Raw genomic sequence first — 72,089 nt, 5'->3', positions numbered from 1 at the left:
ACTGTGGCCTATTCCTTTAAGTCAGTAATTTGTAGAAAAATGTACTGTGCATCGAAATATACAGTTATGAATTTCATGAACTTGCGAGTTAGTTTGTTAGCTTTCTGTCACACTGACCCTGAAAAGTGACCCTGCAAGTTGTGAAAAGTACATCCCTGTGAACAATCTGGAGATTAGGAATGAGTTTGGACACAACTAACAATTGAATCTACTCGTTACCTCTTTCATTGTTTGTTAATATTAAGAAAGAAACAAGTACAGGGCCTTTATATAAAGCATCTAACCTCATGCCATGCACACAATATATATAGCAACATAAGACATAACTCTCTTTTAAAGGGAGTTTTGTAAAGTGCTCTTCTGCCAAAACTTAATCTAAAATCTCTCTCTCACATGGCAGCGGCAGGCCCGTTGTGCTGCGGGCCTCTTTAGTAAACAGCCCGGGATAATGTCACAGTGAAAGGGTGAGATGAGCGCAGCACGACACTCATTCACATTCGTTTATGGGATTAAGCTTGAACCGCAATGACGCGTTTGGCATTCAGAGGCAACTGTGGCCTAAAGACAGTCTGTTTGAACAAAGATCAATTATCAATCAGAGTCGGACCAACCAGGAGCCTGCGCCGGAGCCGTGTGCGAGTGGAGTGTTGACAAATAACATGGGGATCTGGTCAATGAATGCACACAGACAAACGCCTTTGGCTTTGACACTGGGCTCTCATCCGCATGCACAGGCCACAGGAGATGGTTATAGAGATGTTTAGATGGATGTTTACGTGATATCCCAATACTCTGCTCATTTTACACACATTAGGCTCCTGACCAGCAATAATGTCCTTGTAATGTTACCTTCACTTTGTCAATAAGTCACTTTTAGAGACAATCAAAATGGAAAGTAGTTGCAAAGAGCTGAAAAAGCTGTGATTTCAAAAACAGTTTCAAGGATGAACTTTTGTTTTTTGGCTCTGAGGTGGAAACACCAAACAAGTAGCATGATGAGGCAGGTTTTATGCCTAGTGCTCTAGTGTAAACCCACACTGGAGGCAAGGAGGGTTAAGGCCTTGCCCAGGGACACAACAGCACTGTGGAGCCGGGATTCGAACCTCCGACCTTCTGATCATGTGAGAAATATAGAGTAAATGTGAATGGACAGACATTCCTGCAGCACAAAAAGCTACAAAGTACTAAAATAAATTTGAATTAACTTTGAACACAGGAAGTACACAATTGACATAACTTCAAATCATAGCAACGCCGCCCAAGAAGTGACTTCCTGTTTTGATCCAGCACGCCAAAATAAAAGCACACAGCTCGTCTCATTGATTAGTTCAGAAGGCACTTGCAACATTACAAGAATATGATTAAATACACACATTTTTAGTGTTTTGTCTGTTATTAGGTAGGCAGAAAGAAAGTTGAACTAATGAATAAGATGGTTTTATTTTGGTTATTTTTTATTTTGGTGTGCTGGATCGAAACAGGAAGTCACTACTTGGGCAGCGTTGTTATGCACAGTGTCAATGTGTGTTATATTTAGGATTTTGCTGAGAATGTTACCCAGTTTTCCCAGTTTTTGTGTTAATTATTGACCTACAAGAAGTCATATGAAAAGTGTGAGATGAAAAGTGTCATATGAAAAGGTCGAACTGTTGCCGTACAGCCATTCTGTAGCTATGGGCTGTGAGCAACTCAGATAAGAACTTTACCTCTCCCTGTGTCACTAATGTTTCATGAAACCTATACTTTTTTGATAGATACTTACCTCATGCATTATCCCATCAAACCAAGCAAAAGTAAAAAAAAAAAAAAGGCTATCTGTTCTTCAATAACCTTATATTTCACAGTTATCCTTCCCATTGTTGCGCGGCGTCAATCTGTCCATTTCCAAATCTCAAAATGTTTGACAAAGGCCTGAGATGCCGACTCTGGTCATGAATATAATCAGCAGCGTCTTCATGTTGTCTCTTTATTGTGAATAACTGCAACAGATGAGGATTATGTCGAGGATTACTTGTTATTATGCCTGTGTTTGAGGATGCTAATTTCGCTCTTTATAAAGTGATGAGAGAACGCGATAGACACGAATGCATTTAAAAAGGGTTTTGACCTTGCTCCTGTGGCTGTATTGTATTGTAGATGGTTGCGGTCAATGTGTGTGGGCCGCGTCAGCTCATGGGGCAGGGTGAAGGTTACAGAGGGGCTCCCAAAACAAACAGACCACGTTAATCCTGACCTTCCTGTGTCCACAGCAGTGATCCAGGGGTTGACCGTGACGGGTAAGTAGCAGCAGGAGTCTGTTGGCACGCCGGGACGTCCCAGACCAGACCAGACTGAATAACGGGACGAGTGAAGGTGAAGTGAAAGTGTTTCGCTGTTTTTGAGTAAAATAACACGACGGATAATCTACATTTGTTGATCCTTGTCGTTTTGGATCCACAGTTTAATGTATGGGCTTCTCACTTACTGACTAACCCTGATTATTGATGGTACTGTGGCAGAGTGGCTAGCACTCTTGACTCACAGGAAGAAGATTTGATTCTTGGAGTGTGTTGGCCTTTTTTGTGTGGAAACTGCACTGCTCTCGTTTCCCCCATCAACTCAAAACATGCACAATAGGTCAAGTAATCCAAGGTGGTCACTCACAATGCACCTTTTAACTGTACTTTTATTGCTTTGCTCAATTCTGCAAATGCACAAAAGGTGCAATCACAGAAATTTAGAATACCCCTGCCTACATTGTGTAAATATTTTTAAGCACTGGCCTCTCTCTTTAGAGCCTTTCACCCAAGTAATTTGGCTATAAAGCATGTATTACTTGTACAACAGCTTTAAATCAACAGCTTTAAAACTAATTTTATACCCAATCTTATATATATTGATAGGTAGAGGCGTCATTATAAGCCCATTTGGGTTTTCTGCCTTTTCCTGCACTTTTATGAGTATATCTTAATGTTATAATGGATTGTTTGCTATTATGTGCAAAACTAAATAAACAAAACCTGAGAATTGCTTGACATATTGGTTGTTTCAGACAGTATTACATGTTCAATAGATGTTAAGATGAGGTTATGCAACTAACTATCTGAATATAATAGACCTGTTCACTGTTAAAAATAACCAGGCACGTTTTCATTGTGGAAATTTCTCCCAAACTATTACAAAATTCAGACAAGAATCTGGAAATGGAAATGTACACCTTATTATATTCTACAATTGGAAAATAATCAGCCTGGTTTACTAACAGACCGACTTGCACTTCCCGTCAGTGCTTCAACATGGGATCTAACACTTCCACTGTGGTAATCTCATACATAATAATGTGTAATAGAGCGGTGAATCCTCGGGACAGTCTCCGCACTGCACTGCCCCGGTGACCTGCGGAGGGTCAACGAGAGCTGCTTACAAATCCTGACTTTATAAAACACAGGTCCTCACGGGAATTAGTCCAACCCGGGCCAACCCCAAACAGGGAAATACAGAGGGCTTACATGTCCGCTGCGCTCCCCGGGGACTTCAAACAGGCGGCGTTAAACTCGCTCCTCTTACATCTGCTTTTGCTCTTTTGTCACGCTGCGTTAGTGCGGGACGACAGGGATTGATCAAACTACAACAATCTGTTCAGAAAACCACAATGCTGAATTAAGCAAACAAAACACTAAATTATCATAATGTTACATCGCACTCAGTTTTGGTTCTAATGTTACAAATTTTCATCCATTTTATATTGTTGACAGCAGCAATATTCTGTCAAACGTATGGGGCTAGTACAAAATAGCTCATTTAATCCATCCACTGGGAAAAACAAGAAATGGACTCGTTCTGCCCGCCACAAACATGGATAAATGAATAAGATTTTTTGTAGCAACCAAAAAGCTTGAAAGGTTAAGAATCTAAACACTCAAATTCAATGTTCAGTCAGATATACAAGAGCAACATTTCCATTGTTGATGTTGCTTAGTAGCTCATAAACAAATGTGCCAAATGACCCTTGTGTAATGCAAATGTGGGATTTCAAAACATTGCCATCTAAATGTTCAGCAGCTTCACAACAAAAGCCTGTGTCACTACTTCTGATGCAGCTAATAATGCTTATTTTATACTTCTTGATGCCAGGCAGAAAGACAGGGTCATTTAGACCCATGATTTTTGGAAACGGTATAAAGGTATACCATAAAAATGTCATCGGTAGAGTGGTAGCTTGTTGTGCATTATATTACATTTTTTTTAAATTCTATGATAGACTTATATATTTTCTGTTTAAGACATGCTTTACACCCAGTTTAGACATAATTTAGTCCAATTTAGAGATACTTTAGACTCTTTTTAGTCCTGATTTGGTCTTGATCTTGTCCTAGTGGTACTGCTACTAGGTCACTGCTCTAGATTATAGTATCTCCAAATGCCACAATCAATTCTTTATTGAATTGAGTAACACAATGTAGAACTCCCCACTTTTCCTTGAAGTAAATAGGGTTTATTTGGCTCCTGAGGTGTTTAATTGTCTCTCCAGTGGACATAAAGAACAGTAAGACCTAATTCCAAAATGCGTAGAGTGCTCTCCTGCATAATATCACTATACACCCTGTTCACTCTGCATTTTTGAAGTCTCGCTCACAAAGGATCATGGGAGCTCTTCCTACCGAGTCTGTGGACAATGGCACAAACAACACGAGGTCTTCATTGGGAGGGTCCCGCTGGGAGCAGATTAGCCTCTTCATGGGGGACGCGACGCCTAGAGAGGAAGTATCAGAGCGGGACGAACCAAGGACAAATCACCTCCAGCCACTTAATATTCAGCACAAACAGCAGCAGCAGGAGACAGGGACAGGGGAGAGAGTGTGATGTCTTTGTTTGGGTCAGAGACACAAGACACGAGTACTCACTTTGAACCCAATCTGTCATTTTAAAAGGATTATATGACCATGAGAGAAGAATCCTGGTCGTGCAGGTCTGATATAACCTGGAATATACAGTGAAAGCATTTAGGCTTTGGGTACATTCAAGTATTGGTTACAAAGGCTACTATAAAATTCACAAATATGTTCAACAGACACAAAATTACGTTGCAGTATTATCATTATATTTGATTTGGTTTAATCATTTGATGCCCTATAAGTGTAGCTCAACTTAAGATGGTCTAGGACTCACTCTGCTGCTGCTGCTTTGGCTTGTGACTCTTTAAATGACAGAACTGACTGCAAGAAATAGGCTTCAAGGTGGAAACCAAAAAGGCACATTGATCAGTGTGATACTACACTGGGTCAGCAGGGGGAACTCGTGAGTTACTGACTTGTCACAAAGTAACTGACATGGAAAACCTTCTGTTATGATTTATGAAGTTAGAGCTTATCCTATGTAATACTGTTTGATAGGCCTGTAATAGCCAATTTGCTTCAGAATATATCAGATTATTCAGATTATATATAGTAAAAAAATAGCATACGACAAGCGCCAAACGAGGGTCAAAGTGTTATAGCCTATATGAATGAATCACGTAAATCATGATGAAGTTACGCCATACTTGTTATAAGGAAAGCTCCCATAGATATTGCTCACTTAAATGAGAAGAGCGCCTCGTTTGGGAATGATTGACAGGTGCTGAACTCTTTCCCACACCGCCCCCAGCCGCAGTTTAGCGGATAATTAAAAAATAAACCGGACAAAGAGCGGTAAGTCCGCGGTTAAGCGTGACAAAGGGGACGGAGCACGTCCCCAGAGCCGTGAAACCGACACCGCATTAATGCACCGCAAAGACAAACAGTGCGCTCCGCCAGCTGTTCGCGTCAGTGTGGGCGCGCAAAGGCCCCGGGTCCGCGGCACTTCGGCCGGCTTCATGGGCTGGGCTTGTGGGAAAGACTTGGTAATAGGGAAGGGTATAGACTAGATGCTGTTAGATATAGACAATAGATGGCATGGGTTAGCAGAGGAACGTATTGGCATATTATCTTGAATGACAACTATTGGTTTGCAAGCCTTACTTTTCCCATCAAGTTTCAAGTAGGCCTACCGATGTTTTCATTCCCCGGATGCAGTGATCGTTTGGCGGCGACTTTACCTCCACAGGCTATTTGACCTGTCTCCAGAGACTGCACCTGTTTTTGCGCCATCCCACAAACAAACCGCACCTTCATCTGGTGACGCTGTTTGTTACAATAGACATATGTTACCACAGAGCTGTGCGGTTTTAGAAGTACGTGCAACCTCATTCTGGGTTACGTGAAAGAAAAAGACATTGATAAACCTAAGAAAATAGAATGCACAAATCCATTTCAGTCCAATTATAATGTCGATGATACTCATGATACTATAGGCCTAATAAAGGTTAGCTTATGAAATGATCTGGACCAAGTGTATCAAAATTATGCTCCATGTTATTAAACAATTGGGGGAGGTCACCTCACTGTGGAGTGCAAAGTGAGCTCGCTTTAACAGCAGCTGTTATAATGGAAAAGTGAATACTGGTAAATGTGATGTTAAGGCTTTGTGGAGATCTAAATATTTAGGCTGGAGAGAAGATCAGGTGTCTGCAGAGTCTGGGGGTTCTGTTGGAGCAGATGAAGTGGATAGAAGATGTAGCATTTAAAATAATGAGAGACCACATTTCTTTTTTGTATAGCCTTCAAAGCATTTCATTGTGGGCCACAGAATGCAGTCAATGCAGAAAAACACTCAAGTGCGTTTAGCAGCCAAATCTTTAGCCTTGGTAGAAAGTTAAAAGTACCATCTATGGCCACTAACTCAGTGAGAATTCACTTTATGGCCCAGGGCCTTCTTGCCTCAAAGACCGTCCGGGGTTCGAGTCATGGACCTGGTGGGGGCTTTAATTTTGGAGTATGTATCACATAAGGGTGCACCGGTTTCCTTATACCACTAGAGTCTCACGAGACCATCCAAAATAGGTCAAATGGATTTTATTTGCTTTAGGTATGAGAAGCTGTAAGTATTACTCAGGAGCGATTAACTCACTCTATAAACCTGGTTTCATCATGTTTCAAATCACCATGTTCATAACAGTAATTTGCTCTTACTATGTCAGTCCATTTGAGATCATTATCACGGTATCATTTGCTGCAGTGGGACGTTTACAGGCAGTGGCAGCTGTGCTCCGTCTCTGGGTCGGTCTGAGTCCTGCACTAAGGACCGGGCATTTCATTACGAGCCGTGATTAGATTTCTAATTACACAGTTTAAACTCTAAGTAGGCCATTTGCACTATAGATTTGGACCAGTACCCAGGTCTGGTTTGGCCTAGTCTGTGTCTGTCTTAGTGGATCTTATAGGGCGGCAGCTGCTTCTCCTTATTGTCCCAAACTGTGTTGGTCCGCGCTGCCCCAGGATTAGGCCCCGGTTATGTAACACCTGTCGAGTCAAGATATAAATCTGAGGAGGTGATTGGCAGCTCCAGACCAGGAATAGATTATATTAGTGTGGCATTTCTCTTTGAAGAGGACATAAGCTCGGAGTCGCCTGGTCCATCCCATGATTGGCGGAGATAATAACTTAATTAGACGGATTTAGATGGTGAAAAATATGCCTAAACATTTCAGAGCCTCATTTGGAGCCTGTTAGACGCCCTGATGGAGCTCATAGAGGGGTGTCTCTCCTGTGATTAGTGGCGGTTAAATTACAAATTATAGACGGTGTTTTGGAAAAAGCTTGATTTGGGATTAGTAAAGATATGCTGAAATAGGCTGAGTTACCCTGACTTACTTGAAATATGATCCTTAGTAGGCTATAGTAAAAATTCAAATGTAAAGTTCAAAGCTTGAACATTCGCGTTTTGAATATTGATGTTGTGTGGCGAATTCATGGCAGAGAGTAAAGTATCGGCTATATACAGTATTGTTTTCAGACTGATAGAGCTGCAGTATCTGAATTTACGAGTATAGGGGAAAAGCACATAAATTCTTATGAAATTATCTAGGCTGTCAGAGTATATTTCTGTCTCTTTCTCCTGAATACTGATCTAAATATGTGTGCTGTTATACGCTTTTATAAACATTGGCAGAGTTGTGTCATATATAAAATTGAACTGCCTTTTAAATTAGGTTTGTAGCATCATCATAATAATTTTCTTCCTCTTTTCAAACCTAAAGGAAAATCACCTTGTGCTATCCCTGACGATCAACAGAGGGCGCTGCAGTCTTCCCCTCCTGTCTAATCAGTGTCAACCCCATTTCCTCTGCAGCAGTCAGACAGACAGCCCGTGTGTGTAAAATAATAGGGGCCCATCAAAGGGAGAGTGAAAGACAACAAGAGGCATAAAAACCTGAGCATTTTTTTTCCAGTTATCAGATTTCCGAGTGTCCATTAAACTTCACTCGGCCCTCATGAAGTCTGTAGGGCGTAACACACTCTCCTGCATTCTCCCGGTGCTTTGATTTGCATGGACAGAGCTCAAGGATTCTTGTAATCCATGTCAATCTCAGGTGATCTTACAAGTGCAAATGGTCACACACATTTCCTACTGTCCACATCAATAGGAAGAAAAAGCACGTTTCACAACTTTCAGGGTCACTTCTGTAGGTCACTGTCAAGCACACAATCAATAAGAAAGCTTCATTTTCAATTTACTGAAGGTAAAGGCCATATGATATTACTAGTACAAAAAAAAAATCATACATGGCCTTTAAAGGAACAGGCCTCCATTTTTCCATACTGATATATGTTCTTGCCTGAGCTTAGACGGGTTGATGCGTACCTGTCTGGTCTTTGTGCGTGCCCTCAGTCACGCAAAATGACCAAAGATGTTGTTAGTATTTGGCCTCTCCCAATGTATTCCTGGCTCCAAACGGGGGTGAAGTCGGAAGCTACCACGCTCTTCCACGGGCACGCACAAAGACCAGACGGGTACGCATCAACTCATCTAAGCTCAGGTAAGAACATATCACAGCATGGAAGAACTGTGTGCCCTCAGTCACGCAAAAAGACCAAAGATGTTGTTAGCATTTGGTCTCTCCCAGCATATCCCTATAGCTCCAAACAGGGTGAAGTTAGAAGCGACCAAGCTCTTCCACGGACACGGACACGCCTGTTCCTTTAAGGGAGTATTTACCTGCCAACTGCAAAAAGACCTAATGCAAATACTCAACAATGTCCTGTGATAGTCTTTGGTGAGCTAGAAAAAAATAGACCAATGTTTCTCAAATTTTCCTCACAAACAACCACCAAGGCTAATAATAAGGGCTAAAATAGGGCCAGACTGTGGCTTAAATGGCAATAAACAATAGTCAACCCAAAGAAGTCAAAGAAAACACACGCTGATTTTATCAATGGACAGCAACTGAATTAATGGATTACTCAAATGAAACAGTACCTATATTCTTACTTTAGGCTAAATTTACTTTCCTGAGTAGCCACTGTGTATCCTCCGCCTTCAAGAGTGATTTGCATTCTGATGAGCATAAGTTCCACACCCTTCCTGTTTCGACAGTCCCCATATATCCAGGCTTATGTTAGTGCTTTCCTCCAAATCTGTCCAAAACAATGTTAATATCATAATGTGTTAAGCCTTGTGTTTACTCAGTTATTATGACACAACATAGGGACATAGAACAAACACTACTATCTATTTTTGTCCATAATAACAGCACTAAACACTTCAAGAAGTCAATTGTCCAGAAGAGGTGTTCCTTCCCCCCTTCTTAAGCGCTTTCTAAAACCCATTGCTTGTTCTCATACATAGCAAAAGCTAAACCACATGAAATGCAAAATGTACAATGTATTATCTCATGGCTTTTACATTAGGAAACCCGAAACAAACCTCTGTCGTGCTGTATATCAGTGAATCTAGAACAAAGCTAGTATTTTATTTCAGAAAAGAGAAGAGGCGTGATGATTTATAGTCACAGAAGTCTGGACTGAAACCAACCAGACCTGCCCGTTAGAACTGGCACCACCTCACCACTTTATGGCCAAAAAATACTTTGGCAAGAAGCTGGAATATTTTTGGGCTTCTGGCTAAATCTGTAAAACATAGATTGTAGTATTTAGTGAAACTATTTCACCATAACTTGTCCAAAACTAATTTATTCTCAAAGCTAATTAGTAGCTGCTCTAATATTAATTCAGCATAAACCCCTGTGGAGACAAACTGGCTTCCGAAAATAATTTGGTCAAGAAATGAAAAGTGGCCTTTCAGATACTGTAGAGATATGGCTGAGAATGTTGCCTCTATCTCCAACTATTGTACAAACGTGTGTGTTTTATTACAATTTTCATCAACACTTCACGGTCACATATCCATGGCATGATGAGATATGACACAACCAGGTAAATAAAGTAAATACGTGTTGTTACCTCAGAGGAAGGGCGGATTTTGACTTCGCAATTGTGGTTTATACCCAATAGCTTTTGCCAATGATATGTTTTGAGTGTAATGTTATCGTCCATGAATAACTTAAATGTGTGTCCATTTTACAAAGAGAAACTGTAATGTCTTGGCTGAAGTTTTCTGCAGTGTTGTGGCACAAGGACCTCTGCGTACACAAGCACTTGGGATTATTTCAAATGACGTAATAGGGTAAAACTTAATCAGTTAATCAACATTTATTTGTACAGCCCTTTACAACACAACAAAGTGCTTTCATTAAAAAAAATATGAATAAATAATATGAATTTTGAACCTTGTACAACTTAAAAAAAAGACTTACGTACACTGATAGCCTGTAAAAATAAATTAAATGAAAAATGGTGTTATTTTTCCCCCTATTACATCGCTGATCAGCACTTAATAACTTTTAGGATATTTATACAGATTTTTTTATTGATGTTCTATGTTTTTCATGCTGTTATGCAAGGGAGTGCTCTCCAAATGAATTTCGTTGAGATTAATTTTCCAATGACACTAAAGACCTATCCTATCCTATCCTGTCCTATCCTATCCTATCCTATCCTATCCTATCCTATCCTATCCTATCCTATCCTATCCTATCCTATCCTATCCTATCCTATCCTATCCTATCCTATCCTATCCTATCCTATCCTATCCTATCCTATCCTATCCTATCATATTGCTTCCCCCTATAACAGGGATCTATGGCAGCTGCCAGTATCTCCAGCCATTAGTAACTCCCAAAAGGCCATCTACACTTTACAAATGTTAGATGTGTCAAATTTGATTAGTGCCTTGGCAAAACAGCTTTCCCTTTTATGAATGCATTTCTTTCTGTGCACCAAATGATTGAGTTATGAACGTGTTGAACACAAATATCACCTTGGCTAACTAAGGTTGTACTCCGCCTGTAAGTACTGGTACACTCTGATTTATTTTGTTAAACCTTTACCAACCTACAAATCTTACAATACTTCGGCAGCTTGCCACTCACCTTCATGTTTAAGGTCAAATAGACACTGGAGACTGTATTGATTCGTTCATGTGTTGTAGGCAGCTCTCCATCATGCCTCAGCGGCACCAGAGTAAACTGTCCTCTTCCAACATTTGCCTGACAGGCAGCAGCCATAACTCTCAATCCTCAGCCAGAGCAGACCGCCCACAGCACAAGGTCATCTAAGTTCAGAGCCAGTACAAGTCAGCAGGGAAGGAGTTGTTCTTTACAGTGACTTATGATGCACAGGAACCAAAACAAAACTGAAGATGAAGATAAATCCTACAGACACTTAATTATGAAATATAGAAGAGTGTAGTCTAAATACATAAAGCAGCAGCTTGACAGATGACATTAGTTCTAATGTCATCTAGTCGTTCCTCTTAATAAGAGGAAAAACATATTGTAGCACATATGTTTGCCTACACATTGAGCAAAAAGGGTGGATAATTAGGCTATATATCAACATGGACAGCAGATTTGTGGGCTTGAAGACATAGCCACTGCCCACACACAAGTTATAAAGCATGTGGAAATTAAATCAGAATAGACTATAATAAATGTGCATTTTTCTTTTAATGGATAGTGAAACTCAAATGATTGCTTTGCAGAGGGCAGGTCAAAACACGGACTAAAGTGTAGTCAAGAAGGCCTAAGATCTTGTAACCTACATGGAAATCCCTACACAGTCATTTTATTCACAGGCAAAATAAAAAAAAAGAAAATCAGAAAGCTTTGAAATGAACTTCAGAGTAAGTGGGCCTGTTTGTTTGAATAGAACAAAATACTTCTTCCTCAATAAAACAAATAAATCAAAGGACAAGGTGATGCTTTGTTACCATGGTAACGGTGGACCGGGAGCAGCAGCAGCAGCAGCAGCAGCAGCAGACAGGCAAGTTTATAAAAAAAAATCTGTTACCAACACATTTGTGCAAAGCTAAAATATACATAGTTAAATAGCTTCAGGCGTGGTTAAAGTTGATGTAATATTTATATGACACATTCTCAAAGTTCTGAATGCACTTTTTGTTCTTGCTTTGTGCCTTTGTTAGCCTACCCAGAATGCCAAGTGGCTAAATGAGCTAACAAATCCTGCTGTAACGTTACATCCTGCTGCTCCCAGTGGCTGTTACGCAGTGAGACCAGACCAGACAACAACACGACCCACGAGTAAGCATCTTTATTCAGTTTACCTGGTTGTACGTGGAAAAAAATCACGGGTATTGAGTAAGCGGAGGAGTTTTATGCAGGCACTGAGTTTGACATTGTGTTTGTGTTATTTGAGCGACTGTCGTTCATAGCTGATGTCATCCCGTTAGCAGAAACACGTGCATTCCTCCACAGCCTGGCGTTGTCTTGAAGTATTGTAGTACATGTACCGCCATGTGCTGAAGCGGTGCTGCTGCTGAACTTCCTTGTCCTGCAGAAGGGGGGTAAAGGCGTGACGTCGCTGCCCGCAGAGAGGCCCGTACGGCGGGGCGAGAGAGAGGCTGCCGCCGCTGCCGCAGAGACACAGCGAGGGCACGGAACCACCGGCAACTTACGAGAGGAGCGGCGACAGCCATAATGCGGCACCGCCCGCCAGCCCCAGAGCTGATGTGACTGCGAGAACCAGGCGGCGCAGACGGGCAGGCAGGTCAGTCTGTCTGTCTGGAGGTGGACATGTCCTCGCTAAGCCCGGACGAGGACCAGAAATGGTTACCGACACATGTCCAGGTGACGGTGCTGAAAGGCAGAGGACTACGGGGCAAGGGCAAGCACGGCACCAGCGATGTGTACACCATCATCCAGCTGGGGAAGGAGAAATACTCGACCTGCGTGGTGGAGAAGACTACCGAGCCGGATTGGAGGGAGGAGTGCACGTTTGAACTGCAGCCAGGAGCCTTGGAGAGCGGCGGGAGCAGCGAGCTGGTCCTCACCGTGATGCACCGGGCTCTCATTGGGCTGGACGTGTTCCTGGGACAGGCGGTGATCCCCCTGGAAACGGTGTTTACAGGGAGCAGAGGCGTGAAAAATGCGTAAGTTGGTTCACCTGACAGATGAGTGATGTGTGAGTGAAAGTGCACTGTATGACCACAGGCTGCAAAACTATGCACCATTGAACGATTAGTTGGGTCCAGCCAGTTCTGCTCTGGGACACAAACACAGCTGTCAAATCTCTGGTGCTGCATCAGGGGCCTGCAGACACACCCTCCCTCCCTCCTCCTCCCATAACTAACTCTGGGAACATCACACACCTCATGCCAAACAACATACGCCACTTCTGAAAACTGTCTAGAAACTTCTACCGCCTCACTGTAGTGGCCAGTGCCCACATGAGTAGCAGTGGCTCCCTGCTGTGTTTGTTTTCCTAATAGCAGATGTGACGTAGTTGCGTGAGGATTACGGCTCAGTCCCAATTCCAGGGATTATCTAACAGTTTTATGATTGGAAAGCTCCAGAGTATATTTAGAACATGTTGTTGTTCTCTGGACTACAGCTGGACCTAACACTGGATACATAGAAGTGCAGTAAACGTTGTTGTGTCCAGTTATTTACTTCAATTTGGTTTTGAAATGGTTCATGCCTCGTGTCAATAGTATTTGACCAGACTGACACGCCCTGTGGATTATAGTCTTTGTGGTTTGAATTCTACCGGTGAAACAATTGCAGTTTGATAAAGAAAATATTCCAATGTACGTAATTCCTTCTTTCTGGTGTCTGCTTTAAGACCAGTGCATTTTTGTAAAAGCCACATTGAACAGTTAGTACTAGTTGGTGAGAGCAAAGGCAGAATACTTCAGTATAGCATTCTGTGTCGTTTTCAGGATCTAGTTTCGAAAATGAGATTTTTTTGGCACAGTGTGGGTATAGTGATAGACTGTTATTGAGGACAGTTCACTGTATCATTCAGTAACATGAGTTCGTATTCTGTTTTTTTTTTTAACAATAGTAATTAATTTCCTGATTTTAACATATTTGAATTTGAGTGACAACAGAAATATCACCTCAAAGATTGGCATGGATCTCATTTGCCTTGCAGTCCAAGGAAAGTTGTAGTTTAACAAATTAAGTTTGTTTACACCGCATTTACACCGAGTACGTTATGTCCACGGCCCGTTTTAGTTTTTTTTTTTAATGTTGTTGTTGTTGTAAAATTAGTTTTTCAAATCTTCTATTGTAGAGACATTGACGCCATCAATGACACGCTCTGTGTATTATTATTATTATGATTATTATGTTGAAGCATAAAATACACTGTCAACACGAGGGCAGGGCGACATGGCCAAAAGTTTATATCATGATATAAAAATGATGATGTAATGACGTGATAACGATATATTTGGCAATAGAATTGGTGTAGCGGAGTATGGTTTATTTTGAAGTACTTCCTGTACAAATTACGTAGTTTCCGGTATTGTAGGAAGTGCTTAAATGTTTTTATCATCATGGCGGGAGAATGTGTAAAATGCCTTGCGGTTCACTGATTTACTTCTGGCTCCTGGCTGAAGGGAGAAAAAAGGTGATTGTCTATTTTATGTTTATGCTCATGCTTAAGAGTGTTTCATGAGTGTAATTTGCTTGTGTTTAACCTTTTAGCTCTTACGGTGGTCATAAGGAATGGAAATAAACATTGACATGGAAATGTACCACTTGTACGCTTCAATCATTCAGCTGGGATGCTACAGTAAGAGCTTTCCTCAAGACTACGCTGAACCTGTGTGTGTATCTGCTACGGATTAAACACGCACGCGGCGAAAGGCAAAGAGAACCGCATGGGATACAACGCAACAAACTACGGTGATTACATCAAAGGACTGCTGCAACTAGCTCGACAGGTATATTAAAAATACCAACAAAAACGCTGTCTACGGATATTTCCTCCCTTCTCTCTTTTTTGTGTTTTGATGGACATTGGACCGGCTCCCTTCTTAAAAGTAAAAAAAAAAAAGAGAAAGAAAAATGGAGCAAGGGACACAAACGAGTCATCCTCAACAAACAGAAAATATGCAGTCTTTTCAAATGGAAGAAGTTCAAAAGAAGGAGAAGTATTTGCTTTCCTTGTATGATATTTGGAAGTGTGATATTCGTGATGCAAGAAAGAAACTTGTTTCATACATGTCTGAAGAGGAGCTTTGGTTGTTAATTGATTATTTGAATGAAAGCAGAAGGAAAGTTTTGAACATTTTTGAAGAAATTCGACCCATAGCTCCACCACTTGTTGAACTGCGGAGACGTATAGACACTTGTCAGGCTGTCACTTCAGAACTCATTAGTATTGCTCATAACCGAGCCACTGAGGACTTAGAAAATTTTGATGAAATAAAAGAAAGGAACAGACTGCATGAATTGCTCTCACATGAGTATGCACAATCTGTTTATGGCTCACATGCTTCATTTTGTTCTGATAAAGGTTCTATAGCAGCCAAAAGAGTTGAAGCTGCTGCTGAGCTGGCTGCAAAAAGGGCGAATTATGAACTGATCCTGGAAGAAGAACTGATAAAACAGTCAATAAGTCAAATGGCGGAACAGCATAAAAGAGAAATGGAAGAAAAAGGGCATGAATTGATCAGACTACAAGCGGCAAGGGAGATTCGTGTGGCGGAGGCAAGATTGCGAGTCCTTGATGAAGAACTGACTCACGAAAATTGTACCTCAGACTTCTTAATAGCTCAGCCCACTACAGGCTATGCAGTGGCAAATGGGGAAGCGGTAAAGGCCACGATTGCAGCACAGTCGAGTGTCCCGCAGTCCAGTGGACATATAAAGCCATCATTCACTTGTGCTCATCCTGTTAGCTCTGCTACAACTACACCTGTGCCAGTTGTTTCTGTACCCCCTCCCACCACATCTGTAATAGACTCTGATATTTCCTCTCTGGTAAAAGTTGTTCAGGATCATATTATTTTAAATAGGCTACCCATTCCTGAACCAGTTATTTTCATGGGTGATCCTATTGATTTTATCGAATGGAAGGCAGCATTCACTGCACTCATTGACAAAAGAACTGTTGAACCTCAAGAAAAATTGTACTATCTTAAAAAATATGTTGGTGGCCCTGTGCATCAAATGTTAGAGGGAGCATTTTTCAGGAGTGATAATGAAGCTTATAAAGATGCATGGAAAAGTCTAAACGAACGTTTTGGCCAACCTTTTACTATTCAAAGGGCATTTCGGCAAAAGATACATACTTGGCCTAAAATCAACGGACAGGATGCAGAAGGTCTCAGACTGTATTCAGATTTTTTGAATACTTGTCTTGAAGCAATGCCACATGTTAAAGGTCTGGAAATATTGAATGACTGCGACGAAAACCAAAAATTGATTTCAAAACTTCCAGACTGGGTTGTTCTAAGATGGAATCGACAAGTCACTCAAAGCCTGTTGGAAGTTGATGTTTTTCCCTGTTTTAAGGATTTTGTTTCATTTCTGACACTCGAAGCCGATATAGCCTGTAATCCAGTCACATCACTCCATGCTCTTCGCTCTTCAGATAAATGGACTCCATCAGAAAGTACTCTAACTACTGCTACATCTATGAAAAGTAGGGATTCAGCATCTGTAAAGCAGAGACATCCTTGTCCCTTCTGCAGGAATTATTTTCATCAGTTGACCATGTGTGCCAAATTTATGGATTTACCACTTTTAGAACGACGGGCCTTTGTAAGGGACAACTCTTTGTGTTATGGATGTTTAGAAACGGGACATGGAGTGGGAGATTGTATGTGTCGATCAAAATGTAACCTATGTAAGGGTAGACACCCCACTGCGCTACATAACATGCACTTTGGAAGTAATGACTCTTTGATCATTCATTAATAGAAGGTTTCATTATGCAAATGTGTCTAGTGTTATTTGCTCCAAAATTTTGTAAGATATTGTAAATGTTTATTTGTTAATCACTCATTTATCCTAACTCGTGATTGGCGGGAGTGTAGCGGAGTATGGTTTATTTTGAAGTACTTCCTGTACAAATTACGTAGTTTCCGGTATTGTAGGAAGTGCTTAAATGTTTTTATCATCATGGCGGGAGAATGTGTAAAATGCCTTGCGGTTCACTGATTTACTTCTGGCTCCTGGCTGAAGGGAGAAAAAAGGTGATTGTCTATTTTATGTTTATGCTCATGCTTAAGAGTGTTTCATGAGTGTAATTTGCTTGTGTTTAACCTTTTAGCTCTTACGGTGGTCATAAGGAATGGAAATAAACATTGACATGGAAATGTACCACTTGTACGCTTCAATCATTCAGCTGGGATGCTACAATTGGCACTCAACAAAATAATGAATAAAACGTGGAATAAAGCTGATTAGTGTAAGATCGAGCTTGTTTGTGTAAGATCTCAGTCATCCATGAGTTGTCCACTGTTGTAAGTGTTTTGAAATCTCTTGCTATGAGTGACATAAGACTAATGTGAGTCTCTGGTTTCTGTTGGCTTATAAGCACAGTATTTCCATCGGTTTTTGATTAACACAGTATGTAAACTGTAATGCAAAAGTACACTGAGTTATGGCATTTTGACACCTGTTTATGCATGGTTTTTCTCATGCAGGATTGTTCAGAACTAAAATAGCTTCTTTCTGTGGCTGGGGACATGAATATGCAAGAACAAGCTCAAACTTGTTGGATTGAGCTGTGGCTATGATAACAGCCATAAAAAAGGGAGATGCATGATCTGCAGAGTTTGAGATGGCTGTGAAATTCTGTTGTAAACTGTCTGGGCAGGTTTTGTCTCTGGGTGAGTTGAGCGTCGCCACCATCTATTGCCTATAAACAATCACAAAAACTATGCTCAGAGCTCACTGCTCTGTAAATTGTCATACAATATGTGTACCAACTTCCTGTTTGGCCTTTTGCTCTTTACTAGTCTTTCGCTTGGCCTTGTTAGTCTGCACTTTCTGCAGCTGGTCCTTTCAGAATTTTAAAGATAGTATTTTTTTAACTGAAGTAGTACATGTGCATTTATGTAAGTCCAATGGTTTCTTCTTAAGCTCGCAATGCAATCGCACTCGGCGACGTTACAGTGTAGCATCCTCTGTCCTGTGGATTGAGGTTAACGCTGCAGACTTGCACGGAAGATAAAGTCTATCTCCATTCTCCAGTACTTTCGTCTGGTGCTTTCAGTTCATGTTCAACAGCAGTATATTGACCCTGGGCAGAGCCTCCTCCTCTGGCCTCTGTAGGAGCTGGTCAGTTGAAGGTTGGTGGGCCTGTGAACAGTGCGTGTCAGCAGTGCAGTGTCTTGGTACATTTAGTATCTCCATGTGACATTCGGTGAATCTGGGACGGTCAAAAGCAGCACTTCATGAGGCGAGCTCTACATTTGACTGAGCATGGACAAGACAATGAGGTAAAGCACCAGTTCAGACACCAGGGTTGGAAAAATTGTGGTATTTGGAGAAAAAAAAGTTATGTGTATGCTTTTAGTTTGCTATTCTAACTCTATAGTTCAATACAATGGCCAAGGAGTCAGGAGCAGAATCCTAAAGTTCCGATAGCTCTGACATTTGAGAGCTTGTACCCGTCTTTGCTCTTAGTGTTTGACGCCATAGCCTTAAAGATTGTGATACGTCCTAGTCAGTTGTTGGGGTTGTTTTAGTGGTATGCTATTTTTCTAGGGTGATGCTGATGCCTAGTGGTGCAGGTTGCTCAGTGTTATTTCTCGACAAAAGTAACAAAAAATAAGTAATAAAATGATATACTTTAGTCACACATTTTTGTTGCTCTCCATAGGCCAAGACCTTTCACAGAACTATTAATATCCCAAAGCTTTGCGTAAGATGAATTTTTCACACAGATTTCTTTCTTTTTGTGCTCATAAATTTAAACAGGTCTTTCTTTTTTTGTATTGTAGCATTCTTTAATATGGTCGGGAAATGTTCTGTTCTAGAATCAGTTGTGATCATTGTAACTGTTGATTGGTTTGTCAGTTTACTGTACTTTACTCTGTTCGCTGAAGTAAATACTGTATCCTGAGTAGACCTGCTCTGTCGTGGGAGGGCGCAGTGATGCATCAACATTAGCATGTATAGATGCAGTGTCAGATTTCTGTAAAGGTGGGCGTTGGGTGCTTTCCCTTTTGTATTTTCAGTTCTATGGATGCACTTACTACACAAAGAGAACAAATAGCTGTTTGTGTACATACAGCATGATGCAACACAACAATTTACAAAAAGATAATGCTAAAATAAGCATTTAGGCGTCTTTCTTTCTTTATTTGGTGGTGATCAGCTGTGACTTCCAACATGGGCACAGTCTTTTGGATTTTAATTTCTACCAACCCAAATGTTTAGAGACAAAGGTCTGAGGTCAGATTTTTTTTTCATCTGGACATCCATTGGCAGAATAAAAGCCCAGTGTCAGGCGCACTCTGTGTGATGCACAGTATGTCCAACAGACGCTCTTCCCTTCATCATTACATAACAGTCATCCAGGACATCCCGGATCAGCCGAATGAGCCGCAGACTCTGCTACGATTCAGATGAAATGCATCAGATTATATCAACTCCACAGCACTTTACATGTGCTGTCTCTCAGGCGTCACTAATGTTTCAATAACTGCAGAGGAAGGTAGGTTTATTTGTTTGGTCTTTGTCTTGTATCTTGGCAGCTTAACATCACTGAAATATTGATGAAGTCTTTTATAGTTATATGCAAATGACATAGGTTTTGCCTTGTCAGAACAATTTATGTTGTGTAAGTCGGTTCTCCAGTTTGGGGCTACTCCCAAACTCTTCTGTATTCCAAAACATTTAGCACCAATGTTTTTCTAACTAAGAAGAGGAATCCTGTTTTCCTTGTGGCTAACCTGCGCTGAAGGATGTGCAGTTCTCGCATACAATGCCCGGTTGTGTGAAAGCGTTTCATGGGAAGTCGTGGTGAGGTTACAGTGCATAGCGTCCAGATGTGGAATGTGGTTATGGTCTTGTGGCCTGTTCGCTACTTGTCAAAGAGTAGGAATCTCAGCCACATCCCCAACACCACCGCAGCCCTCCCCTCGCTCCTCCTCACTGTCCTGCTGTGGTTTACTGTCCCGTTTACTGGAGACACAAAGTGACATGTCCAGTCTTATCACTATCAACTGAAAAAATAGTTCTGGCATGTCTGGTGTGGACTAGAGAAAGCAACATATCTATACTTGCAACATCTATAACCTGCATATGATTCATAGCTCTTCTGTTTTATGCAGCTATATTCTCAAACACGCGCAGGGATCGCAAAATAAGACAGAAGCAGAAGCAACGATGATGTAAAACTATCTGACCGACCTCCTCTGATCCCATTAAAATCATCATGAAATGTCCATGCCCATATCTCAAATATTCAAATATCTACAGGGAACCGTCAGATTATAGAACTATTATGTTCTAAACGCCAAAAAACACAGACTTGCATGAAAGTTGCAGTTTAGAAATATGTTTAAAAATGTTTGCTTTTCTACATATCGTATTTATTCTGCTGCAGTACAGCCACAATGACCATTACTTTAATTTTCAAATTGTAATGTTGCAATTATGACCGCTGTGCCTGGCATAAGATTAAATAGTCTGGTCTACAATGCAGTGTCTGTCTTTTCACATTTTTGATTCTGGTCACATTTGGACACACATCTGTAACGATGTCTTCTACATATTCTACACAATTGTGAGGCAACAAGAATATCCTAGATCGGGCCTTTCTGCGTGGAGTTTATGTGTGTGTTCTCCCTGTGTCTGCGTAGGTTTCCTCCGGTTTCTCCTTTCATCAAAAAACATGTACATTAGTATCCCTTATGGCGCCAGACTGCTCACTCTGAAATATATTTTGACTCCAATTCCAGCATATTTATCAAAGCATCTGCGCTGCTCCTCCCATTGTTGTTTATTATAATAGAGGTAGTTAATTTTCACCAGTGACACCTGTGCTCTGTTGCGTTAAATTCTTGCTGCTGGGTATTACGCTGTAGATTCTGTCTTAAAATTAAAGGGATATTTTAGGATTTTTTACCTAGGTCCTCATTTCCTACTTAACCAGAGTGTTGTTGATTTCTGGAGATATTTTTTATTTTTTATTCATGCAGTCCTTATATTTGAAGAGTTTAGTGGTGCTAGGCTAGTGCTAGGCTAGTGCATGTCTATGGTAACTAGTGGCCTGCATTAAAAACCTCTTCAAAATCATGGGGTCGTCCTCCAAACGTTGCCATATCTGATTTGTAGAAAGCTCCTTTGTGAATTCCACATGTAGTAATGCCGGCCGCATGTAAACGAACTACTGTAGATCCGGTAACCTAGCAGATCACTCCGCCGCTGCGTAGCTTACAACCAGGAAGCTGATGCTACTCAAATATAAGTTATTTTAAATGCAAAATGGTTATATTAAAACAATTATGCAGTCAACACAGACATTTATATTGGTAGTCTGATGTTATAAGTGATTTGCCTCAGGTGCACTGTGCTTGGGTCAGACGTTTTTAATGCAGGCTACTAGTTACCATAGACATGCACTAGCCTAGCACTAGCCTAGCACTACTAAACTCTTCAATTACAAAGACTGCATGAATTAAAAAAAAATCAGAAATCAACAACACTCTGGATAACTAGGAAATGAGGCCCTATGTCAAAAATCCTGAAATATCCCTAAGCTCTGCACATTAGTAAAAAGAAGATTACATAGACTATTTGAGACTTAATCCACAGGTCACATTATAAACAGGTCCAAGGGCATTACTATTTCACAAGTCTGAAATATGGACTGCTAAACAAATACAGAATCACATGCTTTTTAGAACATATTTGTAGAGAGACAATCTGCAGGAATAGCAGGTTTTACACATATGACCCCCTGGATATTATGTTGTTTTGATTGCAATAAATTGTCCTGCCCTTTCTTTTTTTTTACAAACAGTACATTGTTACACTCCTCACTTGTTTTGCCTGTGGCCAGTTTTATGTCAAAGAGTCCCCTTTGTCTGTCGCAGATACCACCCAGACACTTAAGCTCCATGGAGACGGCCCTGCGCAGGAGAAAATAGGTTGATAGCCTACTTGTAATTTCAGCTCTTGACTGCCTAGAAGGGTGCTTTCTGGGGATCTTCTCACGCCAAAGAAGACATGTACTTTGTAAAGCCAGATTAAGATGTCTCAGCTGGGGGAGACTGTCATGAGGGGATGGGGTGGAGTGTTGTGACTTCCTGTTTTGGAGAGATTGAGAAGCAGATAGGAGTTATGCTTTGCAGCCCTGGAATGGGATTGTTTACAGTATGACATTTATGTAAGATCAGATTTCATTAAAGCACAAAAAATGTCATAAGTGTAGGTGTCTAGGTTCAGTTATTTTCGAAAGAATCTTTGAAAGTTTTGATTTTTTTGGCCTCGTTGAAGCGTTAGTTCCTGTGTGGGACGTTGTGCTTTGGAACTGGGTCCTCTTCAGGCTGTTCTCTCTCTGCTCCAGGACGTGGGCTCAAATATAGGCTGCTGCCGCTTTGCAGTGTTGCAGTTTCCTTATTTGAGTCGAGTTAACAGTACATAGATCTAGTTCAACCTTTGCACGAACATAGAAGTGAAATAGATTACAGAATGAGGTCTTCACAAAGAGAAGATTTATGTGGTATGGAAAACTATTCTGTACCACTCGGTGTATCAAGTTTACTGAGTGCCAGATTACATATAGATTTGGAAAAAACAGAAAACAAAACTTGAAAGTAGAAATTCTTGCCATTTCTTTCGAAAATCAGTCACATAAACTCATTTTTTATTATTTCTTTGTGCTGTTTTTTTTAATGCTTACTTGATTGAATTGATGGAATGTATTGTGAATGTGTAACGAAAGATAAATAGCATGTGTTTTTATTCCTTGTGGATTTCTGTAGTTTGTGAATAGAGCATTAGAGCATGGGATTGTGCTGTCAAAAACACTAAGATTTCTGGGATTCCTGGCACAGTCCAATACACCACTGGAGAATTTAAAATGTAAAAATACTGGAGTTATCACCAAACATCATTTGGACACGCAAAATCATTGGCCTGGGTAAATATGAGAAAGGAAACATTTTTCTTCTGTTAAATCTTTCATGCAAAACCCCTTTACAAAAGAACTCTGTGCAAAGAGAAATGGTCTCCACAATTATTTGCCAGTTCAAAGTGTTTACCTCCTTTGGCCAAGATAACGCCTCCAGTAAACCTGAAAAATTGCCAATACATTTATCTTTATTTACCTTTACATGTTTGATTTCAGATTGGAAGGAGACAAATCACTTATGTATTTCTGTATCAATTGTCTTATTGTTTGTATTATTGGCATTGATAAACTCTTTCCTGGCCGCCTGTCTCAGGAATGTGCACCCCACCTCAGCCGCAGGGTGTAGGCCGCTGTCAGGAGGAGGGCTTACTCTATTGTTTTGCCTTCGGAGTGAAACCTTAGTCCACACCTCATAGTCCTGTGAAGGACTATGAGGTGTGGACATTTCTGGTTGCCTTCACATAAGAGAAGGGAGCAATTTCATTCTACGTTTTGATCTGTGTGTGTCCCAATGTGACATACAGCAGATTTCAATTTTAGTTATTAAGTTGTAATTCCTTATCCTTATCTTTAACATTGCTGAATTTCTGTGCTCAGTGAGAGGGATGTAGAGGATAGTCCTCTTACATAACAGCCTGCGCTGCTTTATCCTGCGTGCACTTGTAGATGAGTCTGAGTGGGGTGTTACTTTGTTGATGTTTGTTATTGTTAAAAAAAAAAAGACCATAATATAATATTATCATATGGTCTGCACTGATTTAATAGTGAGGTTAGCTGTTTTTGCATCTTGGTTATTCTGCTATTTTGACATTATATAAGAGAGATTACCAGTTACCAGTTTCAAATCGCTGCTCTTACTTGATGGCAGCCTCTTAGAGTACACGTGCCATGCTTCTGTAAGAGTGCTGTGATGTAGCGTGTGCTATTAACACTGCATGCTACAAATGAACCCTGGTTAAACTGAAATGGCCTTGTTCAAAGGAAATGAAACAAATGAAGCTCTATCTTTATCCTCCAAGAGCTGAACGCTTCCCGTTGGCTGCTCAAGTGTCACCAACAGCGACACTTGTTACAGGGGCTTTTTCTCTCATTTGATTCAAACAGTTGAGAGTTTTCCATGAGTCATTCATTGTGTCGTGCAGGCACAGGCTGGTAAACGCTGTTTCTGAGAACCGCTCTGTGCTGTATACAGGAAAGACATTTGTCATGTAGGTCACCTGCATTTTACTTTTCTTAGGACGGTGGCGACTAAATTAAAATGTGCATTGTTATAATAAACTATTGTTTGTGCTCACTGGCTCTGGGACAAAACAAGGCCTCTCTGAGGAGTTGTGGTATGTCAGCCCCCACACTCACATACTGTACTGTAGCGCTGTGGCATTAGTAGGACACCATCCATACTTTCTCTACTCTACCGCTTAGCCTCATTCTTTGTAACAACACTGCCATTATCTAAACAACAATTTTGACTGCTGTTTGAATGTGTTACTAGATATTATGATAAAGAAATTAAAACAAATCATACATGCTCACTTCAAAGTGTTTCTTTTTCATTGGTTAAAACTTGTCTCATTATTGTTTTGATTCTTGCCCATTAATTCGTGTCTCTAAAATACGCATGTTTGTCTGTTTGTAAGTCTAAATAAAAGTATTTATTCCCCGCAGGTGGTACAGACTGAACTCGAAGACAGGAAAGAAAGAGAAGGAGCGAGGAGAAATCCAAGTCACTGTGCAGTTCACCAGAAACAATCTCACGGCCAGTATGTACGACCTGGTTATGAAGGACAAGGGCGTCTCCACCTTTTTTAAACTAAAGGAGCGTATTAAGGGCAAGAGGCACTCCAAGGAAGAGGAGGACTCATCGTCGGCCATATTGCCTGGCGGATACGGCTCGCTGGTGCGCATGCGTCAGCGGTTGCCTAGCGATGGCGGAGGAGAGGAGTACTATGAGGATGATGAGGGAGGAGAGGTCCGGAGAAGTAAAATGAGGACCTTCTTTTTGAGGGGGAAGCTGCGTAAGTCGTCAGACACTCGCTCCAGCACCTCCCTGGGCTCCGAGAGCAGTGAGTCGTCCTCCAGAGGCGGCAGCCTCAGCCCCACTGCAGGCATCAGTGTGGTGGTGTCCGACCTGTCCAACTCTCCCAGTAACAGCAGCAACCTGACTGCAGACAACAGCCCAGGTATACGGCTTGCACTGGCTTTATGGGCTTCACCGCATTTGTGTAAAACACATTTCATCATGTAAGCTGTATGTGCTGAATACACTTGTAGATAACATGTCTATTGTCCACCTTCTCTTTGTTTCTCCAGAGCACACAGCAAACACGTCGCCAAAGTTGTCCTCTCCCAAATGTGAGTTTGGGGACGAGGCCGGTGAGATCACCATCGCAGTGCCTCCGCCCAAAGTGTGCGTTAATGGAAGCCATTCTCTCAGCGTCCAGCCGCTGGACTCAGGAAAAGCAGTGCCACTCGGCCTAGGACTGTTGAAGCCTTTGCCCCTGTCCATGTCCCTCCAGAACCTCAGTCCGCGGGACATAGACCTGCCTCCTGACATTGTGGGAAACGGGCGCCGCTGGTCCTTTGATAAACCTGATGCCGAGGAGAAGGCCGCCATTGCAGCTGCTCTGGAGCAGAGCGGGCCCATGCAAGGAGACCCAGAGGACGACAGTTTAGGCACTGCCTCCTCCTGCACTGTGGAGGCAGACAGTCAGGGCAAGAGGAAAGACCAGTCTGAACTGGTCCCAGTGGAGGACAGACACAAAGGCTGGTTCGGATCAAAGGACCAGCACAGCAAACCCAGGTGAGTTCAACTCTGCCCCCCCTATACATACTGTAGTATAGTGAATTTCTCCATTGTGAGATCAAAAAAGGATTATCTTATTTTATTTGAAGTATAGACCTATGTATGTCAACTATACCTCAATTTAATATTTCATTATAAGAGTTTACTATTACCCTTCAGCAACTGTCTCTAGAAATAGAACTTATACAGTTTAATTTCTGTGATTTTTTCACGTGACGTGTGTGTTTTTTTAGTGCTTGTTCACTGTCCGCTTGCAGCAGGATTTGCACTGTAGACCAACATTATCCATGAATTTCTAACTATTTAAAATGTTATACTGATGAAGGGTGGACTTAATGTTACGTTGACTTTACGAGTGGTGGGTGATTAAATAAGGGCCTGGCGTTGCTCACTGTTCGTGATGTGGAGTCCAAAGTTCCAAAGCATCCCAATACAATGCACAGAGTTGCAATATTTTGTAACCTGCAGCAGTGATATATTGAGTTTATAAGCACCTTGTGATGAAGGCCAGGTCAGCGCTTCTTGACCATAGTACACTCAATACCTTTGGCCTGCTCTGTATACTGTGTGTGTCCAGAGCTTACACACTGATGCATTCACACAGATTCTTGGGGAACATGCCAACTTGGCACAGGTAACGCCAAGTAATCAGTTGGACCAGCTGCAGCAGAGTTGAAAACACAGAGATACAGATGGTGTGTACTGGACTTTTGTAAAGGAGAAAAAAAGTCGAATGATCACCTCAAACAACTCTGCAAGTAGTTATAAAATATCTGAATTTACAAACATAATAATCCAGCAATGCAATTAATGGTTGTAAAAATAGGTGCTAAAATAAAAAAAATGTACTGCTGCTTTGTTAAAAAGTTTTTTTTTTTTCCATCTGGATAATTCTGAGATTTCTCTTCCCATGTCTGCAATGGTCATTAATCCGGAGGACTGCTTCTTTTCACAGCCACAGCGGGGTTGTGTCACCTTCTGTAGTCTCCAGCACAGCCCCCCCCTCACCCTCTCTGTCCTGGGGCAGTCCTGTAGACTCCCCTCTGCACCACACTAACCCCTTCAGCCCCTCACAGCCCTCACCTCCGCCCCTGTCCCTGTCCAACCCCTTCTTCACTGTCCTCCACAACCCTTTTAATAAAGATATGCCTAAGCCTTTTAATCCTCCACCTCCTCCTCTGCCGTTTCTTTCCAGCGCCCGTCCCTCAATAACTACACTCTTTCCCGAGGTCAGCATGCAGCCGAACACGGAAGACTCCAGCGTCAACATGGTAAAACATGACCAGGAACCGCCTCTAAACAAGACGCTGCCCAGTCCTTGTGCATCAGAACAAGAGCTGGACCAGTCGTTTGACTTATTTGCTTCTGGCAGGCTCCAGTCTCCCGAGGATCTGACCACAGATTGCAAAACACAGCACAACACCCCCTACAGCCATCGTTCAACACACTGCATTAATAAGGAAACAATGCCACTTAAGACCGACACTGAGCAAACCACAAATGACTGCCTTTATTCTCAGCCTGTGCAAAGCTTCGCATGTGTAGACACTAAGGACACTTGTACGCAGCACTTTTTCACCAAATTTCTCGACACTATCCCAGAAAACAGCCTCGAGCATGACATCAAACTCTTTACTGAGCCTCCACTGGCACAAGTCAATGCGGACGTCCTCAATGACAGTGAGATTTCTAGCCAAAAGTTCAACAGCAGCTCCCCTGACCCCACCTCCTCGGGTATCGGCAGCTCAGCGGAGGAAGACGGTCTGTCCTGCTTCTCTTCCTGTTCAGCGTCTGACAAACTCTCATCTTCAGAGGAAACGGAGGTGCAAAATTTTGAGAGCAGCTTTGAGAAAAACCCTGCTGTTCAAGGTTTGAAGACATCAGAGTCTGAAGGGGACTCTGCCAATATTTCTTTAGACCAGAAAACTGCAATTGAAGATGCTAGAGATGCAATTGCAAGTAACTCAACACAAAGTACTCCTTCTGTCACCAATTTTGGAGGCGAAATGGATAAAACAGACACTGAGAAGCATAATTGTTACACAGATCCTGACCCACAGCCAAATATAGGTGTCATTCCTGAAAGCAAACCCTCTCCAACCCTCCCTCCGTTTTTTGTCACAACCTCCCCCGGGTTTTCCAGCTCAATCTCTGGTTCTCCCTTTGAGAGCACTAACGTGGCGGATCAGGATCAACTTTCCCCTGGCCCTGTGGCACTTTACACCCATTTCTCAAACACGAGCAGCATAAGTCCGAGTGTCGACGCCTCCCTATTGCACACAAATGCGTCAGACCGCGGCAGCTTTGCACAGAGCTTGTACATGAGTGCCGATTCCCAGGAATATCAAACCTGCCTGACGCATGCTACTTCAGGACTCTCTGAGATAGACTCTACGCTCCGTGCTGAACAAAATAGTGTTCAAATGGCAAATGATACTGGGACGGAGCAGGGCAACTTCTATAACTCAAGCAAGACAGAAGAAATCAAACCAGTTGAACAAAATGGAGGAGTATCTGGGAAATTTACTACAGCAGCTTTTGAGACAAATTTTACAGCCATGGACAGCTTCATGTTACAAAGTTCAAAGCATGAGGTGATGGAAGAGAACACGTTTGTGAAGGATATCAACGGAATATTCTTTGTTGAGTCAGTCAGTATCCAGGAGGCCACTAATGTAACCACAGAACCAGAGGACTTCAACACAAAACAACTCTCTAACGTCGCACTGAAAACTGACGGACAAAATGAAGGATTATTTGGTGATTTGAACGCTTTTGAGACAAACTTTACTGAGTTCATATTACAAAGCCCAAAACAGGAAGTGCTTGAGGATAATATATTTTCCAATGATCAGAAGGAAGGGTTTTTTGGTGATGCAAAGGGAGACAAGTTTGAGTCAGATTTTACAGCGCTTGATGACTTGATTCCACAAAATGATCTAATCGCTTCACCTAAACAGGAAGTGGTTGTAGAAGACGTGTTTTCAAAAAATCCCAACGGAGGATATTTTGATGACTGGGCAGGTGCCAAGATTGAGTTGGATTACACAGCCGGGACGTTTAATCTACAAAGTTCAAAAGAGGAAGTGCTTGATGACATAAGTCGAGGATTATTTGATAGTGAAGTCACATTTGAGTCAATGCTCACAGTTGATGATTTACAAACCACTAAGCAGGAAGCACCTCGTCATGTGTTTTCACAGCACCAGAGCCAATTATTTGACAATGTAGACCATTTTGAGACCCAATTCAATGCAGCGGACACCTTTACTTTACAAAGTCACCCTCGTCCAAAACCAGAGCATGTCTTCCTGGAACACGGCACTCTGCAGCGCTCTCAGTCTGAAGGCGTGCTCTCCCCGGCCTTCGCTGACCTCCAGCTGTCCGCGTTCGGCAGTGACCCTGAGTTGGCCTCTTCCTGTAAACCCCAGCCAGACCTGCTCCTCTTCTCTCCCTTTACTCCTGCTCTAACTCCTCAGTGCAGCAGCTCCCCTTTAGCGCTCTGTCCCGCCCCTCTCGCTCCTGTCGCCGACACGGCCGCTCCGGGGTCACCCTCTCCTGAGCCGCAGCAGCCGTGGTTTCATCAGGCAGCCATTCAGCACGACAGGTGAGGCCGCACATGCTCAAACGCTTTTGGAAGCACTTTTTCCCCCTTCTCCTTCCAGATTTCTCTCCTGTTTTGTTCTATTCGACTGGAACTTGATTGCCGCTCGCTCTCTTGGGGTCTCTCTCTCTTTGATCCTCTCATGCACTCAGGTGTTAACAGGACGGCGCCGCAGGTGTCGCGTGTGTGTCCTGGCTCTGTGGAAACGAATGGGAAAACTCAGCCTCGGGCCAATTAGCAGTTATTATTTTGCCCTGAAATCTTGCCTTGCGATCCCCGCCCCTCCACGCACACACACACGCACACACACTCGCAAAGCCCCCCCAGTCTCCCTCCGGGGCAGCCAGCTTTCTCACACAGCCTCTGTCATTTACCGAGATCTCAACCCGAACCCAAGCAGAGTACGTTGGGAACAAAAGGTGTTGTTGTGTCGCCAGTAGCATTTCCTCTTCACCTCAGGGTAATAACACGTTTAACATGTCTGATTGCACAAAAGCATGCAATTAAGTCTTTCAATTTTGAGCTAATTTAATTTTCAATTTTCACGGTTGTTTCCATTAATGAGGAATCTTACACCTGTCCTTCCTGTACTTTCAGTCTTTCTAAAATTAAACTTTCAGGGGAATTTCAGAGGTCAATCTATGCTTTCATTATGTGGTGTCACACCGGAGGATCTGACATATTCTGCGGCTAATGCTTCCAATTTTGTGAATAAATGTATTGGAAAATAATGTGTGGGCTTAGTTGGCACAATATAGCAATAATGTTGTTGGTAAGTTATAAAATATTTTGCAGCCCTTAGATTTGTGTGTGCTTGTTCTTACAAAATGTAGGGCATTGACACAGGAAACCGTCTTTCCTGTTGTTGTGGTTAGGGGTCTGTAGCAAGTTATTTGTGAAATCCGTTGTATTCTCATTAATTATACAATATAACAAATGACAGTTATTGTTTTAGAACTTCCTTCCTTCATTCATTTTTTTTCTTTTTCTTTATTACAATCAGAGTTACTTTATTGATCCTCAAGGCGAAATTCTATAATTATAAAGAAACATGATTTTGCAATTTACTGGTCGGTCGTAATCATCTAAGGCATTGATTTAAATGTAATTGAAAAGCTTAAGTTGACACCTAAATATATATTCTCTAGTCAATTGCATTATATTCTTTTTACCCTGTCTGCCAAAAAAAAAAAAAAGGTGCAAAGTTAGTGTAGATGTTAAAATATATCAGACCTCCTGTGTGGCAGCCAGATGGAGTCCCTCTCTCTCTCCCTCTGTATCAAGTCTGGTGTTGTTTTTAGTTCCCGCCTAACTTCAGTTCTGTGTGTCTTGTATTGGTCCCGTTTAGTCCACACCCGGTGAAGCCCCTGACCACTGCCACGGCGCCCGAAGAGAAGCGAACAGAGAGCCGGTCCATGCTGGAGAAGCTCAAATTCACCAGAAACGCTGGAAAGAGCAGCCAGTCAACGGACGAAAGCGACAAGAAGAAGGTACAGTAAAAAGACCCCCCCCCCCAGAAAATGACAAGATAACAAAATGGGGAAACGGGGTTAGGTAGTTCAACAATCAAATCTGAAAAGTGATTTAAATGGTCGCGTTGTAAAGCATTGCAAAGGCCACAATTCATTTGGTAATCTGTATATGCCGTATAAAATTTGTTTCTATAGGGATTCATCACTGTGTACAGACCTGTGCAAAATTGTTCTTAATTTTATAGGATACAATAGGTGACTTTTAATTGAGTGTAATGCTATAATAATTTGTCAACAAGTAGAGCATAATAATTGAGTAGGGTGATTATTCTCATTGACTTAATTGCATTGCACTGTTTTTCTTTTCAGTAAATAAATAATAATCAATTCATTTTAGTTGCAATTAGCCTGAGCTCGTGCGTGAGCGTCATCAGCCCGTTTCACAGCCCCTTTGCTTCTCTCCCCCCAGTTTCTGACGGAGGGCGCGGGCTCGTACTACCACCTGACGCACAGTGAACTGGTGGCCCTGCTCGTGCACCGGGAGGCGGATCTAGAGCGGCAGAGGGCGGAGTTTGACCGGCAGAAAATCCTTTTGGCCAAACGAGAGATTGAGCTGAAGAAGCTGAAGCCGCAGGTCAAAGATTTGGAGGACTACATTGACACTCTGCTGGTGAGGATCATGGAGCAGAAACCCACTCTCCTGCAAGTGCGCTCCAAGTTCAAGTGACCACCGTTGTTTGGCATAGTTCACTCATAAAGGCTCCACAACAGCTCCTTAGTCTTCTCACTGCTATGCCGTCCTTTTGATAACAGTTACATAGGCACTGAGAGATGTTTCCAGGCAGCATGCTCCTCCGAACAAAACCACTCCGAGCGGTCTGAAGCGTGAAGAATGTAGCGGGTCCTCAGGTCAAATTCAGGTTCACTCCACGTGTTGAAGGGCTTCAAGACCCAGACACTTCCATTTTAGTAAACTGACTGTAGAAATTATTTCCCCTCTCTCTCTCTCGCCTTCCACTTTGATCACTGAAGTATGGGAAAGTGGAGTCTTAGTCCAAAACACCCACGCTGCATGGATGGTTACTTTTGTTGACATTACTGGTTAGTTATGTGCCAGTGTGACCTTTATGCCTGACAATCAGTAATTGTGATTTTTAAATATTTTTTACAAATTTTAACAAAGTTTTGCCAAATTCAGTAACATTTCTTGTTTTATATAGTAGTGAAGTTGCACACCTTTTACCATTTTAGTTCTGCTGCTTTGTAGATACTCTATTTAATGTTTTCAGTATTCACCATAAGTATAATGTCATTCAGAGCTGCTTCTGAACAGCAAGCATGACAAACAAATCAGATTAATAAAATGGAGAAGCTGCTAATGCTATGACCTGCCCCGTAGTGCCATACATCAGTCACATTCCTTGAGCTTGTCCGTAGGAATAATGTATAAATGCTCATTCAACCAACCAAAATTTGTGAAAAGAAGAATCAAACTGTTCTTTTAATTCACTCCGATATCGAGGGCTATGTAAAACCGCTTCTAAGTCGTAGTTTTTAGATGTTGCTTCCTTTATGTCAAGGTAAAGCCAGGAAGCTTTCTCTTGCCGATCGATCTACAATTTTACATGCTGTAAATTGGATGTTTTGGACTGACACTGTTACCATTATCTCCTAATCAATACCAAGTGCTTTGACTCGTTTTTGGCGGATCAACAAAAACCCGCATTGTGCAGCCGCGTCACTGGGACCTGATTGTAGCGTCTTCTAAAGTGTTCTTCTACAGTGAGAAAAGCAGTTTGTCTCGTTCATTAGCTCAGTTTGGTCCTTTCTGTTCGTAAGAGTTCAGCCTGGGTTACGGCATTATCTGGCAACGACAGTATCACTTAAAATCCGTCAGTATCGCAAGCTGCCATCCTAGTTTTCCTGACATCATGCTTCGCGCACTTATAAATGCCTACATGTCCGAACCCTGCTCCCTTTGTCTAAATTTATAAGCATCTAAGCCAAATGCTGCCTTATTTAAGCTTTGTCACTTCATTTTACAACAAAAGGAAAAGAGGCATTTGCTCATTTACCATCACCACTGCACAAAACGTATAGTAGACGATGAGCAAATGTTACTGTGAAATGCCAAAAAATAGTTTCGAAGCGTACTTTTCAGATGCCGATTGAATAACCATAAAAGTATTCAGATTATCAAATTACTAAGCGACGTTTAACAGCATTCGTGGAAGTCCTTGCACTAAATATCATCACTGCTGTAACTGAGTCCGTAAAGTAAAGTTAGACCTTCACAAAATACTACTGCACTTAATTACTTGCTCTGGGCTTCCTGTGACACCACAATAAACAAGTAGCCAATGAGCGCCCGCCATCTTGGTTTCAACCCCTAGACAAATGTTAGAAGCGTGTTTTAATGTGGCACTTACTGAAGATGAACGTCGTCTCCATGTCTTCCATGTTCAAAGCTGTTTTAAGTTTAAGTTTGTATTTGTCCTGACTGAGTAGCTGTTCGAATGTGCTCAAAGGTAGCGTGTAAGACTGGAAGTTTACAAACGTGATGCAATTCTGTTTCACAAATTTTGTATATTTAATAAAGAATATTTTGTGTTTCTTGCTCACCGTATCATTGGCTCCGCTCTTCATATAACATGTCGGTTTTACACAGTGGACAAGGAATGAAGTCGTGGATTTATTTTGAAAAAGTAAAAGATTGGCTTATATGTAAAAAAACAAAAAGGTTTATATTCGATATATATGAAAATTCACAAGCACATAGGTTGTAGAATTATTACTAACCCATTTTATTCGCTGAAAGTTGTAATATGAGTTTATAACCTCAACCCTGAGAAGAACTTCTTTATTGTTTACAAAGCAAAAAATCTGATACATAGCATAGCCTTTAAATTCATAAACCAGAGCCTTCGAAGACCTAAACCCTGCAGAGAACTGTTTTGCATTGTTTTCGACAGTGATTATCAAAATCACCACCAGGGGGCTGCATTACCTCCTAAATCCACAGCAACACTTACAGTATGGCACAAACTCCTAGCATAACTTAACATTTTCTCTTGGCCGCTGTCAAAAACACCTCAGAGCATTGGCTTCTGGGAACTGTAGTCTGTCCCGCGGCCTAGGACAACAGCTGCTCTCGTCCCTAAAGCCAGTGAAAAACTACATTTACCCTGAACCGAGCTCAGCTGAGCGTGACGTCCGCGGCTCCTCCGAACTGGAACAGGAGAAAGTTCAACCCACGGTTCAACCCCAGAGCGGTAGCAGCATGTCCGACTACCCGCTCTTCCAGCTCAGAAAGCCCCGCTTCGACCAGGTATTCAACAACATTTTCCATCACAATAACATGAAAGCCTTTCAATAGTCAGTGCAAACATCCAGCAGGAAACAGCTGTAGCCAACTGCAGCCTGCACGAGACGGTGCTCAGTGAACTGCTCTTTAGTCCTGTCCTTTTACGCATTGAACTGCAGCAAATTCGCCTTATCTGTAAAAGTTACTTTGTATGCAATGGTGCATGAAATAGCCTAAAGTAAAGCTGTTTTGTGATGTAAGTTGGTAATTTGTACTGGCAGTATAATTTGTACACTGCCCCGCTTTGTGACCCTTACCATGACTTTATTATGATCTACTGGAAGATTACCAGTGACTTATTGAACTTTTATAAAACTGGAATCTGAACACTAGCAAGACTCTAAAATGCAATAGCCTCTCTACTCCAGTTTAAATGGCTTAGAGCAAAAAAGTTCTGAATTCCAAGTAAACAACTTTCACAATAATTTGACACATTTTCTTTTAATCACCTCATAACTGTATATAAGTGGTTCAGTGGCTAGTGTTACACATAAACTACGCTTATTGATAAACACATGATATTTGAGTCAACATCATGTGTGTGGACTATCTCTGAACTCCAGGAATAAATCAGTAGGCTCGAAAAAGTTATGTCATAATCTGAGGTGGAGGGCAGGGGCCAACATCACAATGAATATATCCTTTTTGAATACCAACCAGGAAATGCACTGATGTTGAACCTAGTTTATTTATTATGTATGATTATATGTTTGTGATTTGCTCCACAAAGCTTCTATAATAATCTTGGGTCTTTGTTCTTTCAACTTTTACAGTAAGGATTCAATATCGGCCTTTTTCATTCACATGATCAGCAGTTGATGCCAAGTCATGTGACACCTATCAATAGCTGCGGTACCTGATTTTTCCTGTTTTTTTGGCCCAAACTTGTTTCTAGCTCTCACAGTTCCTCCTTTGTATTCAAATTGTTCAAAGAATGTAATTATATGCACATTTCACACCCATATACATCATTGAGTGGTGACAAAGTGATGATAAATTCCACTCATTTCGATAAGACTTCTATCATCCATCACTCAATAAAACTTTAGGTGCAGACAATACAATAAGGCCTGTGTTTTGCTGTGTTTACAACATACTCTGAGGTGGCAAAAATAAATGTTTTCTACAACAGCAAAAAATCAGGTACCTCAGCTTTAAGTGGCTGGTGATTTATACAGCGGCTATGGCGTTGGCTAGTTGGCCGCATATAATCAGGATGTAACGCTATTGAACAAAATCGATTGTGATAGCTATTAGGGCTGGGACAAAATATCGGATATGATTTGGATCGCAATACTTTTTGCAGCAATACAAAGTATCGAGACCTTATCAAGTATCGCAATACTTTCAATACTAGTGTGTGTGTAGGCAATTCTATCATATATTCCTTTGTTTTTCATTATCAGCACTTTGTTACGTTTTATGTTAATTCACTTTTCAATCTTAACACTTCAATAAGTGTCAAATGTCATTTTGTTTATAAACGTTGGACATATGACTGTTTTACACATTATAAAGAGACGAGATGCAAGTTGGCCATGTTGTGCTCACTACTGCCTCTTCAGGTCATATGTGTAACTGCACTTCCAATATTAAGCTCATGCAAGTAACAACTTTTTGAGTGACAGTGCAGGATTTTAGAGGCAGTTGTGGTGAACAGGTCTGAGCTCATTTTACACCTTAGAACATGACTGGAAAATGTAGGGTTAGGAAAATACATAATTTTAACATTTTTAAGCTTTGTATAGTCCCTTTTAAGGCTTTAACATTATTTATCATAACTATTTACTGTATCGCAATACGTATCGGCTCGGCCTCTGAGTATTGTGATACGTATCAGATCGTGACAAAAGTGGATCGTCCCAGCCCTAATAACTATATTATTGCAATATTTTACCAAAGTCTTAAATTACACGGAAAACACGTACATTACGGCAGTACAACAAAGGTCGTCATTGTTAATTTGAGATTTCACCAATTAACAGACTCTTATTGTGGTTCCCTTTGTGACTCTGTCGTTTGATTCTCCATGCTGCTAAAATTTGACCAGACTAATGTTGTTTTTAGGTAAGTGCCCATAATGAACACAGGTGTGACATGATAGACCCCAGATATGGCCGCCTCCAGCAGCAGCTGCAGGTCATGTGTCTGCAACAGGCCGATAGGGATTTTGCATCACCTAATATTGTGATTACAATCATTTGGCGATATATTGTGCAGTGCCCGGTAATTACAGAAATGTTGACCATAAAACCAGGTCATCATTCTTTTTGACAGTTCAGTATTAAACTATTGTCTATTTACACTATAGACATGTAAGCTATATATTTAGAAGTTTATGAAAGCCCTATAGCATTAATCTAAGTACCCTTTCACTTCTTAGCACTTCCCCACTCTTCCCCTCAGACTGTCGAACTCAAATGGCAAATAAATAATTGAATTAACAGATTAAAACCCCCACGCCACATTTTAACAGTTGTCCATATGTTCGGGAAGTCACAAGGCGCCGCAGCGAATCGCAGTCCAGATTTCCATCCAAATTAGCAGTTTGCATAATTAAGGTCCGATAAAGCCAGCCGCCTCTGAGGTGTCGATCATATTTTTTTCAGATTTCATTCCTTATGCTTTGTGTGGGACTGTAAGTGATTGCAAGGGAGGAGTATTTCTGGCATATAGTCATTATAGGATTTAATTGCGAATGGTGTGAGTGAGTCTGCGTCCCTAAAAGACTTGTATCAGAAACAGTTTGCGGGATGGTAATGAGCTAGCTCCACCTGGTGTGTCAAACAGCTGGCTCGAGCTAATATTGCCGTTTACTCAGCGGCAGCAGCTGGAAAAACTCCATTAAAATCCTCAATTTCACTCGGTTTACAGCATTGAACAGGAGTCAGATGTGGTACACCTGCCATTTTTATGAAAAGTATGACTTGGTCAACTTTATAGACTAGTTTCCCTCCACATCACAGAACTTTTTTCAGTAAATGTGCCGCAGTTCAGGGTTCACTACTCTACCTACTGATGAAAAAAAATCAAAAAGTCATCACTTAAGGCAGCTTTAAGTGACAGCATAACACCGTTACTTTTCATCACAGTGTTTGGAAGGTTTTCACTGTGGACGAACCCTCTCACCGCACGCACATATTAAATCTAAGCTTTTTTTCTCGTAAAAAATTGCATAATACACCTTTAAGGCTTCAGTTTTATCATCTCTGCTGATGTTCTTTATTTTTGCCCAGAACACATTTTTGGGTCGATTCAGACACTTCCTGGATGTGATTGACCCCAGGACTCTGTTGGTCAGTGAGGTGAGCTGCTGTTGTTTCTAAAATTGTATGTTTTACTCACTAACAAAAAAAGAGACAAAAAATATCCCAAAAAGTGATGAAAATTGGACAAAAATGCAACAAAAATGGACAAAAATGCAATAAAAAAATGGACAAAATTCTGCAAAAAAGTGACGAAAATCTGATGAAAAATTTACAAAAATGCAATAAAAAAAGGGACAAAAATATCCCAAAAAGTGATGAAAATTTGATGAAAAATTGACAAAAATGTGACAAAAAAGGGACAAAAAATATTTTTTTAAAAAGTGACAAAAATTTGATGAAAAATTGACACAAATGCAACAAAAATGTGATAAAAAAGGGACAAAAATGCAATGACAAAAAATGTGAAAAAAAAGATGTACATTTGATGAAAAATTGTCAAAAATGTGACAAAAAAACGGACAAAAAATATACAAAAGTGTGACAAAAAAGTGACAAAAATGCAATGACAAAAAAATGGCAGTGATGGCAACAACGAGGAAAACGGTCAGTTTTTGTAGGTTTGTAGGTCTTAGCTTTCAAATGAGGTGTTACACTGGCCTATAGGCTCCTATAGGTCAAGAAGCTTTTAGATTTGGGTAAAGCTGAACCAGAGAAAATGCGATCTGTAAGAGGCTCATAAGGTTGCACAGTTTTAATGATATGAGAGATGGCTGAATTCATTCCTACCCAGCCCTCCCATTCATGCATATTTAATTCTTCCTGTGACATATTTTGTCATTTTCAGAGGAGGACATTATATTACATAAACAAGCCTTTGCATTTTGCTTGTAGTGACCATTGTGCATGTGCAGCCCTACGTTGCAGAGTGCTGTAATGTAATTGAAAAGCTTCCGCACAACAAAGCAATTAACCCTTCTAATTAAATCGCTCTCTCGTCAATGTGGCGGTTTTCAAAGCACTTCCTGTAACTTTTTCTCAAATCCGTGTCCGCTGGCGCCCTCTTAACAACCTTCCTTCTTCCCTCTTCTTGGTTTTGTTGTGGTAACTTCACTTAATGTCATCATTGCTCTGGTGCAGTGGATAATGAACCTGTTAGCGGGCCCTTTCGGTGACAGTAATAGCGGCACTAGCTCACGGGATGGGGCGAACAGAGTGGAAGGGGGGGAAGGGGAGGGAGGGGCGGTGGACTCCTGGTGGGATGGGTGCAGCCTCGACTTGCCCGTAATGACCTCCTCTGATTATATTCTCACACTCAGTCGCTGAAAGCTAATTAGTACAAATTGGGCCACATGATCCTGTATTTTCCCCTGCATTAGCCGGTGATCATAGCACAGAAATATCACCATCATTGCCTTTTAGGAAGCTCATTTGTCAACTGGAAAGCAGCGTGGAACTTTTTAGTGAAATGCAATTATCACAAGATGGGTCTCCAAGTTCAGTGTGTTTAAACAGAGGCACTTATTTAGACAAAAGAGGATTTTGTTGGGCCATAATAGCAATAAAAATGTATGTAACTCAATGAAATGTGAATCATCTTAAGAGCTTTGTTTACGTATGAGCTCACTGGCTGTGTGTGTGAATCAGAAACGTCTTCAGGAGAGCGTCAACCTCCTCAAACGCTTTAAAGAAGGAACTCTGCCGCCCGGTGTCACAAATGAACAGGTACAGCCAAACACATCTGTGTAAAGATTAACTCGATCAATCAGTGAGATGTGCAACCAATGTTCTGTGGTGTTTCACAGCTGTGGAAAGCCCAGAAGATTAAGCAGGTGAGTATCAAGACACTGACGAAACCTATTTTATTGAACACAGAATGAAATGAGATGAGGTATTTTTTTGGTAGCTTTTGAAAATAAAAGGTAATGGCTCCCACTTGCATTCCACTCAAAGAGCCAATGTTGACAGGTTTCTCAACGCTACACTGTGGTCATTTTTATTTACCATTAGTCCTTATTAATTCACTCTTGATGGTGGTTACCTACTATTGTAGAAAGACGGAGGCGGCCAATCGGCACCATTGGCCCCTCCGACCACCACAAACTATTCACTGAACTCACACGCAGTTGGTGAAGTGTCGGTATGATCCTGTATTAGTTCTGGGTACCGTTAAACGATACCAGCATGGTAGGGAGAAAAAAGTTTAGGCACTACTGGTATCGAAAAGATAAAAGTTTTGAAACCAGGTACCAAAGAAAATCTTATTCTTATATCTTTAGATCCAAGTTTTGATGTCAATTTAAACAAAATTGACTACACATGTTTTTCTTTTTTTCCCCATTTTCCCGCCTAATTTCTTAAAATAATATTTTCCTATTTTTGCTCTCCCAAATGTATAAATAAATTTGCATAGAGTTTCCACACATTACTGTTCTGTTTTCTGGTTCTAGATTACAAATATTTGAGTAAAAAGTATAGTTCAGGCATCGGTATCGAAAACGAAGTATCGTTAAATTTTTTTACAGCACCCAGCCCTACCCTGTATGACCTTTTATGAACCGCCTGTTGGTTTCTCTACGAAGTTCACCAACCAATGAAGATCAATATGTTCCTTTGTATGTTATGAATAAGTAGTATTTTTTACTTATTGCAATGAGGTACCATTTCACCACATTTGTATTCAATGCAAAAATGACATTGCTTGAATCACAATGCTTTAATTTGCAATCTGTTGGCTTTCTCAGGCCATCATCCACCCAGACACAGGGGAGAAGATCCTGATGCCCTTCCGCATGTCAGGTACCACTGCTCTTGTTACTGTCACAGATCTTCAGGTTGTCTGCGGCCCCGGAAAGGTCACTCTGCTGGAAACTGATTAAACCCCGTCCCCCACCGAGATTCAGACGTCCTTAAGTCCTCAGAGCAGAACGACATTAAGTATTTTGGTCCGATCTAAAACACCTTTTAAGTGAGCAGACTATACTGACATCAGAGGCAGAAATGTTAGGACCAATGTTGAGTTCATGTCAGACGTCGAGGAGCAAAGGTGTGACTTCCAGCGGCGGGCCGCACCAATTAAACTAAAGGAGAGCTCGAGATAAGTTTCTAAACATGAAAGTACTCGTGAAAATGACGACCAAAAGGTTGTGCTGTGAGATTTGACATTTAGAGACATTTGATTAAACCCAGACTTGGAAAAAACATTTCAATTTAACATAAAACATGCGTAATAGGCTAATCCTCCAGCTACTGTGCATTATCTGTTCTAGTTAATGTCCAGACCAGGGGTGTCAGACTCATTTTGGGACACACAGGAAGTAGGAAGAAGGGGGTAGAGACTTCCTTTTTTTTTACATAATCTGAAATGTATGCTTTAGAGGGCAGGGGCCAGATTAAATCATCTCGCGGGTTGGATCAGGCCCGCGGGCCGTATGTTTGACACCCCTGATCCAGACGCACTGCTCCTAGTCTAAGTTGCCTCTGTACCTTTACAAAGCTACACTATTCAATTTGGACCAATATATTTAGAACAAGTTAGACTCAGTAGGCAGAATGTTTGTGCAATTTGGTCAAATCTTTTCGGATTTTCTAAATAACAATAATCAGGCCATAAAGCATCAGAAATGTGCAACTCCTACTTTGTTTTTAAAGTGTTCTCTTCAACTGTTTATTAAGTCTTTTCATCACTGCATACTCAAATTTGTAAATTTGCACATCTTCCAAACAAGGATTTTGTTTCCCACCTCGAGCACACTCTATAAAATCACTATTCAGCACTAGCCATTCTTCCTCAAAACAGGCAGAGAAAAGTAATTCAATAGATGTTTTATAAACTGATCGTAATGATATGCTTGTTTGTTCACAGGTTTTGTCCCCTTTGGCACACCTGTGGTAAGTTTACATTCATACTTCGTAATGAGGAAAGCAGTGAAGGCTCCGGTCTCATATGTGGCTTTCGTATCAATCCCGCTCCGTGTTTTCTTTGTGCAGGTTGTTGGGCTTCTTTTACCAAACCAAACCCTCGTGTCCACCATCTTCTGGCAGGTGATGTATTTAAACACAAGCCACAGTCAGAGCTCTTTGCCTTGAGTGTAGTAATGTATTGCTGTAGTTCTGATTCAGTCTAGATGTAGCCCTGTGTTAGTCCTAATTTATCCATGATGGTTTAGTCATATTTTAGCCAAGATTTATCCATGGTTTAGCAAAGATAACCCTGATTTAGTTCTTGTTTATGCCTTTTTTAGTTCAGAGGTGGTGCAAATTGGACATTACAATTAATTATGTTTCGTAAACCCTTTCTTTTCCCTTGGCACCTGTTCTCAGCGAGTGGTCATTGGCTGCTATACTGAACTTTTACCCACCATAAGCTTCCGACTGTGAATCCCATTTTCTTTCTCCCAAACGTATTGGCGACTTGTTCACACTCTGCTCTCTGTGACAGTGGTTGAATCAGAGCCATAACGCCTGTGTGAACTACAGCAACAGGAACGCCTCCCGGGTAATAGGCCGTCACACGCTCCGGGTCAATGCACCATTTTCATTACTGTCAGAACCGTCAATCTTCTGGCGTATTAATCATTTTCTCTCTTCAGCCTAATCCCACGTCTGCATTTGTTTATGGATATCTCGGAGCAGTGACCAGTGCTGTGTCCATAGCTGTAAGTACCCCAAAAAAGCCAGAAATTCATTACTCTCTTTGCGAAGTTAGATTCTTAGGTTTTTTGAGAAAATGTATCTCTTAACCCCTTCCTGAACTGACCAGTTTCCAGTTTGGCTTTACCATAGACTGTAAAATTAAGAATGGACTTATTGTGGCCGACCTCTTCCTGTGACCATAAGGAAATAGCAGCCGGAAGTTCCTGGCTCCTATGGACTTTACATTGCCACGTTTTGGCCTCTCTTTAAGTCATGCTTGAGCACAGGCTTGTCATTCGGTCTCATGTTTCGTCGCCCTATTCTATATAGTGGAGCTGGCTCCTAAAACCCCTTCAAAAATGGCTAACATGCGCCGTTAGCCTGCAGTGAAAGGTATTGGGGCACCCTATGTCCATCACTGTTTAACTGTCTATGAGCTTTAACCAAATCTAAAAGGTTCTTGAAAAAAGCAGAAGATACAAAATACAACAAAAGAGTGACAAACACATGGCAAAAAAGTGACAAAAAAAATGGGACACTTAAACACTTATAAATGGGACAAAACCGTTACGATCAGTTTTGTAGGCCTTAGCTTTCAAATGAAGTGTCACTCTGGCCTATAGGCTCTAAATCAGGGGTAGGCAGCATCTGGCCTGGGGGCCAAATCCGGCCCTCCAGCACAGAACCTCTGGCCCCCAAGGTGATTTTGAGAAATATTATTATACAAGTAAGAGATAAAATACCTGTTAAAGTACTCTGAAATGCGGGAAATTCTGTCAGTATTTCTTAAGTTTCCTGGCCGATCATCCCAATATGTCATATATAATGTAAAACATTGGCATTTGCAGGAAATGGTTCTTTACTTTGAGCTACAATGGTGAGGTTGGGCGATGATGAAAATCGTCCCTCCTCGAAGCAAACTTGCCTACTCCTGCTCTAAATTCTCCGGGCATGAAGCTGTGGATGATTGAGGGCCACAGTGGCGCAGTTGGTAGAGCGGGTCGTCTCGTGATCGGAAGGTTGTGGTTTCGAATCCCAGCTCCCGCAAATGCACACTGTCGATGTGTCCTTGAGCAAAACGCTTCACCCTACTTGCCTCCAGTGTCTGCGTACATTGGTGTATGAATGAGAGTGTGAATGGGTGACTGGTTCCTTGCTGTAAAGCGCTTTGGACCTGATAAAGATACTGTGACGGGGCTCGTATGGCTGATAGTGGACATTTGGACAGAAGGCGTTTCTTTGGCCTTCTGATTGGTTGAGGACAAAGCCGATGACACTTAAGTAGAATGAAACAAAAACCTACATTTGACCAAAAAAAGAATCTTTGTAATTATGCTTTTTTGGCTGACGAAATGGTCAAGAGGTCTGGTAATTTGATATGTCCAGATTCACTTCACTAACTTTTAGATTTGAATCAGATTATTTAAGTAGGTGTATGATTTGCGCCAATGACTCCTGTATTTAAATTTAAATCAATGTTTGATGTGGTGGATCAATAATGACCAGGTATTTCCCCTCCGTATGCCTAATCTATGTATGAATGTCCAGCCAGTGTCTAATGATTTAATTAGAGACCTCTTTTTAGTTCAGGCCTTTTCTTACCTTTGTCCCATCAAAGCCCTAAACGTCAAAGAGCGCTCGCAGTGGTCCACCTGCCTGACTCGGCCCTTAGAGCGTACAAGAGCCTCAAACCGAGCCAATTACCCGTCCTGCTGTAGAACAAGGCGGGGGTCCGGGGCGGGGGTCGCGACAGGCCGGGGTGGGGGGCGGAGATCTCCAATTAAACGTCCGCTCTGGTGACGACCCCCCGCTGTCCGGAGAAGAGCCGGGGGCAGAGGTGACACGGGTGTGATATCTGAGCACATATAGGCTTTCACCGCTGCGTTTAATGTGTCGTAAGCTGCAGTTGGCACAAAAAATTGACCACTTCTCCAGCATGGGACAATGCACTTTTACAGCGTGTTTCTCAAACTGGGGGACTGACTGTACAGGTGCTACATACAGGCCTCAATTTTCATTCAAAACATATAGTCAGATAGACAGAGGATTGGGGTGAATGGGGTTTATTTGGAGACTGCATGGAGGATCCGGAAATTAAACTACTTTATATTTTGTTTTAGCTGTTTTAGATCAGTATTATATTTTCTAACCAACAAAGTGAAAGATAGTGATGAAATTAAACTACTTTATATTTTGTTTTAGCTGTTTTAGATCAGTATTATATTTTCTAACCAACAAAGTGAAAGATAGTGATGAAATTAAACTACTTTATATTTTGTTTTAGCTGTTTTAGATCAGTATTATATTTTCTAACCAACAAAGTGAAAGATAGTGATGAAATTAAACTACTTTATATTTTGTTTTAGCTGTTTTAGATCAGTATTATATTATCTAACCAACAAAGTGAAAGATAGTGATAAAGATTGCAACCAAATATTTGCAAAAAGCAGAATACCACCTCTTAACCCCCAACTGAACCTCTTCTCCAGTTCGGTTTAACCCAAATCGAAAAGTTTCTTGACAAAAAGTGTCAATATAGCAACAAAAACAAGGATGAAAATACAACAAAAATGTGACTAAAGAGCGACAAAAAGGTGACAACCATGAAACAAAAACTCAACAAAAAAGGACAAAAATATGGCAAAACCACGACAAAAAAGCCACACAAAAAAACCCAATGAAAACACGACAAAAATGTGCCAAAAATGCGGCGACAACGCAACAAAAAAGTTCCGATAAGTTTTGTAGGTCGTATCTTTCACATGTTGCCGTTGCTCTCCAGGTGAGAAGCATTTAGATTTGGGTAAAGCCGAACTGGACAAAATGTGCTGGGTTCAAGCGGGGGTTAAGAGGTTAAGACACATAATCACATATTGGAAAAAAAAAAAAGTACATGGAGATGAACTTTAACTAAAATTGAGGGTGCAAACATGTAGCCATTGCCTGTGAGCATGCCATTGGACAAACACTGAAAGCTTGTATACTGTTTTTACCTGTGTCTTTCCCCCTGCTACCTGCAAAGGGTGCTCCAGGCCATAAACTTTCTCTTCCATTCATAGACATAATTTCAAGTAGTTACACATAACGTCTATTATGCATAATATTCCTTCAAGCTCTCATTTTGGAGTTTTAGTAGTAGTAGTAGTTTATTCGGTCAGTTCATTCATTCCTTTTGATTTTACAATTTGCTGCTTTGCCTCAGGTCGGTTTGAACGTCTTAATCCAGCGAGCCAAACGTTTCAGCCCCACGACCCGGCTCTTGGTGCAGCGGTTCGTCCCCTTCCCAGCAGTGGGTGAGTTCAAACAGCCGCGCTCTCCTCTCAACAAGGGGATTAGACCAGGTTTGATCTGAAGTGGCCTTTGTCAACAGATTATCACAGGACTCTGTTCTCACACTTTACTTTGACAAATGTACAGCTGTGAGCAGGAAATGCTGTTAATTGATTTAAGAATGGCGCATGAATTCAAGTTGGGAAATTCTTTCACATATTCTGTAATCCCTTTGTGGTTTACAAGTAATAATAAAACGACTACCTCTACTACTAATAATGATAATCATGAATTAATAATTTGGCCTGCCTATTCTCTATTTTTGGTTGTTGCTTGGGCTCCAAAGGTAACGGAGAAAGCAGAAACTACTAGACTATTATTTTGTGAACCTGGGTCTTGTACAGTGGTTTATATTTGCCACACCTCGTTGTATGTACGCAGGTCAAATACAGGAATGGATCTTAAAACTAATCCCTGCATTTAGTGTATCCTGGTTTTAAGTTGACCCAGTGACCTGTTGTTAGACATTAGTATAGAACAATAAATAGCGCCACAGTGTGTCTTAGCTTGCATTAGCATTATGGTCTTTATTTTCTGTGCTTATTTGTAAAAGATAAATTGAATTACTTTTGAAAAATCTGTATTTGAGATCATGTTTGAACTTCAAATGCAGATTAACATACAATATTTTGATGTCACTCTACCACCGTTGTTAGAGTTTCTTCTTCTTCTTCTTCTTCTTCTTTGTTCATAATTTAGATGCATTATTGTTAATGCAGTGGGGAAAAACGTATTTGGCCAAAATCCGATAGAAAGTCTATGGGAAACTGACCAAATACTTTTTTTCCTCACTGTATTTTAGATAAGCTTCTTAATCGCCACCTGAACCGAGCACATTTTCTCCAGTGCGGTTTTACCCAAATCTACAAAACTCATATAAATGGATCATTTTCCTCTGGTTGTGGCAGCGTTGTTGTCACTTTTTTTTAAAGCTTTACTTTGTTACTTTTTTTTAATGCATTTGTGTCACCTTTTTGATACATTTTCATCGTTTCTCGTCACTTTTTTGTCATGTTTTTGTTGCTTTTTCGTCTCATTTTTGCCACATTTTCTTCGCTTTTTGTCGCTTTTTTTTGCTCTTTTCTTCTTTTCTGGCTTTTCTGTCACTTTTTCATCACATTTTTTTATCCTCGTTGTTGCTTTTTTTTCAAGAAGCTTTTAGATTTGGGAAAAGTTGAACTGGAGAAAATGCGCTCGGTTAAGGCAGGGGGTAAGAGGTTAAATTTAACCTCTTACCCCCAAACCTCGTCTTTGTCTTAGCCTTTAACAACAAAGTAAGAAAAGATAAAGAACAGAAAACAAAGACAACATTATATGTTAAAATTAAAAAACAGTCTTTTTCATCACATTATCACACTTGTTAGCCAATGTTACAAGACTGACAGATGCATTAACTTTTAGATCATCACAGGCTCTGTTCTTAGATTTTGTTTGTTTGTGTTGTGTCTAAACATCATATCCTCCCGGCCATCATCGTCTCCACAGCAGCAAACTCTAACAGATCTGACAGATCATTTACAAACACCACCAGCCAATTATTGGAGTCAAAGTACAGACAATGAGGCCGGAAGCACCCTAGGGACAACTCCATTCATTTGCTGCCAACATCTAGTGGCCATTAGCGGTATTACACGTTGATGCTTTTAATTCCAAGCTGTTTGCCCTCTGTCACAATTAAGAGCCAGTGGTTAATTTCAACATGCTTTCATCAATAGCGGTTTATAGACATGTTTGGAGCCGCGCTTTGTCAAATATATGCCCCACAAACACACGCAGGCCCCATGGGTGTAGCTGCGTGCCCAATGCCCCAAGCTGCCGGCTCGTAATTAAATTGTTTTTATGCCTCGGCCCCCTCCCTCTCCCGCTATACTCTTCTAATTAAATCAACAGGTTTGTACAGCGCAGCCTTTGCCTGGTAATTGGCTGCTCGTTAGGACTCCGCTGCCTCAAACAAATTGGATAATTATGCCTAAAGTGCCGTCTAGAAGTCAGCGCCCCTGTTTCACCTGCCTATTCTGTTTGTGTGTGTGGACGTATTGTTGGTTTGCTCAGGCGCCACACATATCAAAAGGTAATTAAAACGGCTAATTGGAGCGAGCGGAAATCAAAGTGGCATTTGATTTTTGTTTACTTACTTAAGGGCTGGATTTATTTGTAATAACCTAATCAAGCGGCACTCCGTCGCTTAATAAAGGCCGTAAAGGGGACATGCATTATGTTTTTATTGCTTTTAACCATGTTATAGCTCGGCCCCCTCGTGAAGAACATACTGTCTTTCATTATTCGCACAGTTTTCTGTGTCATTCTCACTGTTGCCTGCAGAGGGCGGTCATGGTCAGTTGAAAATCCCGACCAGCCCGGTTTCTAACTGCTTGCAGTCTTTTCATCAATTATACATTACCGTATTTTGCGTGCTATAAGTTGCTCCTGGGTATAAGTCGCACCAGCCAAAAAATGCATAATGAAGGAGAAAAAACATCATATAAGTCGTTTCGGAGTATAAGTGACGGCAGCCTTGGCAACTTCCTACCTGGGCTTGGAGGCGTAACTGCACCGTTGACAAGCTTCACGACAGCTCCCATTTCCTTCATTACAGTAAGAGTAACTTCCGCTTTTCGAAAGTCCCTCACACGTCTATCACTCACTCACTCACCCTTTTTTTTCTGCTGCTTGATTGCGTTTTTTTTAAAATTTTCAGTGGTACAAGATTAGCAGATACTGGTACACAAGCCTAGAGCGCCCTCTAGAGGCTGTCAGTGTGAAAATAATAAACATGTTAAATTATATATTTTTTCATATAAGTCGCACCTGAGTATAAGTCACACCCCAGACTTATACTGAGAGGGGGTATGAGTCTGGTTCGGCTATTAATAGTTTGGCTATTACTTTTTTGATAACAAAATTATTGCAAAAGTGCGACTTATAGCCTGGAAAAACGGTATCAGAAATCAAAAATGCTAATTATCAAAGTTGAGATACCCAAAGGAGTATTATAAGTCTCCTTTTTGCATGCTTTGGCCACTTTAATATACTCCAATCACAATAAAACATGAAATTACTAATTTGAACTAATTGTTTTTGAAAATGCTTCCTATTATTGGTGATATTTTGGAAGTAATTATGCGTTACGTTCCTGGATGTATTTCCATAAATGCACCAGTTGTTGTTAATAGCTGGCTATTAAAACGCACATATAACACAATTAATGCAAATAATTACATTTTATGTTTTGCCCAAACAAGCTTTTCAATCATTAGCACTGTCTATAATTAAGTTACAATTTTAATTGCCAGCAGCTCTGTCCGTGCTTATAGTTTACTTCATATTTTTCATGCCAAAATCCCTCGGTGTCCTTTCCGTTAATTGGTCTGCTTGAAAAAACATTGCTCGTAGGTAGAAAGAGTGATTTGCTCAATTGAATTTGCCTCCCCGTAGCCACGAGTGGAGATAAGAAGCGCACGCTATTGTCTTAAATTAAAAAAGCTCCCGGCGCTAGCGCTAAACTCACTAAAACGACTTTTTCCTATTCGCATTAGGAGTCAAGGAGAAAAGGTTTGCCTGCATTAACGCACATTTGTGTCCATTTCACAAGGTAAAGTCAGTCACCTTCACAAACACGCTGTCCAAATCACAGAAGGACTCTTTATCATGAATACGAAAACACGCTCTGATAATGGCGTTCAGTTGCTTTATTCATAGCAATCATGTGTTGTTCCTGCCTTTCTCTGTGGTGCATGGTATCAAGGGTACAATTTTGCCTTTTGTTTCCATCGGCTGCTGTTTATTGCGTGGTTACATTTGCTTGGACATTCATTGGTTATTTGTTTCACAGTTTTGTTCTTTGGTACTTGTTGTGATATTGGGTTATACAAAACAACGTACATGTAACGTTGCCGTCTATTTAGCTTTTTTTATATACAAAAAAACCTGATTTACCTATGCAACGTTGCTGTGTATTTGTAACGGCAAAATTACAAATAAACTTGCCGTATCGTTTGTTTACAATAGAGCATTTAGCAGTGTGTTTCCAAATATCTGCCAAAACTTTTCCTGCTTTATTTTTGGAGTAATTAAACAAAACAACAAGCGTCAAAATTGTTTCTTTGAGAAAAAAAATATGTAAAGCAACGAAAACATGACATTCCACATTCGCTCGCTAATTCCACTGGCTTCGCTCGCCTCTCTTTTCATTATGATTGAATAAGAGCATACTCAGTTTGAAACTGAGTTTGCAAACTCACACAACCACTAACTTTGAGAGAAAAAAAACTTTTTGTGTCATCTTTCATATTCTTTATCAGCAGAAATTCTACCAGGGTATGTAAACTTTTGAGCACAACTGTATCTATTAGTATACATATTTCAGAAAACATGCAATTTTGATTTTAGGAGCCTTGATGTTTGATGACTGTACTGTGAACTCCTCAACTATTATACAACTTACATGCATGCCAGGCCTTTGGAAACATACAGGTTATTATGTTTGCAAATTATATTGTTTAGTGTCTGAAATGTTTATTACCATGCGGTTTTCCTCTCCTGGCTGGCGGAGCATGTTGGTGTTCAGGGCACGGTCCTGCAGTGATTCAGGTCTTACCTGACTGACCGGAGCTTCGCTGTAATGGTCGATGACTATTCTTCCTCCTCTACCCCGCTGTCATCTGGGGTGCCACAGGGTTCCATCCTTGGCCCGGTCCTGTTCTCACTTTACATGCTGCCGCTCGGGTCCATCATTGCCAGACACAATTTATCATTCCATCTTTATGCCGACGATGTCCAGGTTTATTTACCAGTACTCCCTAACACTGCCTCTGCTCTTGACTCCCTCCATAGCTGCCTTTCGGACATTAAACAATGGCTCGCGCCGAACTTCCTCCACCTCAACGAAACAAAATCTGAATTCATTATTTTTGGCTCCAAGGATGTTCCTCAGATTCAGTCCAGGGTCATGGGTCCAGTCCGTGATGCCGTCAGGAACCTGGGAGTCATCTTTGACCAAGAAATGAACTTCAAACAACAGATAAATGCTGTGGTCAAGGCCAGCTTTTTCCAGCTGCACCTTTTGATCAAGGTGAAACCTCTCTACTCTGGCCTCCCACAGTCGTCACTCCACCGGTTACAGTTAGTGCAAAAGCAGCAGCCAGTCTTCTCACCGGTTCATCTATTCTAGACACAGCCACATCACTCCCGTCCTCTCCTCCCTGCACTGGCTCCCGGTCCGTTTTCGGATTGATTTTAAAATGTTGACGCTTGTTTTTAAAGCACTCCATGGTCTCGCTCCGTCATATCTAACTGAGTTGTTGACCGTACATCGCCCCAGCAGAGCTCTCCGGCCTGCCGATCAACTGGTTCTGGATGTGTCCAGGTCCCGGTACAAACAGTGGGGCGATCGTTCCTTTGTGGTTGCCGCGTCTAAACTGAGGAACAGCCTGCCCCTCAGTCTGTTCTCACGGACCTGTCCCTTTTTAAATCAAGATTAAAGACTCATCATTTCATACTTGCTTTTAATACTTAGAGCACACTGAATTGTGTCTAGGTTGTCATTATTTAGTGTTATTAAAATGTGTTTTATCTTTCTGTGAAGCACTTTGGTCCTCCTGGTGTTGCTGTAAAGTGCTATATAAATAAACTTTGATTGATTGATTGATTGATTGATTGATTGATTGATTGATTGATTGATTGATTGATTGATATCCTTGTAGCTTTTATTGAGAAAGCATTCCAAAAAACAAACCTTCTTGAATGCTGATCACTTTCATTGTCGACTGCACATTATGAACTAAATACGTTGTATGGTAATTACTCATCAGCTGCATTAATCACACGTCTTTATACACACAGAGCTGTGAGTCTGAGGCTCTGGGGAGTGTGGTGTCACTTCATATAAAAATGTATGAGCCCACCTTTCCCGGGGAAATAGGTGAAGATGTTTTAGCTTGCTATAAAAATCACTATTTACATATAAGAGAACATTATCTTAACAAGATCATTTACCGCTTAATTTATGCACAGAGAGATTTCACTGTGTTGTTTTGATGTCACTGGTTAATACACTTTTTGTCTCCAGATCAATTAAGGAAGCTTTATTGTTGATTCCCTATTGTAAAGCACATACAACAACTACAAACTCTCTCTCTATAGTGAACAATAGCAATATATTTATACACAATTCATCTTTTTGGATGAAGCTATTCTTCAGTTGTCTGGATCTGGTGCAGGTTAAGGTTCAGAGGAGGCTTTATTAAGTGTAAATAGAGTAAATGTAAGAAATGTGTAGATTCTTTATGCTGACATTTTGTAACTAAACCAGCATTAGGCACAAAGGCAATGAACCAGATCAGCCTTGTACCCGACAGTTTATTTGCTGCTCCTATTCAGCTCCTCTCCCTCCGTTTCTTACCTGCTGCTTTTCTCAACACGTTCCTCTGGGGCTTTCACACGATAGTTCTGTCGTGTTTTCACCTGAGCCGCAGGGTGAAGACCGTCTCCTCATTTGTGGAAAAAAATAAAAGATGTCAGATTTCTCTAGACGCAGACATAATGCTTTCTCTGTCTCTCCACAGCGAGCGCAAATGTGTGTAACGTGGTGCTCATGAGGAAGTCGGAGCTGTCAGAGGGAATCAGCGTCTTGGACAAGAGCGGAAACGTAGTCGGGACGTCCAAAGTGGCTGCCAAATATGTACGTCCATCCCTCTGTGCCTTGACAATAATGATGTTTTTCCTGTGATTTCCCTGTTTCTCTCCCCGTTTCATGATGGGTTTCCTCTGGGTGCTCCGGTTTCCCCATCAACTCAAAACGTGCACAACAGTTTAACACCTCAAAGGGACTAGACAAATGTTAAACTTATGTATTTTCTACCCCCTACTTGCTCCAGCAGTGTCCCAATGTGTAGAATGAGCCCCAAACCAATTCACCGCAACTGCTTCTAAAAGCCTGTTGTCACTCAAAAAGGTGTTAATTCGGGTCCGAAGCTCCATCATGCACGAGCTTAAAGGGATTTTTCAGGATTTTTGACATAGGACCTCATTTCCTAGTTATCCAGAATGTTGTTGATTTCTGGAGATTTTTTTAAATTCATGCAGTTCTTATATTTGAAGAGTTAAGTGGTGCTAGGCTAATGCTAGGCTAGCGCATGTCTATGGTAACTAGTAGCCTGCATTAAAAACCTCTTCTAAATCATCGGGTAGTCCTCCAAACGTTGCCATATCCGATTTGTAGAAAACTCCTTTGTGAATTCCACGTGTAGTAATGCCGGCCGCAGGTAAACAAACTATAGATCCGGTAAACGAGCAGATCACTCTGCCACTGCGTAGCTACAACCAGGAAGCTGATGCTGCTCAAATATGAGTTCTTTTAAATGCAAAACGGTTATGTCAAAAATAATAGTAGTCTGGTGTTAAAAGTGATTTGCCTCAGGTGTTAAATATATACATATATATATATATATATATCAACAAGGATATGAGGCCCTATGTCAAAAATCCTGAAATATCCCTTTATTAAAGAAACTGCAGTTACGTGTTACACCTGAGGTGGCAGTAGCAAATATGAAAATGACAACTTCAATCAAGTCCCTTTAAAGGTCCTATACTTTTATTTGCGTTTATTTGCCTCCATTCTTTGTAACATTGTTAGAATTCCTTAAACATTTCTAACATCCCAATTCTTCAAAAATGTTAATGGTGGCTGAGGACATTTAGTTGCCCAAATAATTGCATCTATTTCAGTCGTGATTCATCTCTAAATCATATTGAAGTAATGTAATGCAACAGCAATGATTAATTATTAAGGAGACCTAGAGTAAAGGAAGACCACATTTCTATGGATGTTGTGAGAAAGGTAGCTGCAGTTGGCTAATGTGAAAGAGATTCCAGACTAAAGAAATACTATTTTTACAGGCTCTTCTAGAGACGGCGCTGACCCGAATCGTGATGCCGATGCCCATCCTGGTGCTCCCTCCGATGATCATGGCCAACCTGGAAAAGTAAGATTATTCCAGGTTCATACACAATGAATTTTATTGACTTTCACTCCTCTATTGGAATGCCTTACAGTTTGACATAATAATGTAATCTAATGATTGATTGCTTTGCCCCGATGTGTCCAATTATTATGTGCTAGTAGCTAATTAAACACTTTTTCCTCACATACTTTCCTTTTATTGTAACTTGATCAAACTTCTCTCATAAACACCTCGGCTGGTGTTTCAGGAATATTATGCAAAACTCCAGGTGCTTTCACTCGATTTAAATAACTCATTGTTTTGCTAATCAGATTTTCTCATCTCCGACACATTTCTAGTGTAAAAAGAATCACAATTAATGCAGTAATGAGTATAATAAAATTAGAGTATTTTTCAGAGCCGCTCTCGTCCAAATTAGATTATTTTAAATATACCAATTATCCGAAGCAAATTGATAATTAGTAAATGACTCACTTTCTGCAAAAATGAATTAATATTGGTCTGTTTTGACATTGCATGCTTATTAATTAAGACATGTATTAGAGTTATTGAAACACAACCCTCTTAATTTGTCTTCAGCAATTTTGTGTCAAGATATTAAAAAACGTCTAGGAATAAGACAGTGGTAAGTATTGGGTCACACAACCAAATGTTTGAAACCTTGTTTAGGGTGTTCTTTATTTATCCTGAAGGAAAATATTATTCAAAGCCGCTGGACCAGTCTGTCAGGAGCAGAGGGCGGCCACAGTGCTACGCCCAGGAACTCAGGACTACTTAATTGAGTGCTTTGGGTTGATGGGGGAAACCGTACCTAGAGGAAAACCATACAGACCTGTGGAGAGACAAGCTCCTCACAGAAAGGCACCAAATGATCCGGGAATCAAACCCTAAACCTACTCGCTGTGAGTCACCAGTGCCAACCGCACCTCACTGAAAAGCAATGTAGTATGTGCAATGACCAGAGGCATAGGCGACCCAGGCTGCCATAAGGTCCACGCCCCACCATCTACATCATGGCCAATTTTCGGACGTTAGCTTTGGAACAGAAAGTGACAGAAAGATGGAGATTTCAAGCAAACAAACCCTGCCTGATCCTCCGGGGAGCCGCATAACATCACAGTGAAAATTCGTACATCTATTTCATGCTCCTCCTCCAATGTAATATACAGTTCATGATGCACATGTTCAGATTTTTTTTCATTAAAGGGGCTAGCTGCAAGTTAGCCATTTTATACTCACTACTGCCACCTCAGGTCATACGTGTAACTGCACCTTCTATATTAAGCTCGTGCATGACGGCACTTCGGACCCAAAGTAACACCTTTTTGAGTGACAGTGCAGGATTTTAGAGGCAGTTGTGGTGAACAGGTCTGGGCTCATTCTACACCTTAGGACATTGTTGGAACATGTAGCAGGAGGAAAATACATAATTTTAACATTTTTAAACTCTGTATAGTCCCTTTAATAGATAATCATAATATAATATAACATTGATGATCACAATAAAATAAAATAAAACCATAGCCTTTTCCATATCCAAAGTGTGTCCAAAAGGATTGTGGAAAAAAGCAACAAAAAACAACAACAACCGACCCTGGCATGGACATCGATAATCATTTGAGAACCGAGCAGAATGTCCACGTTTGTTTCTAATATTTTTTATTAAGTCTCATTAGTTAGAATGGTGCATGAGTTGTCTCCTCCTTTCACGTGCTCAATTTTATTTGACATATCTTTGCTTATAAAGTCCAAACCTCAGAAATACGAGTCCGTTTTTAAATATTGCACCCACATCGTCGCTGAACCCCGGCCGCTCTCCTCAGCGTTGTCTGATAAGGCCGTAATGATGCCATAATGACACAGTTTGTCCTTATGTCTGAACGCTTTGATGGATGTGCTCACTTTGTCTATGGAGGGCCGGGTATGCCTCCATCTCCCTCTCTCCAGCTGTGTTTGGGATTCCTGACGGTTGAGTTTAGAGAGGCGTGCAGGTGAGTTGTGCCTGTGTGTCAGCTCGCCTCCACTGGATTTCAATGGGGCAGGAACAAGGGGACAGAGAGGGAGCTGGACGGCCCCTCTGTGATTTATGAGGACGCTGAGAGAGGTGTAACTCACAGGGAACAGCTGGGGTTTGAGGTTCAGGAGAAACTTCAGATGGAACAATGAACTTAAAAGGTCCTATAACTAACTTTTTTCCATTCTGTTTTATAAAATCCCACCCTCCAGAGATAAAGGTGGCAACACGTCATACGAGCGCGCGTGGCCTAGCGAGTGGGAAAGAAGTACATTATGGAAATCATTATTTTTTCACTCTTTTGTTGTGTTCTGGTGGAAGCCTTTATAGCCTATATTTAGCACACACACTTAAAGTCAAGTCAAAGTCAGGTCACTATCAATGTTTTTTCACATTAGACCACGAGAAGTGAAAAACCCGCATTCGAAGCTAGCAGTTTGCTTTAGCATGAAGCTAGCATTAGCATTATGGTTTGCATTCACTGTTATGTGTTATTCCACGTGGTTGTTTTCCATGTCTCCATATCTTTTCTGGGGGTAGAAAATACAGTGGGAGGAAAAAGTATGTGAACCCTTTGGAATATCTCCTGTGAATGTTTACATGTTATGGCCAATAAAAACATATAGGCTAATTGTTTGGGTGGTATTAGTTTAAGCCAACATTGCTTACTCATTCTTATGATTTTAATAAACATTAGACCGCATAGTCTGACCAGTTGACAGTGACATGTACTGTAAGAAATTCCAAAGTGTTCACATACATTTTCCTCCCACTGTACATCCATATTTCAGTTGTGGAGTAATAGGTTTTCTTGTTTCTCTTTGTTTTGCCTCTCAAACGTGACCATTTATGGACGTTCCCAAAGCTGTGTCTTTAGAGCAGATTGTAAAGGCAAAAATGTGTAACGTTATACAACATTTCAATCAATCGCAAACCAGAGAAATGTCTTCTTCCCGATCCTTTTAAACTAATTGCATCTCCACTTTGTACTCCCTCATCTGTCGTTGTTCTGGTGATGAACGTCCCCATTGTCTTGTGAAGCAGCAGGACAGTCATAAATTAACTTCTCGACGGGAGGCTAAGTCTACCTATCGCACGCTCAAAAAAACAGTCGAACCTTGATTTAGACCTTGAAATGGCCCGTAGCCAGATCCAGCTGCCGGTGTTGAGGAGGAGGAGAGGTGCAGTAATAGTTTGGTGAAACGTCACCTGGTTTGCGAGCGCGATGCACTTGTCTCTCGTACCTCGCAGCTCTGTGCCGTTGACTTTGTGCCGCTCCTCCATGTTGTTCGGTGTGTGTGTGTGTGTGTGTGTACGTATAGGGGCTAATTAAAGCATGGCATTCGCATGTGTTAATGAGCTCTCTCATTAGGCGGCGCGCTCCTCGTTAGGGAGAGAGGCGTCACTGGAGCAGGAGACGCTCCCGCTGCGTTCCCCGTCCCAAACATACTACCCAACACGAGCGACACCGGAGAAGCATGTCTGCAGAGGGAGTTATGTGCAACAAGGCTACCTAAACATGCGCACTGTATTGTCATTTTTACATCTATGTTTTGGTTATTTGTTCTTATGATTCTTGGGAAGCACTTTGCTTAATTAGCAGCTTGGGGATCGGATAGAAAAAGTATGGTATGGTTTCGTGTGTGATTGATAGATTACATCAGGGTTCAGACAGTGTTAAGCCGACTAATGTCCTGTAGCTGAATGAAAGAAAAGGACAGAAGGATTAAGTATGTTCAGTATATGAACATATTGTAAACATTTGAACATGCAGTTGAATGTTGAGTACTCTTTAGGTCTTTCCCAAGCACGGATAGATGGACAAGAAAAAACACAAGACATAACATTTTTCACCAAATAACAAGACATATCATCGCATTCTAGGAGGGTTAGTGCTAAATGGACCATCTGCTGTGATTTTATATAGATCTATGAGATGGTTTGTCTCAAAAAAAGATCTAATCCTACTACATACTGTTTGTTGTTAGAGTAAATGTATTTTTGCCACCACAGTAGTATGTTGGAAACACACCCAAATTTTTATTGAGTGATGGAAGATAGAAGTGGAAGGTGGAGATGGTCCCCGCTGCTTGACTTTGCCACCGCTCAAAGCTGTATACGGGCGTGAAACATGCATATAATTAATTTGCTTGAACAATTCGAATATGCAGGAGGGATTGTGAGCTGGAAACGAGTTTGAGCCCAAACTAATAATGCCACTGTTTGAACAGGGGAAAAAAAAAATCAGGTATAGGTTCCCTGATTCATGATATCTCACATTTTCACAGCAGAACGTCACTAACCCTCTAGGGGGCAGTATGGAGGCCAAAACAAAACTGAGGTTTGACTTTGTTGTTGCCCCTGCAGGCTGCCACTTCTGAAGGGAAACCCCAGACTGGTGCTGCCTGTCCACGCTGGGGTCTGTCTGGCCGCATTCGCCTTCGCTCTGCCCCTCGCCATCAGCCTGTTCCCCCAGACGTCACAGGTAACAGCACTACACAGTAAATTAACCTCTTAACCGAGTGCATTTTCTTCAGTTTGGCTTTAACCAAATCTAAAAGCTTCTGGACTGGAGTTCAAATGCCTACAGGACCCTGGACTATGGGGTAACGCCTCATTTGAAAGCTAAGCCCTACAAAACTGATCTAAGCTGATGTTGTGTTGTTGCCACTGTTTTGTTGCACTTTCATCGCTTTTGTTGTCACATTTTTACTGCTTTTTGTTGATTTTTTGTCACGTTTTTGTTGAGTTTTTGTGATTTTTTTGTCACATTTTTGTTGAGTTTTTGTGATTTTTTTGGTGAATTTTTGTCACATTTTCGTTTTTTTGTTTCTTCGTTTTGCATTTTCATCTTTGTTTTCTTCTTGTTTTTGTTGCTATTTTTTTTTTTTTTTTACACTTTTTCCAAGAAGCTTTTAGATTTGGGTAAAGCCAAACTGGAGAAAATGTGCTCGGTTCAGGTTAATCTAAATGAAGATGACGTTCACGGTCAAAAGTACCCAACTGGGAGACCTGATTACCTGATTGTGCATGTTTTGGGTTAAAACCAGGCGTCACGGTAGCGTAGCCGTTAGCGCTTTGCAGCTAGAAGGTCCCGGGTTCGATTCCCACCTGGGCGGGGCCTTTCTGTGTGGAGTTTGCATGTTCTCCCCATGTCTGCGTAGATTTCCCCCGGGTCCTACGGTTTCTCCTACCACTAAAAACATGTACAATAAGTCAGGATGAATGAGAGTGTCTTTGCTACAATCCGGTGTAGCTTGTTTACATGCATGAGACCCTTGTATTTTCATTAACATGCACTGTCCTGACCAAATAAACCAATAAATAATAAATCAATAAAGGGAGCGTGCATTTTTTATGCAGTTACATGTGGTCCAAACTAATTTGCGAAACAATTTTTACCATTACAGCTCTTCACAGGGATGAGTTTATAATTATACTTCAATACTTTCAAGGCTCAATACTGTCATGGTAATGTTACACAACAGCAATCAGCCTGCAAGTTCACAATTGATAAAAGTGCTTTAAAATTAAATCCACTACGCACAAATGTCTGTTTTTACAATGTATTCAAAAAAACGAATTATTATTACACTGCTCAAAAAATCAGGTATGGAGCCGCTACATAAACTGTGACATTTTAGTTCATTTATTTGCTGGGTATGTTAGTATAAAGATGGAAGGTCATCAAAACAAAAACAAACGGTCGACTGATGGTAGTGATTAGCTCTATCAATTGCCCTATTTTATAAGATTTCTGAATATAATCCTTTGCTTAGCTGTTCAAGATCAAATGAGATCCTTTTAAGAATCCTTCATGAACTAAACACTTGTAATCACGTAAATAATGACACTCCTAATGTCCTATTCTATTAAAACATCTTGGCGCCAAATCTCCCATTGAACGACTGGTGCTCCCAAAATGGCCGACCTCTTTTGACTTGTGCCCATTGACTTGAGCAGCGCCTCTTCCTTAATAAGTGTTTCGGGACCTGCTCTTAACCCAGGCGTGTTTTTTTTTTCTCCTTACTCGACATCTTCAGCGTGTATCAATCTGCTTATCAAGTCTCGCCTTTTGCTGTGATTCCTGTTGTTGTTGTTGTTTTCTTCGCCCCCCCCCCCTCTTCTCCTCCCTTTGCCAAATGACTCGAGCTGACACGAGCCAAGCGTTTCTGGCTTTAAAATGTTTAGGATTTAATTACCGCTGGAAATAACGCAGACGACCATATGGCAAGAAACTTCAAAACATATGTGCCGCCAACAGTCCTGCGAAAACTAGTCCTTCCTCCTTGTGCAATGTGCAGGGAAGGGCCTTAGTTGTTTTTCTCACTCAAATCCTGTTTTTGCACTCGATCCAATATAGCCAGGGAAGGGGGGAAAAAAGAATTACCCAAAATGCACCGCGAATGCCCCGCTCGCCCGGACCCCCTTACGCCTACTCAGATTTGTTCCATTTCACACCTAACACAAGCTTTTTGATTAAGACTCTGCCTCCGTTGCCAGGAGCCATCTGTCTCTGGTTCAAATATTAGGAGTGTGCAAGCCTCAAATTAGACTCTTTCCTGCCAAATTGGCCGCTTTTGCACATTAGCGGTAAATACGGAACATTACAGGCTTATAGCGTTATTTAGAAACAAGGGAAAGTGACTGAATAACTTTTTGGAAATACGGTGGCTAGGCCTGCCACGATAAAAAAAAAATTGAGGGCGATGTATCGTCTCAGAAAATATCGCGATATTACGATGATACGATGATAATGAGTATAATGCAAATACCGTAGGCAAGAAAAAGAAACCTGTAAGCAAACCTGTATTGAACTTTTGGCATTCAATAATAACACCTTTTACCAAACGAAGTGCAAACAAGAAGGGCCACAATATTCTAGGGCGCTGTATCCATCTGTGTTTCTTAACCTTCTCACCAGGTTCTGCGTTTGAACTAGGCCTGTCACGACATTTAAAAAAAAATACTCAATATACAGCAGGGGTAGGCAACGTCAGGCCAGGGGGCCAAATCTGGCCCTCCAGCACAGAACTGCTGGCCCCCAATATGATTTTGAGAAATATTATTATGCAAATAAGATATCAAATACCTATTAAAGTGCTCTAAAAATGCGAGGAATAGTGTCCTTTTATAGTGTATTTTTTAAATGTCCTTGCAGAACATCACACTTCTCAACTGGTGGGTCGGGACTCAAAAGTGGGTCGCGAGCCTACAGGGAACTTTTTTTTCCAATATTTTCCATCTGAAACTACACAGAAACACACTGGAGTCTGTTAAGATTAATATTATTGGGTTGTTTTGATTATAATTTCAGTATTAAAAGCAAATCTCCGTCTTGTTCAGTAAAAACGTGTGGTAAATACAATATTTTATAAGATATATGAAATATTACAGTTTTACTTGGGTCGCAGCTTGTCATTAAGGTAATAGCGGGTCTCGGAGCCGGACCACTTTAGAACCACTGATGTGAAACATTTGCATTTGCACAAAATTATTCTTTACTTTAGGCTACAATGGTGAGGTTCGGCCCTTGGTGTTTTGGCTATGATGAAAATCGGTCCTCTGTGATAAAAACTTGCCTACCCCTGATTTACAGTATCATCTTTAAACATATCCAACATAACAATAATATTGATATTTCATCTACATTATTCTGGTCAAATATTTGCTGACAAAAACTCACTTCTGTGTTAAATTAAACCTGGCTAGAATAAAATGTAATGGATTTAGATAATTCTGTATTACTGCAAAAGTAGAGTAGGCTTACAGTATATTTCTTTTCAAATATAACCTCCTGCACACATGGCTGTCGCGCTTGTATTTGGATAGTGGCTAAAGCAGTCGGGTTCCTCTCGCTAACAGTAGCTCTGATTAGCTGCGATGCACTGACTGGGCGGTGGTTTCGTTTCGTTCTCACGTTGGACTTACCAGCATTAATGTTATTATTCTCTCTGTGATGAGTTGTTTTGGCTGGTATTCCAAGTGTTTTCACACGAGTCCCTCTTGCCCCGCGATAAAGTTCACAGTACGTGTCGGAATCAGCAAAGCTCCGTTGTAGCACGGCACTTTGTTTACACCCCGCCTCTCCAAAAGCAGCACTGATCTTTAAATGATCCGGATACATAATGTGCTCAATGCTGTCTCTACGCACAGGGAGACGGGTTGGATGGAGGCTCCGCTCACTCAGCTTTCATTCTTCTGTATTCATTTTAGCACACACAGCACGTGCATTTATCGAGGCTAAAAATGTTATCGTCCTTCATTTTACTGATCGAGCTGTTCTCGTGTCCGAGATTTAAGCCGAGTCGCTTTGCTTTGTCGTCCACAGATCTCGGTGGACAAACTGGAGCCTGAGATCGCCCAGGCAGCGAAATGTGAGGTTTTGTTTTACAACAAAGGACTTTAACACAAGAGCATCACGTTGACACTGAAGAAGAGGCTAAACTAAGTCTTATGAAACATTGCTACAAACTGCGATGATGCTAATGGTACAGAGTCTTTACACAGTTAATCAAATGCATATACTTGACCTTCTGCACCTGCGTTTTGATGTAAAGCAGGTCATATGAGTTTTGTGGACCAATGAGATGAGCGTTTCTGTGCATGGGGAAAGAGGAGGGGCTTTCAGGTCCATTCAGGAGAGATGGTTTACTTTAAAAATGTCTCTCTCCTCATTATGCAATCTTACGGACTTCTACTTTAATTACATTTGTGCTTTAAGGTGAAACAATAGTGCATTATGATATTTGTGCGATTTCTTTTTTTATAAATAAAGATCTTCTTCTTCTTCTTCTTTTATTATAATGGAGCAGCTTTATGCTAACTTACGGAAGTTATCAATGTGACAAATACTATACTGTGATTTATTATGAACTGTGAGTTATTTTAGCAATACCATAATGCTTTGTTACTACACAAGTTTAAGTTCACTTGTTCACCTTGGTTATTTCTTTTACTGTTTCACTTATTTTAATGAGAATGACATTATTTTAGCAGTTATATAGATGCTAAAATGCCATGCAAGCAAAGAAAACAAGGGTTTACTTGTACTAAATAATCCTATAACAGGTTAACCTCTTGAACCCCCCACCTGAACCCGAGCGCATTTTCTCCAGTTCGACTTTACCCAAACCTTAAAGCTTCTCAGCTGGAGAGCAACAGTGTAATGCCTCATTTGAAAGCTAAGAACTACAAAAGTGATTGTAACTTTTTTGTCACGTTGTCGCCGGGTTTTGTCACATTTTTGGCCATTTTTTGTCATGTTTTAGTTGCCTTTTCATCGCTTTTTTCATTGCTTTATTGTTATGTTTTCACCACTTTTTGTCACGCTTTTGTTGCCATTTGGTGACTTTTTTTTCCATATTTTTGTCATTTTTGTTGATATTGTGGTGCGCTTTTTTTAAGCTTTTAGATTTGGGTAAAGCCAAGCTGGAGAAAATGTACTTGGTTCAGGTGGTGGTTAAGAGCTTAATACTAACTGCACAGATTGATGCCGGTGTGTCACAGATCCACGCCTCTTGTTTGAAATGTTGTCGCTTCCTCCTCGACCGTTTCTCTGGAGACGCACCGTATTCTCACAGCCGCTGACTCAGAGCTTCAGGGAAACAGCCCCTTCACTGGTTCTAACACGCAACCAAGGAGCGCTACCGACTTTAAGCGCCATGACCTTTGCGAAGAATCAATTTAAATTAATTAAATAAGGAGCATATAGACAATGGTGTTTCATCTGTTCACTGTAGGTTAAGGTTGTGCATTGTATTGCCAAGTTTTCGCTATGGCAACCATTGAAATCGCAAGAAGTCACAATATATCAGAAAATCGCTTAAGTCTTTGCACCATTTTTGCTAACACAGCCCAAAGCAAAAACTCTAGCTTGAAAATGTGCAGTTTTATTTTAATTATTTGGGCTGCACATTTAGTATACTATATTCTTTTATGTCTTGTTTTAGCCACATTTGCTGATAAACAAATAGCTTGCCTTCTTTTTAAACTCTTAAACTCTTTAAACTCCTACCTGAACTGAGCACATTTTCTCCAGTTTGGCTTTACCCAAATCTGAAAGCTTAAAAAAAAAAAAAATCATCAAAATAGCAACAAAGAAGTGACAAAAACATGGGGAAAATGTGTCCATAAAAAGCTATGAAATAAAGGTGAAAGATGAAAAAGCAACAAAAAGCGACGAAAACATGACAAAAAAGTGACAAAAAGCAATGAAAAAGCAACAAAAAACATGACCAAAAAGAGACGAAAACGCATAACAAATGTGACAATAACACGCCGACAATGTGACAACAAAGTATCCTATCACTTCACGTAGGTCTTAGCTTTCAAATGAGACCCTGTTGCTCTCCAGTCGAGAAGCTTTTAGATTTGGGTCTTAGCCAAACTGGAGACAATGTGCTCGGTTCAGGCTGGGGTTTTTAAAGGAACATCATGAAGACGGTTATCAAATATCATTCGGCCTTACACTTACTGTGTCCTTGGGCAAGACACTTCACCCTTCTTCTGTATGTGTGGCAGCTTGTGACAAAATGGTAACTCTGAATCCCGTGTCATTGTGTGAAGTCTGGGCGCTTTGACCTTTGTTGACGGCTGTAAATTGCCCGTAGTGAATGAGCTGAGTGGCTGTCTGTCGGCGTATGTCTCAAAACGTTAGCCCAGCAGTCAACAAGCAATTTGGCTTCGTTCTACCAAAGCAGAGACAAGTGCCAACCCACACCATGACATGAACAAACTTATATATGAAGAAAATTGGAACCTTGACAGTGTTTACGCGATGCATTAAAAGTCATTAGATTAATAATGACAAAATGAAGACCTTAAAGCATTCAATAGGATTCAAACTAGCATTAAATCTAAAATATAATTTTTCCCTAACAGAACCCACTCACCTCATTCTCCTGTTTGATTGAATGTACGGCGGCATGAGGTGTCACGATAATTACGATATCGACTTATAGTTCAATAAATGATGGATAAGAGATGCATTTTTGGGCTCAATATTCATCTTCTGTGCATTTATTAGCAAATTTTTCCACGATTTTTCTAATGTAATCGTGCATTTCTTACCCAAAGTAAGTTGTGTCTCATTGTGTGTTAATGTATTGTGAGAAGATGAAGTATATTTCAAACAAAGCTTTACTGTATCTTTTAAGCTTTAGAGTCAGTTTCTGTTGCATTATAAGCTCTTCAACAATATCGTTTGTCGTCAGTAAGCAAACTTTGTTATTGTGACAGGCCTAAGTGTTTCCAAATCGTATTAAAAATTAAATATGTCAAGACTTTTTGCACTTTTGGCATTCAAAAGCAAGAAATTTGTCTTGCTGCCACCTGTAGAAACTCTGCTTGAAGAACGGGCGTCTGATTCCTATTACAATATCATGCTGTATTACTGTATATTGTAAAAGTGTTGGTCAGTAGTCTTTTTAACATAAATACATTGCTTAACCTCTTAACACCCGCCTTAACCGAGCACATTTTCTCCAGCTCGACATTAGCCAAATCTAGAAGCCTCTTGAAAAAGCAACAAAAACACAACAAAAAGTGACAACGCACCACCAAAAATACGACGAAAAAGTGATGACAAAAATCAAATGGCTTTAGGATGTAAACTCCAGTCCACAAGCTTTTAGATTTGGGTAAAGCCGAACTGGAGAAAATGCGCTCAGTTAAAGAGATTAGATGCATGTTGGTCATTTTATGCTCACTACTGCCACCTCAGGTCATACGTGTAACTGCAGGTTCTATATTAAGCTGACGGCACTTCGGACCGAAGTAACAACTTTTTGAGTGACAGTGCAGGATTTTAGAGGCAGTTGTGGTGAACAGGTCTGGGCTCATTCTACACATTAGGACATGGGTGGGCAAGTTATGGCTTAGCCATCCGCTCCGCCAGCTCTTGGAAAATCCGCTCATTTCGCGTTGCCCCGTCAAGTTCCCTCTGGATTTTCTCGTCCCCGACTAAACAAATAAATGTCTGGACCTCACTGATTGACCAGGGATTAACCTTTCGTCCCGCAGCAGTCAATGTTTGTTCTTTTTTGCTATGTTTTGTGTGTTGTTGTTGTCGTCTTCGGTCTTTTAAAAATGGCGGTTTTCGCTTCTCGCTCAGCTCCGCCCAGCTCTTGCCACTGTTGGCCTCTGATTGGTCAGAGAATTCTGACCAATGCCGCGATAATATTTCTTCAGAATCCTCTTTTGGGCCAAAGGCTTTATGCTAGAGGGCCGGATTTGGCCCCCGGGCCTGACGTTGCCTACCCCTGCCTTAGGACATGGTTGGAACATGTAGAGGGATGAAAATACTTATTTTTAATCTCTGTATAGTCCCTTTAAGGCAGGGGTTAAGAGGTTAAACTAGGGCTGCACAATGTGGAAAAAATGTCAGCAACTAACTTTGATAACTCTGGAATATTGTGATTATTGTGATGATTTTCTGAACATATAGAGCCATTGCTTGTTCTATCAAATTTTGTAGAATCTGTGTGCTTAAATTACCATGCGTTTTTGCTTTTAGCTCTGTTTTCAAAGGTATGTGTAAATCTTTGTCTCAAGAAGCAATCGCTTCTTCCCTCTTTAATCTGACATCTCTGTTGTGTCACCTATAGGATAACGGTAATGTTGTCTATGCATCCAACTGTTGATCTAATAATAATAGCACAGACTTACAAAATCCACTTGTCCAGCCCCATGTTTTTACCCTCTTCAGCGTGTACACTTGCACCTGTGGCGAGTATAGGATATCCTTGAAAGTCAAAACAGAGCTGCTGCTTCCTTTTGGGATCACACATGTCTTGACGTATTGTGTGCTTTTGTCACTGAAGGCGCGAAGAGCGTCGAACCGCGTATCTCTGTGCCTTTCCGCCCCTTCCCGTGTGTGTGCTCTCCTGACTTACAAAACACAACACCGGGGTCAGACTCTGAAGCTCATCTCCGAAGCTTTAGGGTCATTAGGCGCAAATTCCTTCCGCTCATTTTGACAGACGAGTACAAAGATGGCCTTGAATGGGCCGGCGCACAATAGTAGCTACACTTTTTAGCGTTTTTTTTTCTCCCCCCTCCCCTTGAACGGGACACCTCCTGGATGCCCCTTTTCACTTTTCGCAGGAGTTTAGAGGAACAGCACCTGACACCTGTGTGGCTGCATTCCTCACCGCCACCTTTGTCGAGAAATGTGGATGTTCAAAGGTGCTGGAAGCTGTGATGTTATTTTTGAAGTGAAACTGATCAAATAATGGCACTGTTTTTTGTTTGTTACTTGTTTAAAGAAGAACTAAGTCATTTGTTTACCTTAATAAATCATTTCCGTAGTCCCTCTGGGGGTAATACAGGGGTTAATGGGGTGATTGGGGGTCTTTCATCTCCCCTCTGGCCAGAAAACCACTATTGCAACTTTCCTACCTCCAAGTCGGAGGCGCAATACACACTAATGGAATCATGAAGAAGCTAGCAGGCTAACGGACAAAGCTAACTGCAGGCTAGTGCCACTTAAACAGTATTTACAGCCAAGTTTGAGTGAAAAAAAAAAGATCTCCATTGTGTGATTGGATGTACAATATCCCTCTCTCCCTTTGTCTTTTTTGTAAGCGTAGTATTTACTCTCACAGACATAAGTAAAAAAAACGTGCTACGACACCTGCAGTGGCGCTTATGGCCTCTAGGGGCATGAGTTACTTTGTTCTGCTTTAAGCTTCGTTGATCATTTATTGACAATGACTTAGGCTACATGATTCAATTATTAACAAGAGTGCATTTTGTTAGGCATTAAACTAGCCTGTTTACCTAAAGGCTACTATGTGAGAGGAGGTTTTGGAGCCTGGGCAAACAAAAGGAAAACGCACTTAAATTATACTCAATGTTCTCTTGCAGACAACATATTTTGTGCTTCAAACCAAATGATGTGCTTTTGGATGCCACTGAGCTAAAGGTGAATTGAGATGTGAGTAGCGACCCACAGGGACAGTCGCGGAAGCCGTACACTGCTGATGCTAATGGAGATCTTAACCTCTTAACCCCCCCCTTAACCTGGCTCCCCCCCAAAAAAAATAAATGGCAATGAAGACAGAGCTGAAAACACAACAAAAAAAGCAATGAAAGTGCAACAAAAAAGTGGCAAAAATGAGAGTGAAAAAGAACGTGAAAAAAGCGACCACACTAGGAAAAAAATCAGGTTAAATCAGTTTTGTAGGTCTTAGCTTTACGGTAACGCCTCATTTAAGCTCCAGGTCGGAAGCTTTGAGATTCGGGTAAAGCCAAACTCAGTTAAGGCGGGGGTTAAGAGGTTGACAAACATACGCATTAACATGATATCGAACACTTCTTCATTTTGAACTGATACTGTTCTGTGGTGAAATCCCTTGTTTTGTGATACACAGACTGGTTCTAATCAAAGCGTCTTTCACACTGATTTGCACAATTCACCTGGGACTCACGGGGACGCGATGAGTGAGAATGTGGTTTGGCACCAAAACCTACTCACTATTCACTTGGAATTAGCATCCTTATTGGTACAGTCCGGGTAACTGCGGGAGGAGATATGTGTAGTGTTCTACAGGTCTATGACAGATCAGATACCTCTCAGTGCATCCTCCCTGGTTCAGTGGAGAACATAAACAAATGTATGGGTTTCACTTGACTTTACAGCAGATTGAAATTGCGTGGGAACAAGAGATAATGCAGTTTTCAGGTTTGTTTCCATGTTACCAAGAAAATACCAGCCATGTTTCCAGGTAATTCACTGTCTTTGTGCCCGTGCCATGGTTTGGATTAGTCAGACTACCATGTCCTAAATTATATTTGCTTTATGTAATTACCATAATATGTTGCTATACAGTTTTAAGTTCTATGCCATTTCCATTCTATGCTTTTACTGTCCTGTAAAGTAAATGCTCCCACATCTGCACAGACTCTTTGTAGACACTAAATAGTCTTAACATTATCCTTGTCTGAAAGCATTGCATGTGTTTGGCATATTTCTGTTCTTTTTTTAAATAAGTATGTAATAAAGTGCTATCTGCAATTCTTTAAGTGTCCAGGCAAATACTTTTCTTTATTTCTAAAACATATTTTTGTTGTTACACGTTTTGTTTTTTAAAAATGGTGTTCTCATACAGGTTTTGTACAATGACGTGTGCAGAATTTCAAAAGAAGAACATGAGGTGTCATTTACCCAAAACAAATTGCTGTTGAGTTTCATTAGTCCGTATTTTTTTCGGTGTACGCTTGTCTCATCTTCTTATAGTTTTGCAGAAAAACGATCTTGTCTGTTGAAAAAGGATTGTGCGTCCTGATGTGCGTCGAGTCTTATAGTCGTCGGGAAAAGATTTTGAATGGCACACTCACAGATGGTGGATGTGGCAAAGACATGAGGTGTTAATAACCTAAGCAGGTGGCACAAAAAAATGGGGGTTCACGGAAACAAAACGCATTCTTTTGAAAAAAAAACAAAAAACAACCTTCGCTTTTTTTTTGTGGACAATTTCTGCTTCTGTCTTGTCTGTAATAGTCTCTGCAAGAAGCTCTCCAGGAGATAAACAGTCTTTCGATACATCAATAATATTACATGATAATAAATAAAGTTGGTCCATTTTGTTTTGGGGATGGGGTTAGTCCTCGGAGGTGACGTCGATGTCGTCTGAACTGGCCTGTTTGGTGGCCATGCGCCATCTGTTTATGTGGTGGTTTCCTTTCTTTTTCTGCTGGTTGTCGGGACCCTCTTCCTCCAGTTTCTGACGCTTGTATTTGGTTCGCCTGTTTTGGAACCACACTTTTACCTGAGGAAGACAGAAAGAAATTAAAATCGGTGAAAATGATAGGGGTTGCACGGTATACAACTAACTTGTGATATATGTAGCAACCCTTAAATGTGCTCAAGTTCAGTTTTAGTTTCACAAGTTAGTCTCAATTTAGTCTTGTTTTGTATTTTATTTTGACAATAGTTTTATGCAATCCCAGACTGGACCCCTCTGTGTTTTCCTCATGTCAGCTTTTGCCCATAAATGTGGCCGACAGAGTCACAACATTTCAGGACTAACCCTCCATCTGAACTACCCCATTATTGTTATTGCAATATTCAATGCACTCATCAAACATTGAAATATGAAACATTTTGTGATCAAGCAGCCGCGATAATTATAATATAGATCCAAAGGGTTTTGGAGGAGTTTGGACAGAAGATACTACAAAGTGCACAGATATCAAGCCATTTCAGTTTTTCTATTTACAAAGTTTAAACTTACTTTATGAGGGAACATTTTAAGTTTCAAGAGTCAGATTTTAAATTGCTCTTGAGGTTTTTGTCAAATAATTTTTCCGAGATTCTGTTCTGTGTTTAAGAAGCAGAAAGCACTGTTGTTGTATTTTTTTTTCTTTTCTCACAGAATGTAACGTTTATTATCACAGAGATCAGTAATTCAGTGTTGTGGATTCAGTGACACATGATGTGAGCCTTAAATTTGGAAAACAAAGAAGGAAAACACATTTTCTGTAGAGTGTGAATAGTGTGTTAGAATGGAGTTCCTGCAGAGGTTTGGACAAATCGACAGCTTCCATATGGTCAATATGACTCCTGGAATCAAAAGTCTAGCAGCTCTACAGGTGTGACGGCTGGAGACGTGCTTGTCATAACATTTCAGAAATAGCGTTTTAAGAAGCTAATAAGTTCTTGTGGAACATTACATGTTGCTAATTAGTGTAATTAATGTATCAAAAGACAGGACGGTTTTTGATTTAGTCTCTAAGTTTAGACACGTCTGTGTAATTTGATTTAATGTTAGGCAGGTTATTTCAGACCCGTGAGCTTTGCCTCCTTATTTTCACGTTTTAATTAGTTGCGCTAAACAGGTTGCAGTGTTTGACTGCGATTAATATTCATGCACTGCTTTAATGCACACACTGCAGCTGATGTGACCTTTGGATCGACGGAAGTTAAAGTAAAGCTGTTCCTTTTCGCTGACTCAGGGAAGCTGTGCACTGTCTATTAGCTCTAAATGATGGACATAATGTGCTCTCATTATAACTCTGCATCAATAATGTTTACAAATGTTCACGCAGTATTTTTATATGGGACATGTCAAAGGTGCGAGTAAAAAGTGAGTAAAATGTAAAATATAAAAAAGAAGTCTTTGGGCAAAATGTATATCTAGTGATTATTTAAATTAAACTAATGTGACTTTTAAAAGTATCATCACACCACATCCCCACTTTCACTTGATATTTTGTCACCCGATGTAAATCATGTTCCCCCACACAGTTGGCCGTTATTAATCTATTCCTCTGCAGATTGTTATTTCAGTCTCAGGTATCCTCACCTGCGTTTCGGACAGGCTCAGGCTGTTGGCCAGCTGCTTCCGCTCGGCGCCCACCACGTAGTGATTCTTCTCGAAGGCGCGCTCCAGACGCAGCAGCTGAGACGGAGAGAAGGCCGTGCGGATGCGCTTCGGTTTTCTGGCGAACGGACCGTGCAGCAAGAGGCTGTCCTGGGACACGTCGTTACCTGAGGACGAAGCGGAGAGGGCGGAATGTGAGTGCGCGTGCTCCAAAAATGTAACTTTAACATAAATAGAATATAGTATAATAGGCCTGTAGCTTAGTATGATAAATGTTTCCCAAAACACCTTCTACCAAAATGACATGCTGCTAAACATAGATCAGATTTAAAATTTAAATGTATCAGACTAATACTTGGTCAAAATGCTATAACCTCGCTTAATGGTTAAATTGTCACCGCTTTTTGACAACAGTTAAATTCTAAAGTTTGTCTCTCTTTTTTTGCGTGCAGTTTAATCTAGTTTCATTTGTTCATACATTGAAATTTAAAATAGGCCTGAACTCGGGTTATAAAAACGGGATCATTTTACGCACGGATTTCGCCTTTACGCACGACACCGTTGAGTCGTTTCAAACTTTATTATTATTTTTCTTGTATTGACGTGAAAAAATTGGTAGCATTTTCTGGGATATAATCTCATTGTCCCAAACGGCATCAGAGTCAGAGGCGCAGAGTCCGGGCTCCCGCCGTTCTGTCCATTGTCAAATAATCCAGTTTAACTCTATATCTGTTTGTTTTGTTTTGTTTTGTTTTTCGTAAACTGAAGAAAAAGTGATGTTTAATTTATTTACTCATTATTGCTGAATTATTTGACATATAATAAAAATCAATGTGTCATCATTTGTGAATCTAGGCTATTTAATGTCAGTCATACAACTACAAATTCCTTTCCCCCTTTTCCCCCCATTTTTGACATTTTAGGTGCTTTTTGTTGCTGTTGTCTTGTGTTCTTTCTTTACAAGAATTGAGTTCAAATGGAGGGGTCTGTCAATGTACAAAATGTTTCATTCCTCTTTTGTCAATAAAACATAACAAACGGTTCGGTTGTCAAACTTTGTCCGCGCTGAGA

The 72,089-nt window shown here is 40.9% G+C and overlaps 3 protein-coding genes across 7 annotated transcripts in view; 2 read left to right on the top strand and 1 right to left on the bottom strand.

Annotated features, from left to right (window-relative positions):
• Window positions 1-12,369: 12,369 nt before the first annotated feature.
• On the top strand, window positions 12,370-33,771 carry rab11fip5a (RAB11 family interacting protein 5a (class I)). 5 transcript variants are annotated; one of them, XM_079573083.1, is made up of 7 exons: window positions 12,370-12,496; window positions 12,753-13,344; window positions 24,966-25,480; window positions 25,611-26,100; window positions 27,059-29,710; window positions 31,056-31,197; window positions 31,649-33,771. In XM_079573083.1, the coding sequence occupies exons 2-7, from the start codon at window positions 12,989-12,991 to the stop codon at window positions 31,904-31,906; spliced, it is 4,413 nt and encodes a 1,470-aa protein (XP_079429209.1). In that variant the 5' UTR covers window positions 12,370-12,496; window positions 12,753-12,988; the 3' UTR covers window positions 31,907-33,771. The 5 variants fall into 5 exon arrangements, with proteins under 5 accessions (XP_079429209.1, XP_079429211.1, XP_079429213.1 ...); XM_079573085.1 differs by having other exon boundaries at window positions 27,299-29,710; window positions 31,649-33,770; XM_079573087.1 differs by lacking the exon at window positions 27,059-29,710 and having other exon boundaries at window positions 31,649-33,761.
• Window positions 33,772-34,395: 624 nt separating this feature from the next.
• sfxn5a (sideroflexin 5a) lies at window positions 34,396-62,282 on the top strand. The gene is made up of 15 exons (XM_079573111.1): window positions 34,396-34,507; window positions 37,780-37,848; window positions 39,397-39,474; window positions 39,555-39,581; window positions 40,494-40,548; window positions 41,615-41,640; window positions 41,740-41,793; window positions 42,191-42,247; window positions 42,342-42,407; window positions 45,587-45,677; window positions 52,278-52,393; window positions 53,614-53,699; window positions 58,060-58,177; window positions 62,024-62,135; window positions 62,171-62,282. Exons 1-14 carry the CDS (start codon window positions 34,460-34,462, stop codon window positions 62,099-62,101), a joined length of 969 nt encoding a protein of 322 aa, XP_079429237.1. The 5' UTR covers window positions 34,396-34,459; the 3' UTR covers window positions 62,102-62,135; window positions 62,171-62,282.
• A 6,698-nt stretch (window positions 62,283-68,980) lies between these two features.
• Window positions 68,981-72,089, bottom strand: part of emx1 (empty spiracles homeobox 1) — a 3,647-nt gene continuing 538 nt past the window's right edge. Inside the window, exons 2-3 of the mRNA XM_079573116.1 lie at window positions 71,001-71,185; window positions 68,981-69,464 (exon numbers count right to left, since the gene is read on the bottom strand). Of these exons, the coding sequence (XP_079429242.1) occupies window positions 69,297-69,464; window positions 71,001-71,185 (353 nt within the window). The 3' untranslated portion in view covers window positions 68,981-69,296. The remainder of the gene's footprint in view (window positions 69,465-71,000; window positions 71,186-72,089) is intronic.

The sequence above is a fragment of the Gobius niger genome, assembly GCF_951799975.1.
Source record: "Gobius niger genome assembly, chromosome: 16".
Taxonomy (NCBI): Eukaryota; Metazoa; Chordata; class Actinopteri; order Gobiiformes; family Gobiidae; genus Gobius; species Gobius niger.
This window is presented reverse-complemented; position numbering and strand designations above follow the sequence as displayed.

Coding starts and splice junctions, on each gene's coding strand:
- sfxn5a (XM_079573111.1), top strand. CDS start 34,460: ATGTCCGACTACCCGCTCTTCCAGCTCAGAAAGCCCCGCTTCGACCAG. Junction 42,248..42,341: donor GCAACAGGAACGCCTCCCGG/GTAATAGGCCGT, acceptor TTCTCTCTTCAG/CCTAATCCCACGTCTGCATT. Junction 53,700..58,059: donor ATCATGGCCAACCTGGAAAA/GTAAGATTATTC, acceptor TTGCCCCTGCAG/GCTGCCACTTCTGAAGGGAA.
- rab11fip5a (XM_079573083.1), top strand. CDS start 12,989: ATGTCCTCGCTAAGCCCGGACGAGGACCAGAAATGGTTACCGACACAT. Junction 25,481..25,610: donor GACTGCAGACAACAGCCCAG/GTATACGGCTTG, acceptor TTGTTTCTCCAG/AGCACACAGCAAACACGTCG. Junction 29,711..31,055: donor GCAGCCATTCAGCACGACAG/GTGAGGCCGCAC, acceptor GGTCCCGTTTAG/TCCACACCCGGTGAAGCCCC.